At 34.8% G+C, this 72,089-nt stretch overlaps 1 protein-coding gene across 1 annotated transcript; it reads right to left on the bottom strand.

Annotated features, from left to right (window-relative positions):
• Positions 1 to 54,952: 54,952 nt before the first annotated feature.
• LOC116267664 (uncharacterized) lies at positions 54,953 to 70,055 on the bottom strand. The gene is made up of 4 exons (XM_031649530.2): positions 69,870 to 70,055; positions 57,684 to 63,224; positions 56,961 to 56,999; positions 54,953 to 55,295 (listed from the first exon to the last, which is right to left on the bottom strand). The coding sequence occupies exons 1-4, from the start codon at positions 70,053 to 70,055 to the stop codon at positions 55,170 to 55,172; spliced, it is 5,892 nt and encodes a 1,963-aa protein (XP_031505390.2). The 3' UTR covers positions 54,953 to 55,169.
• Between the last annotated feature and the right edge of the window lie 2,034 nt (positions 70,056 to 72,089).

The raw sequence follows: 72,089 nt of genomic DNA, 5'->3' as shown, positions 1-72,089 counted from the left end.
AGATGGTCAAATTATACACAATGTAAGAACGTTGGCAATAAGACAGTGGAGGCTCTTTGTCAATCCATTGAGAAGCTGAAAATGGCGAAGTAGCATTTCAAAAGGTATGTATACTTCTATTGTAACTGTAAGCAAAAGTACTGATTGTTCAATGTTTCCAATAGTGACAAAACAATGTCTTTCAGTCACAATCAGTACTTTTGCTTACAAAAAAATGCAGACAGTAGAATAGAATTAATCTACACACCTTCTGAATTCAAGAAAGACCGTTTCGACATCAAAAACGAGTTCCCCGACCGGAGAGATTATTTTTGGTGGGGAAACTATGTGTTTTTGGGATCTCCGTGCTCCCTGGTTGGAACCCCTAAGGGGCCCTAACGGTTTGGACTTGAGTAGGTTGAAAAAAGACATACAACCTTGGCAAGAACGACGTTCGGCGGAATATATGACTCATGCGCCTTTAGGTTCTTTAAATTCCGTGGGTGGTGTAGCTACAGAGATCAATGCAGTCAATTATGTCTCTCCTAGAAGTTGGTTATCTACCTCTCATTTTGTTCTAGGATTCTTCTTTGCTTTCTTTTCAATTTTCAGCATCTCAATGGACTGACAAAGACCCACCAACATGTTATTGCTAACGTTCTTACGTTGTGTCTACCTGTCTCATGGAGGCTTGGGTAGTCCTGGCTAACTATCTTGCTGAAGTCTAAACCAAGTGAAGCACAAAGGCCATGGACCCGCTGCACCAATTCCTTTCATCTATAACTTGTCCATATGTTTCAAGGTAGGGATTACTACAGCGATGGCATGTGATGTACTGCTAAAATAGCAAAATCACCTTCGAAGGTGAAGGTACCAAAATAGTAACAACAAGAAACTGTGTAATTAAAATCACAAAGAATGTCAAATGTCAAGTGAAAGCCATGAACCCTATATCATATAACATAGAATTTTTTAACAAAAGCAAGTGCCAGAAGTACCATCATTAACCAAGAAGAGGTAGAACTAGGAATTTTTTATTAGAATGGCCAAACCATAGTTTTAAAATTTTGACGAGGGTTGAAATATAACTTTTCAAAACTTCTATACATGGTAAATGAAATTACATACAGATTTTTTCTATGACCCCTGTCCCTTGGCTTTGCCCCTGCTACCATGCCTTTGCAAACCACTGATTAAAACATGAGATCACCACTAGGAAGCTCAGTAAGATACTTGGATTTGTCCTTCAACGACCAAATTTATAGAAAAAATATATGTGAGCAGGAAAGATATTGGAAAATAACGTTTCAGGCAACACTATATGCATAAGTAAAAAAAAAACTCAGGTTTCGATATATCAAAACAAGAATGGCAATTTTAGGTTTCGATATTGTTGTTGACATTTTTGATGTGTCTATCATGACAAGAATGGCAATTTTAGATTTCAATGTTATTGTTGACATCGGATGCCATTTATCATTTACCACTACCAATTGTACATTCCAAACTTCATGTATTTGTATCTAAGTTTTCAAAACTTATGCCAGTGCTTTAATTGAGATAATAGAGTTGGCTAAATGACCCGTCACATCCAACATTGCTTAAAAACTAGATGTCATAGATTTATACAATGGGTGATATAGTTCTAGCATTAGTGTAGCAAATTATTCAAATTCGCAAGCTATTGCACTTGCAAAAAAATTTGTGTCACAACATATTTGATAACAATAATGGAAATTTCAGATTTTAATATTAATTTTTGTGAATGCTATATATATATATATATGCATTGATTATGAGACATTTAATTAATTTCATTACATGTTTAGCGACATGATACATATAAAATAAAATTTTCAAAAAGATGCATGAGCTATAATTTTATATTTTCATGAAAAAAATTATTTCATAGCTTGTGAAGTGGTAGAGTAATTATTATTTACATTTTTATGCCAAAGACGAAAAATACTAATGTCGAACTTTGTGAATCACCAACTAATTGGTCAATCGGCCTATAAATTAGTTCTCATAGCCCTGATCCCCAATCAATATATGCTGCAGTTAAATGTGTCATGGCTCCATCCAAGCTCTTTTTTCACGAAGAGAAGTTAGGATTTCAGTTTATATAAGAAAGAAGCTATTGAATATCTTGAATATATATCATGTGCATCATATTTTCAATTACTTAAATCCATTTTTTAGGTGGTCTTTGTAATCCTGTATTTCTAAAATCAGATCAGTACTAAGTTTGAGATTCAATCATGAAACTTGATATCAAATTCTGAACTCGTGAGAGATGAACTACTCTACTAGATTGAACTACTAAACAGTTTCAAATTTTACTATCTGTTGGACAAGAGTGATGGGTCGCTAAAACTCTGTTTTACGTGAGGCCATATTGCTTATGGGAACCATTGTAGTACTTTTGTTTTATTTCAAAAGAATTAATAAATTCAAAATGAGAGTGAAATAGCTCAAGCTTGTTGATGTGTATGGATATTTTCTTAGCCTATCTCTATGATCCATTCTCTATTAAGATGTCAATGTATGTCCCATTTGGATTGGATAATCCCATTGAACCCTCTGAAAAAATCAGATATAAAAAAAAATTAATATAGGATAAGGAAACCAAATCAGCTTCTAATTTAAGAGTTGGCATCAAGTCACACGTTCGAATTCGATTCAGATATACATAATTATGCAATGGGATTTCACATTCAGATTAGATCTATTTTTAAGTGAATATCCTATAACTAATGCCCTTAAATTTTGGAAATCATGCATGTGGGAATTTTTGCATCAAACATTTGTTGTCTCACTATTGCATAAACCCTCTTTGGAGATGATGTATTGCAGATGTTATCTAATTGGCATGTACGGAATGATCTGAGCCATCCGATCTTTTGACCTAGATGCTAGCTCTTTTTTTTTTTTTAATTAAATTTTTTTAACATTTTCTCTCTCACTGATTCCTACCTTCTTCATTGTCTCTTCCTCCCTCCCACCTATGTTAAGTGGCATCCCTGGTTTAACACAACTAGGAGGGATAGAGGATGAAGATGGGTGGATTATTTCACACATCTCCACCCAGCACCTCTCTAGCGAGTCTGCCAAGACTCCACCGAGTCCCGAGCCACCAGGCGGCTGTGGCGGAGATGGGTGGAATCCACCCATATTTTGTTAACACAAAAGAGGACCTCCAGCAGATTTTGGGAAGAGAGGGCGGTAGCCACCGACACTTGTGAATGATGGATGGAGGAAGGGATTGAGAAAATCATGAAAGGAAGGTGGCATCGGGAGAGAGAAAATCAACTGTCATTTTGACATATAAATGCTAAAGTCATGGTTATATATATATATATATATGTATGTATGTATGTATGTATATGTTATGACATTCCAAATAACCAAGTGTTTTTCTCACCAAATGTCCTCTTTAAGGCTTATTTAGTTTCTTACCAAGGAAGGAGCATTTCATGTTTTGCGTGTGCCCTATAAAATGCAAACATGGTTTAGGGCTCACAAATTAAGGTTGTCGTATGTCAATCATAGAATGCCAAAAAAAGGCATGTCTCTTCTTAGCATTATGTGATTTGGAACCATTAAATACTTAAATAGTGTTAGATAAGAACAAATTTATGTTTTATAATACATAGCCACACATTTCTCTTGATTCTACCCTACCATAGCCATTCCTGCACACCCTACCATTGGCTGCATTTTATTTATGCAGTTCTTTCTCAAGTGGAACATGGGTTTGTCATATTGGTTCCATTAGAAATCGTATTTGGATCCTCAACCCAAGTGGGATGCAGATCTGAAAGTCCTTGTGATTTTAGAGGGAGAATGCTTATGTGTTCCAAATTTATGGTAAAATAAGCACCTGGAGAAATAAAGTGAATGAGGAGTGAGTGCATGTGTTCATACAATGGGACCCATGGGGATAGGACCGGGTTCTTGTGAGTGGATATCATTGAGCATAATCCATTTATTCACTTTACTTTTTTAGGTTTTTCTTTCGCACCTCACACTTAGGATATATTCGTATAAGTGAGCCTCCATTTTTCAACTCCGTTATTGTATATACGCACATGGTGTTGGCTTTATTTTATTCACTCTTGCATGTGGAAAAATGAGGAAGGCAAAAAAGGCACCATAAATCATCGCCAATGCTGTTAATTGTGATAGTCTTTAATGACAAGTTTTCAATTTGTAGCCATCCAATATATATATATGTATGTGTTCTGATTTTTCTTCCCAAAAGGTGATTTAGTAAAAGGTCAAGGAGAGACACATGGTAAGGTCACATGCAAAATAAATGAGGTATAACAAGGCTTTTGTGCTTCACTTGGTTCCAATTCAGAAAGACGGTTAGTCAGCTGCACCCAAGACTCCATGAGACAGACAATTATACACAATATGCAAACATTAGCAATAAGTCAGTGGTGGGTCTTTGTCAATCCATTGAGAAGCTGAAAATGGAAAAGGATGCAAGAATTCACAAGGTGTGTATAATTCTATTGTAATTATAAGTAAAAGTAACTGATTGCTTCATTGGTACTGCAGGAACTACGTAATCTCAAAACCAATAGCTTCTTTTCCTCAATTGAGCATGTCCAACAAGCTCCATGGTTCCAATAGCAACGAAACATTGTGTTATTACAATTCTTGCTTACTTTTCCATTTTTAGATTCCCAGGGGACTGAGAAAGACCCACCAGTGTGTTATTGCTAATGTTCTTACATTGTGTCTACCTGTCTCATGGAGGCTTGGCTAATCCTGACTAACTGTCTTCATGAAGTCCAAACCTAGTGAAGCATAAAGGCCATGGTCCTCATTCACATATTCAAGAAATTTATGAAGTTGAAAATTTTTAAATAAATGGTATTGAAGTTGATAAAGAGCATCTTTTCACTAAAGGTGTTTTTTGACTCAAGATAGTCAAGTTGAAATGTGTTCCCCAGATCCTTGAATATTTTTTTAAAACTTGATGGGTCAAATCGAACTGCATCAAATTAGGATCACTTTTTAATCGAGGAACATAAATAGTGGAATTTTGTGAAAAGCCCCAAATATAAGAAAAAAATAACTCAAAAAATATTACAAGCTAAGTGAAACAAACAATAATTTATAGTCTTTTATCAATTTGAAAACGAATTGTAATCATTAAACAATAACAGAAACATATAATAATAAACACAGTTCAAAAAATTACATGGCCCCTACTGACCCCTTGGCTCTTCCCCTGCTACCATACACTTTCAAGCTTTGTATGATACTTGGATTTGTCCAGCCAATATTATTGTTTACATCAAAGGCAACTTATCATTTACCCCTACTAGTTGTACATTCCAAACTTCGAGTATTCGTTCCTATGTTTTCCTAATATGTGCTTGTGCTTTATTTGAGAGAATAGAATTGGCTAAAAGACCCCTCACATCCAAAATTGTTTAAAAACTAAATGACAGACTTACACAATGTGTGATATGGTTCTAGCACTAGTGCAGCAAATGATTCAAATTTGGAAGCTATATGCATAACTAAAAAAGTTTGTCTCACAATGCATTTATTATTAGTAATGAAATTATAACTTATGCTTGTGCTTTAGTTGAGATAATAGGGTTGACAAAAGGACCCCTCACATTGTACATTGTTTAAAAACAAATATATCTTAGAATTATACAATGGGCAACATAGTTCTGGCACTAGTGCAGCAAATGATTCAAATTTGGAAGCTGTTTGCATAAGTAAAAAAAAGAAAAGCTTGTGTCACAATGCATTTGATGACATTAATGGAAATTTTAGATTTTAATATTAATATTCTCTCTCTCTCTCTCACACTATACATATGTATAGTGTGTCTGTGTGTGAGTGAGGGAGAGAGAGAAAAGAATTGGTAGGTGCTAAACCAGTAGGTGCTCTAAGGAAACATTCTCACAAGTACCTACATATATATATATATATACACACACACAGAGGGAGATATATAAATAGTAATTAATCTTATACATAGAGAGAAAAAAAGAGATTCACTAGACAACATTGATGTAGATTTTGTTGATAATAAATTGTTGACATGACTAAGGAAAAAAATCATTCCTTTTAAGAAAAATGAAATGGCCGAAAGAAAAATTTTGCGACTCTTTCACATCAATGAATGAACCAACCAGTTTGGGGAGCATCTCTCTGAAGAAAGTGGAGGCCACCTAGACTGTTATAACAAGTCTGGAACCCAACATAGGGAAAAAAATGTCAAATTATGCAATTGATAGAAAGATCTCAAAATCATTATTGTTTAATACATTCAAAAACAATTTAAAAGTGATCTACATTTTTGTTAAAATTGAAACTTTTGTTTGACCCGTTATAAAATTCCCAACTCTACCCTTGATCCCAACTATTAAATTGATACATCAACAACCAAATGAATGACTCTGATGCCATTGAGAAGCCCTTAGGCCACGTTTGGTTGCATTGGAGATCGAAGGTGATTTCAGATCCTTGGATCTTAGATCCTATCTTTTAGGATTTGGGGCTCCTGAAATAGCCTGTGTCTTTACGGCCACGTTTGGTTGCATTGGAGATCGAAGGTGATTTCAGATCCTTGGATCTTAGATCCTATCTTTTAGGATTTGGGGCTCCTGAAATAGCCTGTGTCTTTACGGCCACGTTTGGTTGCATTGGAGATCGAAGGTGATTTCAGATCTTTGGATCTTAGATCCTATCTTTTAGGATTTAGGGCTCCTGAAATAGCCTGTGTCTCGTAAACAATGCCTATCTTTGCTGGTCAGCAAACCATAAACCAGATGCCTCTCTCACAATGGCAGGAGAGGTCCCATCTGAGATTCTCATATGGATCAGTCTGACCACCCCTCCTTCAGGCATGAAATCTGTTGATTTTTACATTCTTGCAGATTTGAAATCTGAATATCTTAGATCTGCTATTTGTTAGAACTTTGAATTTTAGGGTAGATCCAACACCTTGATCTCATATTTGAGGCAGTCATTTGGGATTGAAAATCCAAGTTGCATAGAGTTTACTATTTAGACAAGAAGTGGATTTTATAGCAATTCAGCAGCAGTAAGGATCTCAAAGCTATGCTTCTTTCTCGAGCAAATATTTTTTTCTCAATCCAATTACATGTCTCAATTGGGTCATATGTTACCAGGTGGAACATGAGTACGAGGATTTACATATTAGGTGACGATCTCATTTCTGTGGTTCGCAAACACAACCTAGGTGGTACCTCTAAGTTAAGCAGAAGTACATGAACTTACAAGAACCAAACCAGATTTCATTGATCACTATCAAAATAATTGGAATATATTTTGAAAAAACACAAGAACAGAGCATTAAAAAGTATAGTCAAATTCTACATTTGAAACTAGAATCCAGGTCTAATTCCATGTCAAATTTCTTAGTACTCTTACATATATATTGAATTCGAATCGTATATGTTAAAAAATTGTCGGTTCGCAGACTCATAGTCGACCGGCTACACTTTATCACTCACGTAAGCTATTGAAATCTAATGACATGTGCACCACTATGCCTGTTTCTATTTGACCACAAATGCTGGTGTTCATAATCTCTCCACCTACAACCATTCGTGTGCCCATTCTAATAAACGTTATCGCAATAAACAAGACGGGAACTGATAAGTAGCTAGTTTCCATTCTGAACAACTCTTTGTACTACAAAAAACCGTTGCCTAGACTGCATCATTGCCCACCACGAAATGGTCTGCCATCTATGCTGATAAAGACAGCCATTCATCGAGATATGTAAACATGCAGCTGAAATTTCATATCGGAATAAAATATGATGCAAAAGTACACCACTAATGCTCATTATGGCATCAGCCTGTCAAGAAACAAACCAGTTCTGATCTTTTAAATCTTAGAATCGAATATAATGGAGGCCTTATTATAGGATTCTGCAGGCCACTTTCTCAACTCGGGTTCTCATTCCTAGTAGCCGTGCTTATTAAAACACTACCGACTAGTGACTACTAGCTTTCCGTGCATTTCATCCGCTCATCTCTGGTGGAATGCAGGTAAATGAAATGCTCACATCAATCCCCATCTTCTTCTTCTCTTGGGAGAGGGAGGTACAATGGGACCCATGATGATTGGGTCGGGTTCTTGAGAGTGGACATCATTGAGCACCAAGTGGGAGACCATGCACCGCATCATTCCCTCTTGGCATAATCGGTTTATCCTCTTTACTTTTTAGAATTTTCATCTGAGCCTCCTAATTTTGGATATATTCCTATAAATAAACCTCCATTTTTCTCCCAAGCTTTTCTATATCCACATGCATGGAGGAAGTAAAAAAAAAGACAACATAAATCATCACAAATGCTATTAATTGTGATTGTCTTTTAATGACAATTTTCCCATTTTTAGCCATATGACTCTCTCTCCCTCTCTCTCTCTCTCTCTCTCTCTCTCTCTATATATATATATATATATATATATATATATATATATATATATATATATATATATATATATATATATATTCTGATTTTTCTTCTGAAAAAGTTGATTTAGTAGAAGGTAAAGATAAAGATAGACATGATAAGGTTATTTGCAAAATAAATGAGGTATAACAAGGCTTTTGTGCTTCACTTGGTTTGGAGTTATGGAAGACGGTTAGTCAGCTGCACCCAAGACTCCATGAGACAGGCAATTATACACAATGTAAGAATATTAGCAATAAGATAGTGGTGGCTCTTTGTCAATCCATTGAGAATCTGAAATGGGAAAGGAAACAAGAATTCAGAAGAATGTATAATTCTATTTTAATTGCAAGCAAAAGTACTAATTTCTTCATTGCTACTGCAGGAACAAGTTCCATGGTTCTAATAGTGAGGAAACAATGTCTTTCAGCTCTTTCAGTTACGTGATCCCAAGTCACAATCAGTACTTTTGCTTAGAAAAAAATGCAGACAGTGGAATACAGTTAATCTACAAGCCTTCTGAATTGATGCTTTATTTTCCATTTTCAGGTTCTTAATGCACTGAGAAAGACCTACCAGTGTGTTATTGCCAATGTTCGTACATTGTGCCTACCAGTCTCATGGAGGCTTGGGTCATCCTGACTAAATGTCTTCTCGAAGTCCAAACCAGTGAAGCACAAAGGCCACGTACCTCATTCACATATTCAAGAACTTTATGAAGTTGAAAATTTTAAAATAAATGGTTTTGGATTTGATAAAGGGTGTGGTTTTACTAAACGTGTTTTTGAGACTCGAGACACTCCCTACTACCGTCCATTCGCAAAACAGTGATTAAAACTTGAGATCACCCTTATCAAACCCTTAGCTAGCTCAGTATAATACTAGGATTTGTCCTTCAAACATCAAATTTATAGAAAGAATATATGTGAGCAGGAAGGAAAATGTAAAATAATGTTTCAGTCAACATTATATGCATAAGCAAAAAAATTCAGGTTTCTATATATATACATTACATACATAAGTATAAATTTGGAAGCTATACGTACAAGTAAAAACTATATGTTATAGAATTATACAATGGGTGATATAGTTCAAGCACTAATGCAGAAAATTATTCAAATGTGCAAGCTATACGCACAAGTAAAAAAGCTTGTGTCACAATGACTTTGATAACAACAATGAAACTGTTAGATTTTAGTATTAATATTTGTGGCAATGAATGCTTTGATCATGAGACATTTAGTTAATTTTGTTACATGTTTAGTGAGGTGTTACTTATAAAATAAATTTTTCAAAAAGGTGATCAATTTATGATTTATATTTTCAAGAATAAATTCTGTTAGACCTGCTGAAGTACTATAATGATTATTAGTATTTATATTATTTATGCCAAAGATGAAAAAAACTAATGTCGAACCTTGTGATCTACAAACCAATTGACCAATAAGTCAGTTTTATAGTCCTCATTTTCAATTGATATATACTGTAGTTAAATGTATAATGGCTCCATCCATGCTTCTTTCAAGAAGAAAAGTTTAGGATTTCAGTTAATGCAAGAAAGAAGCTATGAATTTCTTGAATATATATCATATGCATTACACTTTCAATTACTTAAATCCATTTTTAGGTGATCCTTGAAATCACATTCGGACCTAGATTCAAATCTTGTATTTCTAAAATCAGATCAGTCATGAAACTTGATATCAACTTCCATAATCGTGAGATATTAATTATTCACCGGATTGATCTACTAACAGTTTCAAACTTCAATCAGGAATAGGTTACATACTATCTGTTGGACAAGAGTGATGGGTCGCTAAACTCTGTTTTATGTGAGGCCATATTGCCTTTGGGAACCATTTTTGCACATTTGTTTTAGTGCAGAAGGATTGGTGAATTTAAAAAGTGAGTGATACTATCTCAAGAGTTTTGATGTGTTCTGTTATTTTCAAAACCTATCTCCACGGTTCATTCTCTGTAAGGATGTCAATGTATGTCCCTTTTGGATTGGATAATCCCAATGAAGCTTCTGAGAAAATCAGATATGAAAAAAATTAATATAGGATAAGAAGTGTCTCATGAAGGTAGTGTTTCATGAATCTATCCTAAAGTTTAACACAACTTGAGAACACTCATGCTCCAATTGCTAAACAACTCTACAAAAAATTTTAAAGAAAGAGATAAAATATAAAGCTTGTTTGTGTTGCTGACCATTGGCTGGATACCACATTTACTTTATGCAGTTCTTTCTCAGGTAGGGACTGGGTTTGTCATAGTGGGTCCACAAGAACTCATGTCCGGATCTTCCACTCGCAAATATTTCTGAAAAACAAGCAAGTGGATAAATAAAGTAAAAATTGAGGAAGGAAAGATTCCTGATATTTTTCCGATGGTGAGTGCCTATGCCCGTACCATGGCTCATTCTTGAGAGTGGAAATTGTTGAGCACCATGGGGGAGTCCATGTAGTGCATCATCCATTTATCCACTTTACTATTTACAATTTTCATTTGAGCCCCATAACTTCGGATATATAACTATAAATGAGCCTCGATTTTTCTCCTAGACTTTTGTATATCCACTCATGTGGTGGTGACTTCATTTTATTCACTCTTGAATGTGGAGGTAAAAAAAAAACACAATAAATGATCAACAATGCTATTAATTGTGATTGCCTTTTAAAATCAGGTTTCTAGTTTTAGCAATCCGATTGTATATATATATATATATATATTCTACATTTTCTTCTCAAAAGGTGATTTAGTAGAAGGTAAAGGGAGAGACAGACTTGATAAAGGTTATACCCAAAATAAATGAGGTATAACATGCATGACTTTGGTGCTTCACATGGCTTGGACTTTGGGAAGACGGTTAGTCAGCTGCACCCAAGACTCCATGAGACAGGAATTATACACAACACAACAACATTAGCAATAAGCCACTGGTGGGTCTTTGTCCATCCATTGAGAAGCTAAAAATGGCAAAGGAAGGAAGGTATACATAATTCTATTGTCATTGTAAGGAAAAGTGCTGATTGTTCCATGGTTCCAATGGCGATGAAACAATTCCTTCCAGCTATGTGATCCCATGTCATGATCAATACTTTTGCTTACAAAAAGTGCCGACTGTAGAATAGAATTAATCTACATGCCTTCTGAATTCTCGCTTCCCTTTCCATTTTCTGCTTCACAATGGACTGAGAAAGACCCACAAATGTGTTATTGCTAATGTTCTTACATTGTGTCTACCTGTCTCATGGAGGCCTGGGTAATCCTGACCAACTGTCTTCCTGAAGTCTAAACCAAGTGAAGCAGAAAGGCCATGTACCTCATTTAAATAACTTTCACATTTTAATTTATAATATCTTATCAAGTAGAAAACGAATTGTAATCATCAAACAACAACAAAAACATGTAATACTAAAAATAATTAATCAATAAATGAATTCTTTTAAAAAATTACAAAGCCCTGCCGGCTCCCTTGCCTCTGCCCCGTCTACCATGCATTTGCAAGTTCTGTATGATACTTGGATTTGTCCAGCTTCAACAATCAAATTTATAGAAAAAATATATGTGAGCCGAAAGATATTGAAAAATAATGTTTCAGGCAACATTATATGCATAAGTAAAAAACAAAGTCAAGTTTCGATGTATAAAAAACAAGAATGGCGATTTTAGGTTTCAATATCTTTGCATACATTTTCGATGCAACCATGACAAGAATGACAATTTTAGGTTCCAATATCATTGTTTACATCGAAGGCCACTTGTCATTTTACCCCTACCAATTGCACTTTCCAAATTTTGAGTATTTGTATCTAAGTTTTCCTAACATGTGTTTCTGCTTACTTTGAGAGAATAGAGTTGGCCAAAAAACCTGACTTCGAACATCATTTAAAAACAAAGATGACATAGACGTACACAATGGGTGATATGGTTCAAGCATTGGTGCAGCAAATGCAAATGATTCAAATTTGAAACCTATATCCAGTAAAGAAGCTTCTATCACAATTTATTTGATATCAGTAATGAAAATTTTAGATTTTAATATTAATATTTGTATCACGATATAAAATTTTACATTTTAGAGTTGTTCACCTGGAAGACAAGAGGAGAAAGGCATCTTCCCCAAGAGTGATAGGTCGCTAGAGCTCTGTTTTACGTGAGGCCATATTGGGGGCTTGCTTTTAATATCCCGCCTTCCATCCTTCAAAAATTGAACCGGCATGGGCATGTGCTAATTTCATTGAGGTTGACAATGAAATTTGCCACAATAGCCATCTGGTCGGATGCCCCGCCTTTGCCTCCCTGAAGAGAAAGGTAGGATAGGTCTAAGGAGGCTAACTGACTTTAACCATGCATCTCTTGCAGTTTTAGTTTGCAAAACCTTGCAAACTGATTCCCTTTGCTTGAATATGATAAGAGCCAGATACACAGCTTACAAAAGCCCATGGATCGTCAACTTTTACCCAGGCTGTTCTTCCATGTGGTGGCACATATTCTCAGCATGGAAAACAATCGGATCCCAAGTCAAATGGGAGGTACATAGTGGCTTCCACACCAAATTCTGTGTTGATGGCTGGCAAGGCTGCCCACTGCAACCTTTCACCGACTAGTGGCTCCTAGTTTTTGTGCAGTTCATCAGTTCGTTTTTCATGGGCAGCAGCAAACATGCAGAAGATTTTTTTTTCCACAAAGCACTAAATATATAATGAGACAGCTACCCAGGTCTCCTGAAGCTGCCCCATGCAATTGAATCTAGGTCCACCCAACTCCAATACTGAATTGAAGTTAGGTATCTAGGCCCTTGGCAGCAGGTAAATGAGCAGCTCATGTCAATTTCCATCATCTTCTTCCCTTAGGAGCAGGAGAGAGAGGTATTGGTGTGTCAATTTTGCCTGACTTTTTTCCTATTTTGGCCTTCCCTCTTGTTCCTCTCTTTGACACTCATAAGCTTTAAATTTTGTGTGTGGACAACAATCTGCTCTCTTTCCTTTCCTGAAAACAATCATAAATACCTTGCTTCGGCCCTTATATTGTCAAAATGTATGTTCAATGAATTGGCTGCAACTCAATGCTTCTATTCCGTTCCATGGGACCGTGTCCATCAAATTCTTCCACAGCAATATCGCTGTTGCATATTGATTGGGACATGGAAATGGTTCCCTTCACCGTCCGTACCATGTGGACAACTGTACGATTTTTTAAAGAAAAGTTCCAATGCATGGCTGCCAGCAGACTCTCGAAGATGTTAGAAATAAATTTTAGGGTCCTTTGGTTTAAGAAAAATCACTTGATTGATTCTTTACACTTTGGAATGTGGATCATTATGTGCCGGCCCTAGGTTGAACTTTTGAGTGATGGTGAGCAAATCTTACAAATGATCAATGGGCTTAGATGACATTCATAAGATTAAATAATGTGAATAAAATGAGAAAATTAATATCAAATTTGAAACAGTCCATACAATTTTAATTCTATGTCAAATTCCAGAAAAGGATAATACCAAAACTACAATAAAATTGCAAGACTGAAAACTTAAGCCTTGGTCCGTGGCGTTGTTGAAGAACTTGGAGTAATCATGAACACATTTAACAAGGACTAGCAAACTAGCTAGAGCGGTCAGCCAGAATATATGTATATATATATATATATATATATATATATATATATATATATATATATATATATATAACGCTTTTCATCTCAAAAAGGTGATTTAGTAAAATGTAAAGAGGGAGACAGACATGATAAGGTTATATGCAAAATAAATGAGGTATAACATGGCATTTGTGCTTCACTTGATATAGACTTTAGGAAGATAGTTAGCCTGCTGCACCCAAGACTCCATGAGACAAGCAATTATATAAAATGTAAGAACATTACCAAGTCCTCTTCAAAGCAACATATCTCAACATCATAGAATACCACTTACTTGGGAAGAGGTGAGGGGAGAAGGTTATGTTGTGTATCCTTTATCTAGGAAGGCTTAGGAGAATCGATTGTAAGTTTAAACTGATTAGGTTAAGCGTTATTTCATGCATGGTTTTACTAAGCCTGCTGTGTCTTATTGTACATACCCGTGCATATCAAAGATATTTCATGGCTATATACGTTGAACAATATTTCTTGCATAAGTTGTAGATGCATCCATGGATATCTAGTGTCATCTATGATTTTGATATGGGACATTCATTGCTTAAACATGTAATCTTGGTATATGGCTTTCGAAATTATGATAAAATCTCATGCATATTGTGTGTCTTATTTCCTAAAAAATATGTGACGATCGTTCATCGTGTTAATGACTGGTCTTCTATGTTGAAATGACCCATATGTTGCCCGGTTTGGCCACTATGAGACTTTGAGTGTCAAATACTAAATTGAACTACTAAAAGAAATTTTCTCATGAGATTTATGTGAATTTCCAAAAAATATAATCATAACTTATAATAAGATTCTATTAAAGGGTTTGGACAAACCATTGACGTTGGAGAGAGAATAAAACTCAAACTCTATTGATTACTTATCCTAGCCATTAGTTAAAGGAGAATTAGGGCACAAAGCATAATTACATTATAAACCAAAAAGATATTAAAAATAATTACAGAACTATCAGGTTCTTTAATATTCAAAAAATTGTCTCATCGTCAACACTCTCCTTCAAGCTGGACTATAAATATTTACCATGATCAGCTTGTTACAACACTTTGAAAATTCAGTAATTGCAAGAGCTTTAGTAAATATATCAGCAGTTTGGTCTTCAGAGACCACATGAGTTGTGAAGACCAATCCTCCTTGAACTAAATCATGAATGTAATGACAGTCCACTTCAATGTGTTTAGTTCTTTCATGAAAGACAGGGTTATTTGCAATATAGGTGGCTGCTCTGTTATGACAAAACATTGTCATAGGTAGTTAACTGGAATGTCAAGACTTTCCAGCATGGATTTGCACATGTCATTTTTGTTGCCGTTTGAGCCATGGCCCTATATTTGACTCAGCGTTGGACCTTGAGACCACATTCTATTTCTTGCTCCTCCAGGATATAAGATTCTCTCCTACAAAAAGCACAAAACCCAGTAGTAGATTTTTTTATTTTCAACAGATCCTGCATAGTCTACATCACTATAGGCTTGAACATCTAAGGTTTTCCCTTTCTTGAATAGTAATCCTTTACTAGGAGAAGATTTTAAGTATTTGAGTATTATCAATGCAACTTTCCAACGGATCTTCCTTGGTTTTTCCATAAATTGACTCAGCTTCTCCACTGCGAAACTAATATCTGGTCTTGTAATTGTGACATAAAGAAGCTTTCTAATTAAAGATGTATTCGCCTTAGATTCTACAGGTTCTGACCGCTCATCACATAGGTGCAATCGTAGGTTCATGGGAATGGTGACAAGTTTTGCGCCCAACATTCTTGTTTCTTGCAACAAGTCTAAAATATATTTCCTTTGAGAGAGAACTATTCCTTCCTTACTACGAGCCACCTCTACCCCAAGAAAATATCTCAAGTGTCCAAGATCTTTTGTGACAAAGTGCTTCTGAAGAAAATCTTTGGTCTCAGGATATACCTTGTTTATAGTTGCCGATGAAGATAATATCATCAACATATACTACCAAAATAACCATACCCAACGCTTCCATCTTAACAAACACTAAGTGAACAAGAGGTGACCTCTGGAATCCACTTTGTGAGACAATATCAAATAGTTTATGAACCATGCACATGGACTTTGTTTCAGTCTGTATATGGCCTTTGTCAATTTGCCCACCTTCCCAAACTCCCTATGAACCTCGAAGTTGTGTGGTTGTTGCATATAAACAGTCTCCTCAAGATCGCAATATAGTAATGCATTTTTGACATCCAATTGATGCATTTGTTTGTCATAGTGAACTGCAAGAGAACCACTTTGTGAGACAATATCAGATAGTTTATGAACCATGCATGGGGACTTTGTTTCAGTCTGTATATGGCCTTTGTCAATGTATCCACCTTCCCAAACTCCTCATGAACCTCAAAGCTGGGTGGTTGTTGCATATAAATCGTCTCCTCAAGATCACCATATAGGAATGCATTTTTGACATCCAATTGATGCATCTGTCTGTCATAGTGAACTGTAAGAGAAATTAAGAGGTGGATGGTGCCTAATCGGGCAACAGATGAAGTGTCAAAGAAATCAATATCATAGGTCTGAGTATACCTTTTGCGACCAGCCGAGCTTTATAGCGTTCAAGGGTTCCATCTGCATGGTATTTGACAGCAAATGCCCACTTGGAGCCAACAATGTCAAATCCTGAAAGAGGAACAACAAGGTCTTATGTGTGGCATTGGTGTAGAGTATGTAGCTTCTCTTCCATAGCCTGATGCCATGGAGGGTCCAATAACGCTTGCTGATGACTTGTCGGGACAATAAGAACAGATAGAGCATGAATGAAATGGTGCACCTTGTCACTAACATAGTTAGAGGTGACAAACTGTGAAATGGGGTGGATGATGCATTGATGTTTGCCCTTCCGCAAGGCAATAGGAAGATCCTATGAGTTAAAGATAATTGGAGGTGAGGAATCAGGCACACTTATCTTAGGAGAGGATGATGGAGGAGAGCCATGTGAGAGACCCTGTCGATGAGAGTAGACCAAAGGAGGATCCAAAAAACAATTCTGGGTTGGTGATGGTGGAGTTAGAATGGACATAAGCGGGAAAGGTGGGATTGCCAAAGGACACTGAGGGATCCTCTCAGAGCAAGAGGAAGATGGGCGTGGGACATATGGACAAGACTCAAATAATGTGACGTCTGCACTGACATGCTCTTTCTGGGTGATAGCGTCAAAGCACTTGTAGCCTCATTGGTTCTTGGGATAACCAATGAAGACACATTTCTGGGCTTGGGCAGCCAGTTTATCTAACTTTGGGCCAAGGATATGAACAAAGCACATGCAGCCAAATACACGAGGTGAAGTTTGAAACAATGGATGATCAAGTTGGAGCATTTGAATTAGAATTTTGGTAAGTATAGATGAGGATGGTAGGCGATTAATTTGATAACACGCAGTTAGGATCGTTTCCTCCCAAAAATAAGATGGTACATGGCTCTGTACCCTGAAAGTAGGAGCAATTTCCAACAAATGTTGGTGCTTTCTCTCTGCAACACTATTCTGTTGCAAGGTATGTGGACAGATGAATTAAAGAACAATTCCATGTTTCGTGTAAAATTGTAATAGATTGGAAGATTTGAATTCCAAACCATTGTCAGTGCGAACAGACTTAACAGAAACTCCAAATTGAGTTTTATTTCAATAATAAAATTTTGAAGGATACATATAACTATAGAACGTTCCTTCAACAAGAAAACCCAACTAACACGATAAAAATCATCAACTACGACAAGATAATACCAAGATTTAGACCTGCTAATAGTACGGCTAGGCCATCACACATTGACATGAAGTAAATTAAACATACTATGACTTGAAGGGCTTAGACTCGACGGAAAACTACTCCTAGTGTGCTTCCCAAGTTGACAGGCTTTGCACTGGAGTGACTCTAACATAGAAAGTTGAGGAAACAAGCAATGAAGTTTTGACACCGAAGGATGCCCAAGTCTAAGATGCCACTGAAGACTGGTAGGTTCGGACGAGACTGAGGAAGCAGTTGTACCCATGGGCTCAGATAGAAAATAGACTCCCCCTCATTCATGGCCTCCACCAATCATCCTCCTAGTCTGTAAGTCCTGAAACCAACACGAACCATGATAAAAAATGACTGCAGTTCAAATCATGAGTCAACTCTTTAACTGAGAGAAGGTTAGTGGGAAAGTTAGGAGCAAACACATTATTCACAGTTGAACAATCAGAAATTTTCACCTAGCCCCAGCCGATAATAGGAGACAATCTCCCATATGCAAGCTTCACTTGTCTAGGTTGAGGAAAATGGTGAAGTACAATGAATAAGTTTGGTTGACTACAAAAATGCTTGGAGGCTCCAGAATCAATAATCCATGAGATACTTGGATTTTAGGTCTACATAGTGATAGAAAAGGAAGAATCACCCACAACCGTAGACGCCAATGTAGAAGAGGAGACTTTTTGAACCAGAAATTGTTCATACTCAGATTTACTGATACTAACTATGACCTTTTCTACAGTTGATTTTGTAGTGTTATCTTCAACATGTGATGCCTTTGAGATATGAGCAGAACCCTTGAGTTGTGATGCCTTGGAGCCTCGATTCAACATGGTGATCATGTTTATTCTAGCATCTATCTTCTAAATGTCCAAGTCTTCCACAAAAAGTGCATTGAAGTCTACCATGCCTACCTCCTAAACTACCACGTCCACCTCCTAAACCACAACCATCTCTCCCTCTACTGAAGGCCTGCCCATGGCCTCCTGAGGCAGCTAATGTTGAAGAGGGCACATCTGTTGAGGATGGAGAGAGAGTCACAGCCAGACCACTTAGCCTGTTATAGGCATCAACAAGGTCTGGTATTTCAACCCCAGTCAACATTTGGGCGAAGTAGAAGAGGTGGTCGCCGGAAGTTCGACAGTTGTTGACAGCGATCATGCCGCAAGGTCTGATACCATGTTGACGTTGGAGAGAGAATAAAACTTGAAATCTATTGATTACTTACCCTAACCCTTACTTAAGGGAGAATTAGGGCATAAAGCCTAATTACATTGTAAACCAGAAAGATATTAAAAATATTAAAAGAACTGTCAGGTTCTTTAATATTCAAAAAATTGTCTCATCGTCAACACAAACCATACATCTTCAATAATTAAAAATATTGTTAACATTTTGTGTGTGTGAAAAGGTAGTACAATGGCCAATACTGTGCTTTGCAGTTAAAATTGCTTTACTAAAGGGTTTCTCAAGTAGTATATTAGAAAACAAAGAAAGGAAAAAAAAGAGAAAAAGGAAAAAGAAAAAAGGAAGGCACAACAACAAAATCACTTTTAAGAACAAATGAAAACTATTTCTAATAGTTGTGTGACCATTTTTAAAAGTAATTAGGAATACCCACCCTTCTGTTCCTATAAGTACTGTAGCAAATACCTTTGGGAATGATTTTTTTCCTTTCCTAATGATTTTCCTATTAAGAAAATAGCTTAAATCATTTTCCTAAAGGTTCAAATTATACGAACAAATTACACTACATGTAGGAACAGTTTTTGTGACCATTCCTAATACTTTCCAATACCTTTAGGAACATTTTTTTAAATTATTCATATTCATTTCACACACACACACACATAGAGAGAGAGAATTAATAAAAAAACAAATATTTGTATTATAAAAAATATTCTTTACATTACCAAAAATAAAAAAAATATATGTGACATTTCAATCACATCAAGAGAAACTCGTAACAACTTGGAATAGAAATGGAACTTTTTGCTGTTGACCTCTAGTATCTATCAATTCACTCAACACCACTTTTTTGTACAGCAACATCTTCATCGACAACCAAAAACTGCAGCTATATAGCTAGTTTACTTAAAATACTTTCCCAAGTCTTCAACACAAGTGCACTAGCTGCAACATGAATCAAATAAACTTAAGGGCACAACATTTACAACTATCAAAGCATTGACACAAATTATTGAAGAATCTATGTCAAGCATTAAACAAACATTTCATTCTTCCAGAACAAGTCATGTAACTTATAATGAACCCATTACAAAAAAATGGAACATTAAACTGTAAAAAAATAAATGACATCAAGTTTGACCCAAAATCACAATGACAAAAGCCTCTCAGTAGCCTCTGTTTCGCCTGCTACTAGGACTTGCAGGGATCTGAAAAGAATACAAAAACAAAAAAGAAGGCTGAACTTTCAAGAATTTGGCAAAAAAACTAGATAAATTTGTAACCCTCTAGGGAAAGGTTTCTAAATATGGAAAGTGAGATATAATGGATTATAACCACATATGCACACAGTAAAGACATGTAGAAAGATAAACTATCAATGGATCTAGTATACAAGCCAAAGATCTACACAACTACCTCAAGAGGATCTACCTCAAAACTTAATGCCATTAGCTCTCTAGCAAAAGCTCTCAGCCTTTACTTAGAAAATCTTAGCACACAACTTATTAGTCAATATAATTTTATGATCCATTCACATTTGAATTTCCAGTTTATAGGACATGTTGGTGCAAGCACAGGTACATTTACACCATGACCATAAATCAGGAAAAACCCCCTCGTGGTGACCTGAAACACTATGGATCTATACTCTCTAATGGTAGACCAATCTAACAAGGAAAGACATGTCCAAGTGGAGATGTTTGGCCTCCTCTAGGACACCCAAGTTATGAAGGTAGGAACCAAACACTCCAAAAGTATGGTAGAATGATACTCTAGGGCTTTGCACTGCCTGCCCTCCAGGAAGGCTGACCAATGGATGCGTTCACATAAAATGCCTTCTCAACTAGCCACACACATTTTTTAGTATTTTATTAAGTCTTGATATTAAGTACCAGTTTTCATCAAGTTTCAAAGGCAGCACCCCATTGCAATCAAATATACAACCATGGCCCCAATGAGTGAATCAGGTTAGTGCCAAATCACTAACATTTGGAATAGTAAGATACAAAAGGGGATGCTGCCAAGTCTAACACACATGCACAACAATTTCCATAAGCATATTAAATAAGCACACCACAAGGCATACACCTAGCATGGCTAGCAATCCTAGTAGTGATTCCCATGCAATTCAATCCACCTCAATAACCAACCTAATCATGGATAGTCATCTCTATATGTGATAGGAGCACAATTGTCTTAAACAGTTAAATTTCTGTGAAGCTCTTTAATGCAAGGGTTGGGTTCGAAGAAGCACTCAACTCAATATTATGCTAACATAAATCAATTAAAAGTAAACAATAAAAATATATTTATAGACACATGAAAAACACTACCACATGTCAACCTTACATTTTTCACAAAAACTTAAACAGGTGACACACACACACACATTTATTTATTTTTCAGATTAGGCGCTCATTCCTTTGTATTGTTAGGGAATGTACCTTTTCATGATCCGGCAGTCCTATGTACTCAAATCTAGGAAAGGTCGAACACTTTTATAGCCAGCACCGATGGGAGATTTTCATGGAGCATCATCATACCTTATACATGTCTCAAAAAGCAAAACCACTCGAGCTCTAGTGCCTCCCATCCTGAATCAGCTTGAAGCTCTAGGTCCATGTGCAAAGCTTGGGATTGAATGTTTACCAAAAAAGACATGGCCCATAGATAGTGCTTCAAAAATTATAAGAGATTACTTTATGGAACTATCATCCTTTTGGAATTGAATAGATGACATTGAGCCTAAACTTGGAGCAGAAACATGTAATTGTTTACGAAAAATGAAGAGCTCAAATTGATGAAGATAGATGTTTTACTTTCCTCATGGGACTAAGACCCGAATTTCAACAAGTGAGATATTCTCTCTTGTTTCTTTCATCTCCTCCACATATTCGTGATATTCTTACCAAACATAGTGGAAGAGACAAGAATGAAATGAAAAAGAACATTGATAGTGTATTTCTCTCATCTAACTCAAATTATGAAGATAAAGTTCTTACCACATCTAGACTAGGGAACCATACAAAGTATTATAGATAACCTCATATCAACACATTTCAAAATAAAGAAAAATATAAGGTTATATGCCACTTTTTCCATGAGCCAGGACATATTAAGCCACAATGTCCCAAGTGAAAGAAAGATTACAAGTCAAATGAGAAAACAGCAACAACCATATTCTCAAATCAAAAGCAAGAGGATAACACCATTGGAGCAATGTCATTGAGCCAACTAGTAGAAATTCTTCAACCATTACTCAAAGGAGGAATGTCCAAGGCAGCAGTCTCCACATCAACTCCTCACAGTATGTATTTTGGGCTTTTTGATTCCAATGCCTCATTTCTCAACACCAAATGAATCCATATTATCAAATTGTTATACTAAATCAAAAGGATCTTTTGTTTCAATGGCAAATGGCTCCTATCTTGAAATAAAATGTATAGGAGATTTTGAAAATGAAAAGAACTTTTGTACTCCAAAAGTAAGATGTATTCCAAAACTAAGTTTAAATTTTCTTTATGTGTCTCCATTGTCCAATCTTGGTTATGATATCATTTTCTCATATACTGACTATCGGGTATAGGATCACTGGACTGGAAAATTGATTAGTCAAGGCTGTAGAAAATGAGATCTTTATTACATGATTTTTTTGTATATTCCGAAAACATAGTTTTGTAACCTTGTTTAGAACAAGGACATTGAAATTTGACACCAAAGATTGGACCATCCTAAATTTCTTCTATACCTCTCTTCAAAGATTTGAGCAACAACCAAGTTTCATGTAAGGAATGTATTATTCCTAAAATGTTTGCTATTCCTTATAAAAATATATATATAACCAAAAAACCTTTTGAGTTAGTACATACAGATGTATGGGGTCCCACTCCCATGATATCCAAAGGAGGAATTTCATATTATGTTATTTCATACATGACTATACAAGATATTGTTGGATTTACTTTTTAAGGCGCAAATTGGAACTATTTCACTATTTCAAGATCTTTCATAACATATTATAATCCCAATTTAACTCTGAACTAAAAATTCTTAGATCCGATTCTAGAAGAGAATTACGTATCACATGATTTCAATTTTTTTTTTCAAGAAATGGGATTACTCACCAAAGAAGTTGTCCAAACACCCTCAAAAAAATGGATTGGCTAAAAGAAAATACATATACTATTGGATAGATAGACATTCATCTTCCTCTTTAAACAATGTTCCTCCTTTTGAAGACAGTGGTGGATCTTCTCAATCCATTGGAAAGCTGAAAATGAAAAGGAAGCAAGAATTCACATGGTATGTATAATTCTTTTGTAATTGTAAGCAAAAGTACTGATTGTTCCATGTTTCGAATAGTGACGAAACAGTCTTTCAGTCACATTCAGTACTTTTTCTTACAAAAAAATGCAGATGGTAGAATAATCTACATGCCTTCTGAATTATTGCTTTCTGTTCCATTTTCAGCTTGTCAATTGACTGAGGTTGCTAATGTTCTTACATTGTGTCTACCTGTCTCATGGAGGCTTGGGTAGTCTTGACTAACTGTCTTCTTGTACCTCATTCACATATTCAAGAACTTTATAATGAGGTTCAATCTGACTGAGAAGGATGGACAATGGATTTTCACTAGTATCATATACGTATCATTGGTCAGTTAGTCTGCTTTACTGAGTGGATCACCATCGTGTACTTTCCAAACTTTCTCTAACTCATGCAGAGCCATTTTTCAGAGGCAGAAAAGGCTATATATATATATATATATATATATATATATATATATATATATATATTACGTGCATTGATCATGAGACATTTAATTAATTGTGTTACATGGTTAACAAGGTGTTACTTATAAAATAAAATTTTCAAAATACTTTTACGAAAAAATTATGCCATCCCTTGTGAAGTACTTGAATGATATATAATTTACAATTTTTCGCCATGAAAAATCAAAGAAATGAAGCAAATATCTATAATAATTTTGATATATATATATGTGTGTGCGTGTGTGTGTGTGTGTGTGTGTGTGTGAGTGTGCATTGATCATGAAACATTTATTAATTTCATTACATGGTTGACAAGCTGTTACTTATAAATAAATTTTTCAAAAAGGTGAACAATTTATAATTTACATTTTCAAGGAAAAATAATGTCATACCTTGTGAAGTACTAGAATCATCAATAAAAGACTCTAAGCTGGTTTAGTAGCTTTAAAGCTTTTATGTTTTTTACTACCCTAAAAAATTAAATAAATGAAACCAATATCTAAAATATTCTAGAATATATATATATATATACATATATATATATATATATATTCCAAAATATTTTAGATATGTATGTGTATGTGTGTGTGTGTTACATGCATTGATTATGAAACATTTGTTAACTTCATTACATGGTTAACGAGCTGTTACTTATAAAATAAATTTTTCAAAAAGGTGAACAATTTATAATTTATATTTCAAGGAAACTATGTAGTATAGAATGATATATTATATATTTTTATGCCAAAATGGAAAAAAAGAATGTTGAACCTTGTGTCCCACCAACTAATTGACCAATCAGCCAATATATATGTATATCTATATAGTAGTCTCAACACAAAATCACGTCTTAAATTTTCTCACTTTTAGCTATTAGTAGCTTTAAGGATATGTCCTGATTAATTAAGAAAAGTAAGTAACTGGTGAAGATAAATTTGAGAAACTCCAATAGTGAAGGATGTGTTAAATTAATATAGCGGATAAGATAATGATTTTAAAAGAAAAATATCTAAATACTAGCCGAACATGATGTTGGGACAACACAAGCAGAAAATAAGCATATGAATAAGACATGAATGGAAGCAGCTGAAAAGCTATAGACGACAAAGCATCCTTCTAGTTAGACTATAAATTTACAGAGAGAGGAAAAGAAAGAGAGATCTGGTTAAATTTTAATTATTCTGGAGAAAGAGCGAGAGAGAGAGAGAAATACCCATTCATGTCCTTGATCAGATTGAAGCCAGAGAGATTTCCAACTTTCTTCAATGCTTTCCTCCATTTCCTCACCTCCGCTTGGTCTTGCTTCTTGTTGGATTGAAGATTCTTAAATGCAGATTTGAAGGGCCAGTTCTGGTTGCGGACGCCAGATGTTTCCACGCCAAGGCTGGCATTATCTCCTTCCTGCACCCACACTTTTGGTCACCTCTTTCAAGCACCATTTCGATTCTGCAACGAGTTTGGATAAGATGAGGACAAAGATCTTGGACCTCTCTATGTATTCAAATAGTTTCTTGATATCCTCCCCCTTTTCCAACTTTCCGCTGTCTATGAAGGTGGAAATACCACGCTCCTCGAGGCCCTCATAAAGATGTCCAATGAAACACTGTATGGTGTCTTCGCCCCTGAAGCTGAGAAACACTTTAAACTTGGATCCACCACTCTTGGTGAAGATGGTGAAGGAGTTAATGGCTCCACCCCTTCCCCTGCCTCCTTGTTTCCTCTAATTCCTCTATAAACATTTTGTTTGGCATAAAATTTCCTCAAAAGCATGCGGAGGTCGTCTTCCTACAAGAAATCCTTGATTCGTTGATGGAAGACATGACCAAAGAGAACCCAATGTTCGTCTTACCAAATGCTGATTTGGCTTCCTAGCAAACAAAAAATCTATCAAGGTCAGCCATATGGGACCTTGAATCACCACCGAACACACTACACCTCATTCACAAAGCAAATTTTAAGCAATGTAGATTGAACATAACAGAGAAAATGTTTGGATGTCCGAAACAACCAAACAGCTCCTTGACGCATATTTACTTTTAATGATAAAATTAGAGAAAAAGGAAAGCCCCATATGACATGTTTGGCATCATAAATACTAGTTTAGTATTTCATAAATCTAATGCAAAGATTGTGATAGTTTGATGAAACATAAAAAATAATGTTTCATGAAATCTATTCTAATTTTTAATGCAAATTCATCAAACTCATGTTGCGAAACACCTCTAAAAAAATAAAAAAGGAAAAATGGAGGGGCAATTTTCTTGTAAGGGCCCATCAAACTCACGTTACATGTTACAATATTGTATTTGTTCCCATGCACACTGCAAGGCACACTAACCCGCATCCATTCTGTCTGATTAACAAACCATTTGTCAATATTGAAAGAACCCAATTATGCATCCTTGGTTCCAAACCTTCACCACGTTTTTATTACTTACAAAAAAACAGCATTGCTATATCCAGTGAAGGCATGTATGCTTTCATTTTATTTTGTTTTAGCAAATATCAACTTTTGTTTTGAATTACTGATTACAAAATCTAAATATGTGCCTCCACATTTCCTTTAAAAAAAATTGTCTTCGACCAAAGCAGGTTATGTACACCACACAGTGCATGAAATTTTTGTGCGCTAATATGGATCATTACAAAAATGCTTCTGCTTAATAAAAAGAATAGAGATACAAAAACTGAAAGAAATTAAAAGACTAAAAAATATATTTTTTTAGATAATTTCCACAACATTGCAACCCCTACCATGTTTTCTTTTTGCCGTATATGTGTTACATGCACAAACCGGTGCACTTAACTCACCGAATCTTTAATGGCCCGCTCAAAGGCCAAGCTTGATAACCTTTTGATTTGCCCGTTTCCATTTGAGCACAAATGTTGGCATTCATAATCTGCACTTACAACTGTCTACCTACACATAATGAGGGGTGTGCTTGAATGATTGATTTTTTTTTTAAATGAAATTCTTATGTTTTTTTTCTTTTGAGTGAGTGAGAGGTAATTAGCAACTTATCATCCTGAAAAGAGGCCCAAAACCCTCTCCATGCCCCCTGCCTTAGGGGTCATGAACTACATCAGCTTCAACTATGGTAGAACTGCACCCTTGAACTTAGCTACCATGTTGCACCACTTAAGACGCATAAGGATAATACCCATGTAAATCAAACTAAAGACCTGCATTTTCACAGGTTCCAAACACGACCAGTTTTGCTGTGCCTTTTGAGGCAACTCAATTCTTATGTGTAAAAGATACAATAACAATACTGTTTTGTAAACTTTACATCTTCAAATACATAGATCTCAAGTCAACCTCCCTCCCCTCCAGCTTGACATCTTTAAATTTGAGGTATAAGGTAAACAAGGATTCGAATCTTTTAAAGTTTGAGATAATTGGAAGCATCTCAGAAGAAATACTTACGTGTTAGCAGCTACAACCATCCTTCTCACTTTCGAGAAATCTAACAAGTGTAACAATAAGTCAGAGATTTACTTTAGACAATCCAACAAGAGGGCATGATGCATCATCCCATTTTGACATATACCATTTATCCTCTTTAGTTTTTAGAATTTTCATTTGAGACTCCTACTTTAGATACATTCCTACAAATAAGCCTCCATTTTTCTCCTCAATTTTTGTATGTCTGCTCGTGTGGGGGTCACTTTAATTTATTCAATCTTGTATGTGGAGAAATGAAGAAGCCAAAAAGGACACCTCAAATCATCACCAATGCCATATATATTGTATTAAGGTGATTTATTAGAATGTAAAGAAAGAGACATATATGATAAGGTTATTTTACATGCAAAATAAGTGAAGTATAACATTGTTTTTGTGCTTCACTTCATTTGAATTTTGGGAAGACAGTTAGTTAGCTGCACCTAAGACTCCATGAAACAGGCAATTATACATAATATAAGAACATAAAGCAATAAGTGGGTCTTTGTCAATCCATTGAGAAGCTGAAGATGGCAAAGGAAGCAACAATTAACAAGGTATGTATAAGTCTATTGTACTTGCAAGCAAAAGTCTGAATGTTTCATCACTACTACATGAGCTATGTAACTTCAAAACCAGTAGCTTCATTTCCTCAATTGTGTGAGTCCAACAAGTTCCATGGTCCCAATGGCAATGAAAAAATGTCATTCAGTTATGTGATCCCAAGTCGCAATCCTGACAGTACAATAGAATTAATCTACATGTCTTTTGAAATCTTGCTTTCTTTTCCATTTTCAGCTTCTCAGTGGACTGAAAAAGACCTGTTAGCATGTTATTGCTAATGTTCTTACATCGTGTCTATCTGTCTCATGGAAGCTTGGGTAATCCTGACTAACTGTCTTCATGAAGTCTAAATAAAGTGAAGAACAAAGGCCACTTGCCTCATTCACATATTCAAGAACTTTATGAAGACAATCTCATAGAAGGATATACAACATAGTGACATTAGTATCAAATGCTTAAAACTTGAAATCACTCTTATGAAGCTCAGAATGATACTTGGATTTGTCCTTCAACAATCAAATTTATAGAAAAAATATACGTGAGCAGTAAGATATTGAAAAATAACATTTCATGCAACATTACATGCTTAAGTCAAAAAACTCAGGTTCTAATGCATCAAAAACATGAATGGCCATTTCAGGCTCCAATATTTTTGTTAACATTTTTGTTATATATATGACAAGAATGACCATTTTAGGTTTCAATATTATTGTTGACACTGGAGCCCACTTGTCATTTACCACTACTAATTGTGCATTCCAAACTTCAAGTATTTGTATCTAAATTTTGCTAATTTATGCTTGTGTTTTATTTGAGAGATTAGAGTTGGCAAAAGGACTTCTCACATCCTACATTGTCTAAAAACTAAGATGTCATAAACTTATACAACGGCGGTATAGTTCTAGTACTAGTGCAGCGAATTATTCAAATTATGTCACAATGTATTTGATAACAGTAATAGAAATGATAGATTTTAATATAAGTATTTTTGGCATTGAATGGTATATATATATATATATATATATATATATTGTGTGTGAGAGAGAAATTGGTAGTTACTAAACCCTTAGGAGCAAACTCTATAAAAAATCATTTTGACCACTGGTTTTTCCAATATAAATGGTTGAAAAAAATTGATTGAAAAAGTTACTCCTTATGCTAGATTATTAAAATACTCTTCTTGAATTGTTCTCAGTTGTCCATCTTCGAAAAATCATTGGGTAAAAATATATATCTATATATACATATATATATACACACACACACATAATTTTTCCAATATAAATAGTTGAAAAAAATTGGGAGAAAAAGTTAGACATTTATGCTAGATTATTAAATGTGTGTGTGTATATATGAATATTGGAAAAGTCAGTGGCTAAAATTATAGTTTATGGGTCTCATACCTACAATGTATCTCTCTCTCTCTCTCTCTCTCTATATATATATATATATATATATATATATATATATAGAGAGAGAGAGAGAGAGAGAGAGAGAGAGATACACACACACACACATACATATACATGAATATACACAAACACATAGAGAGAAAAAATGAGATTCGCTAAATGACATTTAAGTAGATTTTTCTGCTAATGAATTAATTATGAGAATTATGTAATTGATAGAAACTTCTCAAAATCATTATTCTTTATCCTTTGAACAAAAAATTTAAAAATGATCTACAATGAAAGAACCATCGCCATTGTGCAATTTGACCAATGACACTAGCGACAAAATCTTGAGGCAAATCAACAGCTGCAAAACAAATGGTTGCCGCTAAAAAGTTGTAGGGTAATCTAGTTTCGTGTCAAACGTTTAAGTCACTAAAAAAATTTTCACAGTTGACAGGCTGCACGGGCTTAAAGAATTCTTCAAAATAAATTTATACAGTTCTAACAAAAGTTCTTCTTGTTCATTAGAAAAATAACTCTTATAACATACTTGTATATGCATTAACCGTATATTGTTATAAAATTAATTTGGCTAGATAAAACACTCATATTTTTAATCAGATCAAAGACTCTAAGCCCGTTTAGTACCTTCGAAGCTTTTATTTTTTTACAGCCCTGAAAATTTTAAGAAATGAAACCAATATGTAGAATATTTTGAAATTTGTACATATATATATATATATATATATATATATATATATATATATTACGTGCATTGATTGTCTAACATTTTAATTAATTGCATTACATGGTTAACAAGGTGTTACTTATAAAATAAATTTTTCAAAGAGGTGGACGGTGTATCATTTATATTTTTACGAAAAAAATATGCCATACCATGTGAAATACTAGAATGATATATAATTTGTTTTTAGATCGAAGAAAAAAAAATATGTCAAACCTTGTGAAGTACAAACTAAATCGATCAATCGGACAATAAATCACTTCTCAAAGTACTCATGCTCAATCAATATGTACTTTGGTTACATGTATCATGGCTTCATCCAAGCTTGTTTTAGCAAGAGAAATTAGGATTTCTATTAAAACAGGAAGCATAAGGAGGACTAAAGAACTCAAAATAAGCTCAAAATTTTTTATATGGTTGGGTAATTTTCATAACCTTTGTCCATGGTCTATCTTTTATATGGATGTCAACATATTCGATATAATTCAGAGATCTTATTAAGCTGTTCTAAAAAAAGAGAAAGAAAACAAAGAATATCCAATTAAGTATCATATGCAATGCTCTCGAAACAAGTATTTTGAGGATTTATGTGTTTTTAAAGACGCCCACATTTGATGACCACACATTTCCCATGATATCACCCTAGGATAGCCATTCAAACACACCCTTTCTGGAGACATCATGAACTTATTCTAAACCTACAAGAAAAAAAAAGTCTACCAAGTTCACTTGTCATATGTGTGTCCATATTTTTCAGTCATACATTGACCTTGATGCGACCTTGACTCCCCACCGATCATGCTATACATCAGTCAAAAACCAATTTTTAAGCAAGATAGATTGAATGTAACAGAAAAAAATGTTTGCATGTTTGAAAAGACCAAAAATCCCTTAATTCAATTCTACTTTAAAAACTAATAGCAATGATAAAGTTAGAGTAAAAAGAATCCCATAAAGGGTTGTTTGGTAACGTTAACACTAATTTAGTATTTCATAAATCTATTTTAAAGATTATGGCATACTGTTGAAACACTAAAATGTAATGCTTCATGAACCTATCCTAATTTTGATATATATTCATAGAACTCCTCTTAATGTTCATGTTGCTGAATACCCAATGACAAAGAGAGAAAATATACGGAAAATTTTCTTTACAGGGCCCAATAATATGGTGTGACATGCCTTGGGTCTTGAGCACTCTACATAGTACACCAATCCAAATCCAATCTGCCCGATTACAAAACCATTTTCATTATTGAAACAACTAAAAAAAATGAGAAAAAACAACTTTGCTATATCCAGGGAAGCTGTGTACCCAGCAATGACTAGATAGGAATAATGGGTATGATCCTTTATCCTGATGATCTTCACCATATATTTCATCTTATTTTATTTTAGCAAATATATACTTCCAGCTAGGTTGAGAATTCCAATTATGTGCCTTCAAATTTCATTTTGAACAAATCACGTCTATAACAAATCACCATATATTTTAACCTTTTTATTCATCATCACAATTTGAGAAAATGCAGACTAATTAAGTAGAGATACTTGATCATTCACGTAAACTATTGAAATTTTAATGACTAGTGCACCACTATATGTGTTTCTATTTGAACACAAACGATGGTGTTTAAAATCTCTCCACCTGCAACCATCTGCATACCCGTTCTAAGGGACGTTATCCCAATGAACAAGACAGCGACTGGTTAGCAGCTAGTTTTCATTCTGAACAACTTTCTGTACTACAAAAAAGGAGGTCAAGTATATACAAGTACAGTGGGATGGCATGTCAAGCAGACCTTTTACCCTAAGAAGACCTTAAACCCTAAAAAGGCAAGGGCTTAAGTTTAAGCTTCAGTCTTTAGTCAAGCAGTGGGCCTTTCTGCTCACCCAGAAAACCATCACCTAGTCATTGAGGAGACTCCAGCATTGCACACCACAAAATGGTGCATCATCAATGCTCATAATGATGACTGTTCATCAAGATATATAAACAAGCATCTGCAATGCAAAAATACCCCATTGATGCTCATTAAGGCGTCGGCCCATCAAGAAACAAAGCAGTTGTGATTTTTTATTTCTTAGAACTGAATTGTTGGGTGAGACATAAGTGGTGAATTGATCTCAGTTCTACAATTTTAAAGTAAATAAAAGTATGCATCATACTTATGTGACAGACTGTAAATTATATCTTAAAAAATATCTTGATGACACAATGTTTCTTAAGGCCTTGTTTGGAAATCAGAATAGTAATACATGCACGTATCTGTCTTAAAAATAGCGGGACATTCATATAGTACTATGACATAATGTTTCACGAGTAGTTTCTCCAATTATTAATTCTGATACATGAAACAGTGTGTTATTGTAACCACTGCGAAATAAGCCCCAAAAAAACTATACCCTAAATTAAGAGGGACATGAAACCATGTTGCCAGGTAAATAGGCCAATAAGCAACTCCTCCCATCTCTAGCCCGGTTCTGGACTACATTGTTGTCAGTAGGTAGCAGCACACTCTTCAACCCAGTCCATTAACTTTACAAAGCCCAAGAATTCCTTTTTCTCAATGTCACGTTCAACTCTTTTCATGTAGTAGTGCTTTCTCAACCGAATGCACACACTAAGTCATGAATTTGCATACTAATTCTAGCAATTTCGGTTACTATAGTTGGGTTCACCATTTTCCATGGTACTTAATAGGACATGATACAGTGTGTGAAAAGTTTCCGATGCACACTAATTAAACCTTTTGCTTTTATTACTCAAGTAAAAATATAAAAAAAATATGTTGTGGGTCATCAATTTGGCACAACTGAATCAAACTGATATAAATCACAATAATGATCCAGGGAATTAACGTTTCACTCCATTTTTTATGCAACATTTACATTCCTATAAAACTCCATTTTTAGATTTGTTCAGCACTTTGTCCTTTTATTTTCAAGGGAATAAGATATATATTTATATATGAGTGAGTGAATGCTGATTCATGAAGGATGTCTCATCTAACGTAATGGACGGTTGAGAGATAAACGAGAAAAGGTATAAACAAATATTAGATGATTAAAATGCCTATCAAATTTTTCTCCTTGTTTTTCTCTCAACCCAACTTCACGTTGGATCAATCATGCATCGTTGAATATGCCTACACCAATGCGCACAGCGATATGTGCCAAAAAATGTTGGTGATATTTTATACCAATATTTTCTTCACTGACGGCCTCTATAGATGTTAGTAAAAGTTTTGCTAACATTTTATTCATCGTTGACCTCTACATACATCAGTAAGACTTTTACTGACATTTTGAGGCCGTCGTTAAGTCCACCTTTTTTTATAGGGCATGGGTTTCTCATAGTGGTTCCACTAGAACTTGGGTCCAGATCTTCTACTTGGAAGCTGGATCTGAAAATCCTTGTTATGTTAGCAGGAGAAACTACATACCTCTCACAAATTTATAGTAGAATAAGGAATATTTCTGGAAAATGAGGAAGGCAAAAGAGACACCATAAATCAATGCCAATTCTATTAATTGCGATTGTTATTCAATGACAACTTCCAATCTTTAGCCACACACACACACACACACACACACACATATATATATATACACACACATATATATATATATATATATATATATATATATATATATATATATATATATATATATATATATATATATAATGTTTTTTCTTCTCAAAAAGGTGATTTAGTAGAATGTAAAGAGAGAGACATACATGATAAGGCCATATGCAAAATAAATGAGGTATAACATGGCTTTGTGCATCACTTGATGTGGACTTCGGGAAGTCAATTAAACAGCTACACCCAAGACTCCATGAGACAGGCAAATTACACACAATGTAAGAACATTGGCAATAAGACAGTGGTGGCTCTTTGTCAATCCATTGAGAAGCTGAAAATGGAGAAGGAAGCAGCAATTCAAAAGGTATGTATACTTACATTGTAATTGTAAGCAAAAGTACTGATTGTTCCATTTTCCGATAGTGACGAAACAATGTCTTTCAGTCACAATCAGTACTTTTGCTTACAAAAAAATGCAGACAGTAGAATATAATTAAACTACACACCTTCTGAATTCTCGTTTTTTTTTCAATTTTCAGCATCTCAATGGACTGAGAAAGACCCACCAGCATGTTATTGCTAACGTTCTTACATTGTGTCTACCTGTCTCATGGAGGCTTGGATAATCCTGAATAACTGTCTTCCTAAAGTCTAAACCAAGTGAAGCACAAAGGCCATGCACCCGCTGCACCAATTTCTTTTATCTGTAACTTGTCCATATGTTTCAGGGTACGGATTACTACAGTGATGGCATGTGATGTTCTAATAAAATAGCAAAATCAACTTCGAAGGTGAAGGTACAAAAATAATAACAACAGGAAACTGTGTAATTAAAATCACAAAGAGTGACAAATGTCAAGTGAAAGCCATGGACCTTATATCATATAACACAGAATTTTTTTAAAAAAGCAAGCGCAATAAGTACCATCATTAACCAAGCAGAGGCAGAGCTAGGAATTTTTATTAGAATGGACAAACCATAGTTTTAAAATTTTGACGAGGGTTGAAATGTAACTTTTCAAAACTTCTATTCATGGTAAGTGAAATTACGTATAGATTTTTTCTATGACCCCTGTCGGCTCCCTTGGCTTTGCTACTGCTACCATACCTTTGCAAACCACAGAATAAAACTTGAGATCACCTCTAGGAAGCTCAGTAAGATACTTGCATTTGTCCTTCAACAACCAAATTTATAGAAAAAATATATGTAAGCAGGAAAGACATTGGAAAATAACGTTTCAGGCAACACTATATGCATAAGTAAAAAAACTCAGGTTTCGATGTTTCAAAACAAGAATGGCAATTCTAGGTTTCAATATTGTTGTTAACATTTTTGATTTGTCTATCATGACAAGAACGGCAATTTTAGATTTCAATATTATTGTTGACATCGGATGCCATTTATCATTTACCACTACCAATTGTACATTCCAAACTTCATGTATTTGTATCTATGTTTTCCTAACTTATGCTTGTGCTTTAATTGAGATAATAGAGTTGACTAAATGACCCCTCACATCCAACATTGCTAAACTAGATGTCATAGATTTATATAATGGGTGATATAGTTCTAACATTAGTGCAGCAAATTATTCAAATTTGCAAGCTATGGCACTTGTAAAAAAGTTTGTGTCACAACATATTTGATAACAGTAATGGAAATTTCAGTTTTTAATATTAATATTTGTGAATGCTATATATATATATATACATATATATACATATAATTATGCATTGATTATGAGACATTTAATTAATTTCATTTACATGTTTAGGGACATGTTACATATAAAATAAAATTTTCAAAAAGATGAATGAGCCATAATTTATATTTTCATGAAAAAAAATTATCTTGTGAACTGCTAGAGTAATTATTATTTATATTTTTATGCCAAAGACGAAAAATACTTATGTCGTGCCTTGTGAATCATCAATTAATTGGCCAATCGGCCTATCAATTAGTTCTCATACTCCTGATCTGCAATCAATATATGCTTCAGTTAAATGTGTCGTGGCTCCATCCAAGCTCCTTTTTCACGAAGAGAAGTTAGGATTTCAGTTGATATAAGAAAGAAGCTATTGAATATCTTGAATACATATCGTGTGCGTCATATTTTCAATTACTTAAATCCATTTTTTAGGTGCTTTTTGTAATCCTGTATTTCTAAAATCAGATCAGTACTGAGTTTGAGATTCAATCATGAAACTTGATATCAAATTCCAAACTCGTGAGATATGAACTACTTCACTAGATTGATCTGCTATCAGTTTCAAATTTTACTATCTGTTGGACAAGAGTGATGGGTCGCTAGAACTCTGTTTTACGTGAGGCCATATTGCTTATGGGAACCATTGTAGCACTTTTGTTTTATTTCAAAAGGATTAATGAATTTAAAATGAGACTGAAATAGCTCAAGCTTGTTGATGTGTATGGACATTTTCTTATCCTATCTCTATGATCCATTCTCTATTAGATGTCAATGTATGTCCCATTTGGATTGGATAATCCCATTGAACCTTCTGAAAAAATCAGATATGAAAAAAATTAATATAGGATAAGGATACCAAATCAACTTCTCATTTAAGAGTTGACATCAAGTCACGTTCAAATTTGATTCAACACAAATATGCAATGAGAATCCACATTCAGATTAGATTTATTTTTAATTAAATATCCTATAACTAATGCCCTTAAATTTTGGAAATCATGCTTGTGGGAATTGTTGCATCAAACATATGTTATCTCACTATTGTGTAAACCCTCTTTCGAGATGATGTATTGCAGATATTATCTAATTGGCATGTACGGAGATACCATTAGTGTTGTCTTTGCATTATGACAGGGATAAGTCGGAACCACAATGGAGCTGTCTGTTTTTGAGAAGCGATGTTTTATGCAGTATTATGTATGTCCCATTCCATCATACCAAAAGAAAAAAAAATGTGGTAGTAGATGAAATTTTAAGCCAGGAAATCCACTTTAAATGAATTCTGACTTCTGTAAATGATGATCCATGATTTATTTAGGCTTCAATGGAGCATTCATTTAGATAAAATGAGGTTTCCATTATGTTGTTTTTTAAGAAAGATGATGTTTTTGCATATATATATATATATATATATATATATATATATATATATATATATATATATATATATATATATATATATATATATATATATATATATATATATATATATATATATATATATATATATGTGTGTATGTATATATATATATAGGTAGATAAAGAGAAAGGGTAAGGGAGAGGGAGAAGCTGAACCATGACTAGTATTAATTTGTCAAAATGACAAATGATCTGAGCCATCCGATCTTTTGACTCAGATGCTAGCTCTTTTGTTTTTCTTAATTAAATTTTTTTAACATTTTCTCTCTTGTTTATTCCTCCCTCCCTCATTGTCTCTTCCTCCCTCCAAGCTATGTCAAATGGCATCCCTGGTTTAACACAACTGGGAGGGAGAGAGGAAGAAGATGGGTGGATTATTTCACACATCTCCACCCAGCACCTCACCATCGGGTCTGCCAAGACTCCATCGAGTCCTGGGCCACCAGCGGCTGCAGCAGAAATGGGTGGAATCCACCCATTTTTTGTTAACACAAAAGAGGACATCTGGAAGATTTTGGGAAGAGAGGGCGGCAGCTGCCAACACTTGTGAATGACAGATGCAGGAAGGGATTGAGAAAATCATAAAAGGAGGGTGGCATCGGGAGAGAGAAAATCAACTGTCATTTTGACATATAAATGCTAGAGTCATGGTTATACATACATGCATATATATATATATATATATATATATATATATATATATATATATATATATATGTTATGACATTCCAAATAACCAAGTGTTTTTCTCACCACAGGTCCTCTTTAAGGCTTATTTAGTTTCTTACCAAGGAAGGAGCATTTCATGTTTTGCGTGTGGCCTATAAAATGCAAACATGGTTTAAGGCTGACAAATTATGGCTAAATTATGGCTATCATATGTCAATCATAGAATGCCAAGAAAAGGCATGTATCTTCTTAGCATTATGTGATTCTAACCATTAAATACTTAAATAGTGTCAGATATTATGTTGTTTTTTAAGAAAGATGATGTTTTTGCACATATGTATATATATATATATATATATATATATATATATATATATATATATATATATATATATATATATATATATATATGTAGATAAAGAGAAAGGGCAAGGGAGAGGGAGAAGCTGAACCATGACTAGTATTAATTTGTCAAAATGACAAATGATCCGAGCCATCCGATCTTTTGACTCAGATGGTAGCTCTTTTGTTTTTCTTAATTAATTTTTTTAACATTTTCTCTCTCGTTTATTCCTCCCTCCCTCATTGTCTCTTCCTCCCTCCCAGCTATGTCAAGTGGCATCCCTGGTTTAACACAACTGGGAGGGAGAGAGGAAGAAGATGGGTGGATTATTTCACACATCTCCACCCAGCACCTCACTATTGGGTCTGCCAAGACTCCATCGAGTCCTGGGCCACCAGCGGCTGCAGCGGAAATGGGTGGAATCCACCCATTTTTTGTTAACACAAAAGAGGACCTCTGGAAGATTTTGAGAAGAGAGGCGGCAGCTGCCAACACTTGTGAATGACAGATGGAGGAAGGGATTGAGAAATCATGAAAGGAGGGTGGCATCGGGAGAGAGAAAATCAACTGTCATTTTGACATATAAATGCTAGAGTCATGGTTATATATATATATATATATATATATATATATATATATATATATATATATATATATATATATATATATATATATGACATTCCAACTAACCAAGTGTTTTTCTCACCAAAGGTCCTCTTTAAGGCTTATTTAGTTTCTTACCAAGGAAGGAGCATTTCATGTTTTGCGTGTGGCCTATAAAATGCAAACATGGTTTAAGGCTGACAAATTATGGCTATCGTATGTCAATCATAGAATGCCAAGAAAAAGAATGTATCTTCTTAGCATTATGTGATTCTAACCATTAAATACTTAAATAGTGTCAGATAAGAACAAAATTATATTTTATAATACGTAGCCACACATTTGTCTTGATACCACCCTACCATAGCCATTCCTACACACCCTACCATTGGCTGGGTATCACAGGCATTTTATTTATGCAGTTCTTTCTCAAGTGGAGCATGGGTTTGTCATAGTGGTTCCACTAGAAATCATATTTGGATTCTCAACCCAAGTAGGATGCAGATCTGAAAGTCCTTGTGATGTTAGCGGGAGAATACTTATGTGTTCCAAATTTATGGTAAAATAAGCACCTGGAGAAATAAAGTGAAGGAGGAAAAAAAAGGAATCCTTATATTTTTCAGATGAGTGAGTGCATGTGTTCATAAAATGGGACCCATGGGGATAGGACCGGGTTCTTGAGAGTGGATGTCATAAAGCATAATCCATTTATTCACTTTACTTTTTTAGGTTTTTCTTTCGCACCTCACACATAGGATATATTCCTATAAGTGAGCCTCCATTTTTCAACTCAGTTTTTGTATATACACTCGCGGTGTTGGCTTTGTATATCCAAAAAATGAGGAAGGCAAAAAAGGCATCATAAATCCTCGTCAATGCTATTAATTATGATTGTCTTTAATGACAAGTTTTCAATTTTTAGCCATCTATTTTATATATATATGTTCTGATTTTTCTTCTCAAAAGGTGATTTAGTAGAAGGTCAAGGAGAGACACATGGTAAGGTCACATGCGAAATGAATGAAGTATAACAAGGCTTTTGTGCTTCACTTGCTTCTCATTCGGAAAGACAGTTTGTCAGCTGCACCCAAAACTCCATGAGTCAGACAATTATACACAATATGTAAACATTAGCAATAAGTCAGTGGTGGGTCTTTGTCAATCCATTGAGAAACAGAAAATGGAAATGGATGCAAGAATTCACAAGGTGTGTATAATTCTATTGTAATTATAAGCAAAAGTAACTGATTGCTTCATTGGTACTGCAGGAACTACGTAATCTCAAAACCAATAGCTTCTTTTCCTCAATTGAGTGTGTCCAACAAGTTCCATGGTTCCAATACCGATGAAACATTGTATTATTACAATTCTTGCTTACTTTTTCATTTTCAGCTTCCAAAGGGATTGAGAAAGACCCCCAGTGTGTTATTGCCAATGTTCTTACATTGTGTCTACCTGTCTCATGGAGGCTTGGGTAATCCTGACTGACTATCTTCATGAAGTCCCAACATAGTGAAGCATAAAGGCCATGGTCCTCATTCACATATTCAAGAAATTTATGAAGTTGAAAAATTTCAAATAAATGGTATTGGAGTTGACAAAGAGCATGTTTGCACTAAAACTATTTTTGAGACTCAAGATAGTCCCATAAAAGTTGAAATGTGTTCCCCATATCCTTGAGTATGTTTTTTAATCTGGCTGAGTCAAATCAAACTGCATCAAATTATGATCACTTTTTAATCGAGGAACATAAACAGTGGAATTTTGTGAAAAGCCCAAAATATATGAAAAAATTAACTCAAAAAATATTACAAGCTAAATGAAACAAACAATAATTTATAATCTTTTATCAAATAGAAAACGAATTGTAATCGTTAAACAATAACGGAAACATATAATAATAAAAATAGTTCATTAATAAATTATTTTTTCAAAAAATTAAATGGCCCCTACTGACCCCCTTGGCTCTTCCCCGGCTACCATACACTTTCAAGCTTTTCATGATACATGGATTTGTCCAGCTTAGACATTTTTTATGTATCTATCATGACAAGAATGACAATTTTAGGTTTCAATATTGTTGTTTACATCAAAGGCAACTTATCATTTGCCCCTACTAGTTGTACATTCCAATCTTCAAGTATTTGTTTCTACATTTTCCTAACATGTGCTTGTGCTGTCTTTTTTAGAATAGAATTGGCTAAAAGACCCCTCACATCCAAAATTGTTTAAAAACTAAGATTACATAGACTTACACAATGTGTGATATGGTTCTAGCACTAGTGCAGCAAATGATTCAAATTTGGAAGCTATATGCATAACTAAGAAAGCTTGTCTCACAATGCATTCATTATTAGTAATGAAATTATAACTCATGCTTGTGCTTTAGTTGAGATAATAGGGTTGACAAAGGGAACTCTCACATTGTACATTGTTTAAAAGCTAATATATCTTAGAATTATACATGGGCAACATAGTTCTGGCACTAGTGCAGCAAATGATTGAAAATTTGGAAGCTATATGCATAAGTAAAAAAAAAAAAAAAACCTTGTGTCACAATGCATTTGATGACATCAATGGAAATTTTAGATTTTAATATTAATATTCTATATATATATATATATATATATATATATATATATATATATATATATATATATATATATAGTGTGTGTGTCTGTATGTAAGTGAGGGAGAGAGATAAAAAAATTGGTAGGTGCTAAACCAGTAGGTGCTCTAAGGAATCTTTTTGGCCACTTATTTTTCCAAAATGAATGGTTGAGAAAAAAATTGAGCAAAAAAAGAGTTTCTAATTATTGTTTTAATTACTAAAATACATTTCTCAATTTTTTTTGAGTGGTCCATCCTGGAAAGATGACGGCTAAAATGATTATTAATAGGTCTCATACGTACCTACATATATATATATATATATGTATATATATATATATATATATATATATATATATATATATATATATATATATATATATATATATATATATATACTTACACACAGGGATATACAAATAGTAATTAATCTTATACACAGAGAAAAAAAAAGAGATTCATTAAACAACATTGATGTAGATTTTGTTGATAATAAATTGTTTACATGACTAAGGAAAAAATCATTCTTTTTAAGAAAAATTAAATGGCAAAAAGAAAAATTTTGTGACTCCTTAACATCAATGAATGAACCAACCAGTTTGGGGAGCATCTTTGAAGAAAGTGGAGGCCACCTGGACAGTTATAACAAGACTGGAACCAAAGATAGGGAAAAAAATGTCAAATTATGCAATTGATAGAGAGATCTCAAAATCATTATTCTTTAATACATTCAAAAAAAAAAAAGTGGTCTACATTTTCATTAAAATTGAAACTATAGTTTGGCCCCGTTATAAAATTCCCAACTCCACCCCTCATCCCAACTATTAAATTGATACATCAACAACCAAATGAATGACTCTGATGCCATTGAGAAGCCAGCGTCTCGCAAACAATGCCTCCCTTTGCCGGTCAGCAAACCATCAACTAGTTGCCTCTCTCACAATGGCAGGAGGGTCCCATCTGAGATTCTCATCTGGATCAGTTTGATCACCGCTCCTTCAGGCATGAAATCTGCTGATTTTGACATTCTCGCAGATTTGAAATTTGGATATCTTAGATCTGCCATTTGTTAGAACTTTGAATTTTAGGGTAGATCCAACACCTGGATCTCATATTTGAGGCAGCCATTTGGGATCAGAAATCCAAGTTGTGTAGGGTTTATTTAGACAAGAAGTGGATTTTATAGCAATTCAGCTGCAGTAAGGATCTCAAAGCTATGCTTCTTTCTCGAGTGAATATTTTTTTCTCAATCCAATTACATGTCTCAATTGGGTCATATGTTACCAGGTGGAACATGAGTATGAGGTTTTACATATTAGGTGAGGATCTCATTTCTGTGGTTCGCAAACACAACCTAGGTGGTACCTCTAAGTGAAGCAGACTGATCTAGAATGACGAGTACATGAACTTACAAGAACCAAACCAAATTTCATTGATCACTATCAAAATAATTAGAATATATTCTTGAAAAAACACAAGAACAGAGTGTTAAAAAGTATAGTCAAATTTCTACATTTGAAACTAGATTCCAGATCAAATTCCGTGTCAAATTTCTTAGTACTCTTTCATATATATTGAATTTGGATCGTAACGTTGAAGTCACTAAAAAGTTGTTGGTTCGCAAACTCACAGTCGGCCGGCTGCATGGGTTTAAAGAATTCACAAAAATAAATTTATATGGTTTAAATAAATTCTTTTATAACATTTTTCTTCTTGTTCATTAGAAAAATTACTCTTACAATTTTTTTACATACTTGTATATGCATTAACCGTTTATTGTTATAAAATTAATTTGGCAAGATAAAACACTTATATTGAAGCTATTATTTTTTTTTTACTGCCACATAAAATTTAAGAAATAAAACCAATATATAGAATATTTTGGAATTTACATATATAAATGATCATCTCACATTTAATTAACTAGGTTACATGGTTAACAAGGTGTTATTTATAAAATATTTTTTTCAAAAAGGTGAACAATGTAATATTTATATTTTTACAAAAAAATTATATCATACTTTGTGAAGTACTAGAATAATATATAATTTGTTTTTACGCCAAAGAAAAAAATTATGTGGAACCTTGTGAACTACCTACTAAAACAATCAATCGGCCACTAAATCACTTCTCATAGTCCTCATGCTCTAACAATATATACTGCGGTTACATGTATCATGACTCCATCTAAACTTGTTTTACAAAGAGAAGTTAGGATTTCTATTAAAACAAGAGGCATCATGAGGATTAAAGAACTAAAAAGAAGAGTGAAATTAGCTCAAAATTTTTTATATGGTTGGGTAATTTTCATAACCTATTGCAATGGTGTATTTTTTATAGGGATGTCAACACATTGGATGTAATTCAGAGATCTTTTTAAAATGTACTAAACAAGAGAAAAATATATCTGATTAAGGATCATATGCAATACTCTGGAAACATGTATTTTGAGGATTACATGTGTTTTAAAGAAGAAAATATTTGATGATCACACATTTCCCATGATATCACCCTATGATAGTCATTCGTACACTCCCATCCTAGAGACGTCATGAACTTATTCTAAACCTGAATAAAGAAAATCTACCGAGTTCACCTTTCATATGTGTGTCCATAATTTTCAGTCATTTGACCTTGATGGGACCTTGACTCCCCATCCATCATGCTATAAATCATTCAAAAACCAATTTTTTAGTGAGGTAGTTTGAACATAATAGAAAAAGAATGTTTGCATACCCAAAAAGACCAAAAAGCCCCTTAACACGGTTTTACTTTAAAAACAGAGAGCAATGATAAATTTAGTGTAAAAAGAATCCCATGAAGGGGTGTTTGGCAACATTAACACTAATTTAGCATTTCATGAATCTATTTAAAAGACTATAGCATACTGTTGAAATGATAAAATGTAGCGCTTCATGAATCTACCCTAATTTTCGGATATATTCATGGAACTCCTATTAATGTTCATGTCGCTAAACACCCTATGTCAAAAAGAGAAAATATAGGGAAAATTTACTTATCAAGGCCCAACAATATAATGTGACATGCATTTGATCTAGAGCACACTAAATGGTACACCAATCCAAATCCAATTTGGCTGATTATTGAACCATTTTTCATTACTGAAATAACTGAAAGAAAACGGTTTTGTTGTATCTAGGGAAGCCGTGTACACCTTCCCCATACATTTCATCTTATTTTATTTTAGCAAATATATACTTCCGTTTCGAAATATAGGTTGTGAATTTATATTATGTGCCTTCAAATTTCATTTTGAACAACGGCGCTCTCAAAGGCCAGCTCTCTCAAATTTGATGACTGTTTCTTTGAACACAAACATTGGTGTTCAAAATCTCTCCATCTGCAACCATCTGCATACCTGTTCTAAATGATGTTATTGCAATAAAGAAGACGGGGACTGGCAAGCAGCAAGTTTCCATTCCAAACAACTCTTTGTACTACAAAAAATGGTCCCCTAGTCTCCATCATGGCCCAGCTCAAAATGGAGCATCGTCAATGCTCATAAAGACAAATATTCATCAAGATATATATACATGCAGCTGAAATTTCAGATCAGAACAAAATATGATGTAAAAGTACACCACTGATGTTCATTATGGCATCGGTTTGTCAAGAAACAAACCATTTCTGACTTTTTTAAATTTTAGAATCAAATATAATGGAGGCCTTATTATTGGAATCTGCAGGCCACTTTCTCAACTTGGGTTCTCAACCTTGGTAGCCATGCTTATTAAAACACCACCAACTAGTGACTATTAGCTTTCCGTGCAGTTCATCTGCTCATCTCTGGTGGGCTGCAGGTAAATGAGATGCTCACATCAATACCCATATTCTTCTTCTCTTGGGAGAGGGAGGTACAATGGGATCCACGATGATCGGGTTGGGTTTTTGAGAGTGGACATCATTGAGCACCACGTGGGAGCCTATGTACCACAGCATCCCCTCTTGGCATAATCCATTTATCCCCTTTACTTTTTAGAATTTTCATCAGACCCTCCGAATTTCAGACATATTCCTATAAATAAACCTCCATTTTTCTCCTAAGCTTCTGATTTTTCTTCTCAAAAAGTTGATTTAGTAGAATACAAAGATAGAGACAGACATGATAAGGTTATGTGCGAAATAAATGAGGTATAACAAGGCTTTTGTGCTTCACTTGGTTTGGAGTTCTGGAAGACTTGATAAGACCGTTGTGGCTCTTTGTCAATCCATTGGGAAGCTGAAAATGGGAAAGGAAGCAAGAATTCAGAAGGCATGTATAATTCTATTTTAATTGCAAGCAAAAGCACTGATTTCTTCATCGCTACTGCAGGAACTAGTTCTGTGGTTCTAATAGCGATGAAACAATGTCCTTCAACTCTTCCAGCTACATTATCCTAAGTCACAATCAGTACTTTTGCTTTCCATTTTCAGCTTCTCAATGGACTGAGAAAGACCCACCAGTGTGTTATTGCTAATGTTCTTACATTGTGCCTACTTGTCTCATGGAGGCTTGGGTAATCCTGACTAACCGCCTTCTCGAAGTCCAAACCAAATGAAGAACAAAGGCCTCATACCTCATTCACATATTCAAGAACTTTATGAAAGTTGAAATTTTAAAATAAATGGTTTTGCAGTTGATAAAGAGCATGGTTTTGCTAAACTTGTTTTCGGGACTCGAGAAAGTCCCTACTACCCTTGATTCGGAAAACTGTGTTTAAAACTTGAGATCCCCCTTATCAATCCCTTAGCAGCTTACTTGGATTTCTCCTTCAAAAATCAAATTTATAGAAAGAATATATGTAAGTAGGAAAGATAATGTAAAATAACATTTTAGGCAACATTATACGCATAAGTAAAAACAAAACTCAGGTTTCAATGTATCAACAATGTATGCATAAGTAAAAAAAAAATTGGGTTTCTATGTATCAGCATTATACACAAAGTAAAAAACTCAAGTTTCAATGTATCAAAAACAAGAATGGCAATTTTAGGTTTCAATATTGTTGTTGACATTTTCAATGTATCTATCATGACAAGAATGACTTAGGTTTCAATATTATTGTTGACATCAGAGGCCACTTATCATTTGCCACTATCAATTATGCTTTAATTGAGATAATAGTGTTGGCAAAAAGACCCCTCACTTCAAGCATTGCTTAAAAACTAGATGTCATAGAACTATACAATGGGTGATATAGTTCTATCACTAGTGCAGAAAATTATTCAAATTTGGAAACTATACACAAGTAAAAAAGCTTTTGTGACAACATATTTGATAACAGAAATAGAAACTTTAGATTTTAGTATTAATATTTGTGGCAATGAATGCTATATATATATAGATAGATAGATAGATAGATTATGTGCTTTGATCATGAGGCATTTAATTAATTTTTTTACATCTTTAGTGAGTTGTTACTTATAAAATAATTTTTTCAAAAAGGTGAACAATTTATTATTTATATTTTCAAGAAAAAATTATGTCATACCTTGTGAAGTACTAGAATGATTATCATTATTCATATTATTTATGCCAAAGATGAAAAAAAACTAATGTCGAACCTTGTGAACTACAAAATAATTGACCATCGACCAATAAATCAGTTCCATAGTCCTCATATTCGATCAATATATACTATAGTTAAATGTATCATGGCTCCATCCATGCTTCTTTCAAGAAGAAAAGTTAGGATTTTAGTTAATGCAAGAAAGAAGCTATTGAATTTCTTGAATATATATCATACGCATTACATTTTCAATTACTTAAATCCATTTTCTAGGTGTTCCTTGTAATCACACTCGGACCTAGATTCAAATCCTGTATTTCTAAAATCGGATTAGTACTGACATTGAGATTCAATCATGAAACTTAATATCAAAATTCCATAATCGTGAGATATGAATTACTTCACGGAATTGATCTACTAAACAGTTTCAAAGTTCAATCAGGAATAGGTTACAACTATCTATTGGACAAGAGTGATGGGTCGTTGGAACTCTGTTTTACGTGAGGCCATATTGCTTTTGGGAACCATTTTAGCACTTTTGTTTTATTGCAGAAGGACTGATGAATTTAAAATGAGATCCAAACTACCTCAAGAAATTTTGATGTGTTCAGTTATTTGCATAGCCAATCTCTACGGTTCATTCTTTGTAAGATGTCAATGTATGTCCCATTTGGATTGGCTAATCCCATTGAAGCTTTTGAGAAAATCAGATATGAAAAAAATTAATATAGGAAAAGGAAACCTTAATATAGGCTAAGGAAACCGAAACGACTTCTGATTTAAGAATTGACATCAAGTCTGGTTCAAATTCAGATTCAGATATACATAAATATGCAAAGGGATTCAGATTCAGATTAGATTTATTTTTAAATGAATATCCCATAACTAGTGCCCCTAGATTTTAAAAATCATGTTTGTGGGAGTTGTTGCATCAATCATATGTTATCTCACTATTGTGTAAATCCTATTTGGAGATGATGTATTACAAATATTATCTAATTGGCATGTATAGAGATACCATGAATGTTGTCTTCGCATTTTGACAGGGATGAAACGGGAACCACAATTGAGCTACATGTTTTGAGAGGTGATGTTTTATGCAATATTCTGTGTGCCCCCATTCCAACATGCCAAAAGAAAAAAAAAATTGAGGTAACAGATGAAATTTTAAGCCAGAAAGTCTGCTTTAAATGAATCTTCACTTCTGTAAACGATGATCCATGATTTATTCAGCCTTCAATGGTGCATTCAGTTAGAAAAAATGAGGTTTCCAACAAGTTTTTTTTAAGAAAATATATATATATATATAAAGAAAGGAGAGAGGGAGAGAGAGAAGTTGAACCATGACTAGTTTTTGTTTGTCAAAATGACAGTTGATCTGAGTCATCCGATCTTTCGGCTCTGATGCTAGCTTTTTTTTATTAATTTTTTTTAACATTTTCTCTCAACTTGATGCCTCCTTCCCTCTTCCTCCCACCCAGCTGTGTTAAGTGGCATTCCCGGTTTAACACAGCTGAGGGGGAGGGGCCGCCATGACTACACCAATTCTTGGGCTGCCGGTGGTGGCAGAGGACATGGGTGGAATAATCCACCATCTTTTGTTAACGCAAAAGAGGACCTCCGGCGGATTTGGGGAGGAGAGTGAGGCCGCTGCCGGCACTTGTGGATGAGGGATGGAGGAAGGGATTGAGAAAATCATGAAATGAGGAAGGCATCGGGGAGAGAGAAGATGTTAAAAATTACTAAAAAAAACAAAGAAGCCAACATCTAATGCTTCCGACCTAAAGATCAGATGGCTCAAATCAACTGACACTTTTGACATATTAATACTAGAATCATGGTTTTATATATATATATATATATATACATGTGTCTTTATTTGTGACATTCCAAAGAGTGTTTTTGTTACTAAATGCCCTCTTTAAGGCTTATTTAGTTTCCTACCAAGAAACGAGCATTGCATGTTTCACATGTGCCCTTTTTAGAAAATGTAAACATGGTTTAGGGCTGGCAAATTAAGGTTGTCATATATCAATCATAGAATGCCAAAAAAAGGCATGTATCTTCTTATCATTATGTGATTTGGAACCATTAAATACTTAAGTAGTGTTAGATAAGAAGAAAATTATGTTTTATAATACATAGCCGCACCTTTGTCTTAATGTCACCCTACCATAGCCATTCCTACACACCCTTTTTGGTGACCCCATGTCCTTATTTTATTCTAGTGCTGGATAATTTTCAGTCATACATTGACCTTGATGGGACCTTAACTCCCCACCGATCATGCTACAGCTCATTTGAAAACCAATTTTTAAGCAAAATATATTGAACATAACAGAAAGAGATTGTTTGGATGTCCAAAAAGACCAAACAGCTCCCTAACACACTTTCACATTTAGATCAAAATGCAATGGTAAAATATATTGAACATAACAGAAAGGGAATGTTTCGATGTCTGAAAAGACCAAACAACTCCCTAACACACTTTCACCTTTAGATCAAAATGCAATGGTAAAATTATTGAAAAATTAGTTTAGTATTCCACGAATCTATTTGAAAGGTTATGCTAGTTTGATGAATCACTAAAGGTAGTGTTTCATGAATCTATCCTAAAACTTAATACAACTTGATAACACTCATGTTCCAATTGCTAAACAACTCTTCAAAAAATTTTTAAAAAGGAGATAACAAATAAAGCTTGTTTGTGTTGTTGACCATTGGCTGGGTACTGCAGGGAATGGGTTTGTCAACTAGAACTCATGTCTAGATCTTCCACTCACAAATATTTCTAAAAAACTGGATAAATAAAGTAAAAAATGATGAAAAAAAAAGATTCCTGATATTTTTTTGATGGTGAGTGCTTGTTCCCGTACCATGGCTCGGTGTTGAGAGTGGATATTATTGAGCACCACAGGGGAGCCCATGCAACTCATCATCCATTTATCCATTTACTTTATACATTTTTCATTTGAGCCCCATAACTTTGGATATATTCCTATAAATGAGCTTCCATTTTTCTCCTCAACTTTTGTATATCTGCTCGTGTGGTGGGTTCATTTTATTCACTCTTGTATAAGGAGCCAAAAAAGAAAAAAAAAACATAATAAATGATTAACAATGCTATTAATTGTGATTGTCTTTTAATGTAGGTTTCCAGTTTTTAGTGCTTATATATGTATGATATATAAGATATATTATGCATTTTCTTCTCAAATGGTGATTTAGTAGAAGGTAAAGGGAGAGACAGACATGATAAAGGTTATACACAAAATGAATGAGGTACAATATGCATGGCTTTTGTGCTTCACATGGCTTGGACTTTGGGAAGACGGTTAGTCAGCTGCACCCAAGACTCCATGAGACAGGCAATTATATATAATGTAACAACATTAGCAAGAAGCCACTAGTGTGTCTTTGTCCATCCATTGAGAAGAAGAAAATGGCAAAGGAAGGAAGGTATGTGTAATTCTATTGTAATTGTAAGCAAAAGTACTGATTGTTCCATGGTTCCAATGGTGATGAAACAATGCCTTCCAGCTACGTGATCCCATGTCATGATCAATACTTTTGCTTACAAAAAAATGTAGACAGTAGAATAGAATTAATCTACATGCCTTCTAAATTCTTGCTTCCTTTTCCATTTTCAACGTCACAATGGAATGAGAAAAACCCACCAGTGTGTTATTGCTCATGTTCTTATATGATGTCTACCTGTCTCATGGAGGCTTGGGTAATCCTGACTAAGTGTCTTCCTAAAGTCTAAACCAAGTGAAGCATAAAGGCCATGTACCTCATTTAAATTAGGATCACTTTTTAATTTATAATCTCTTATCAAGTAGAAAACAAATTATAATCATTAAACAACAACAAAAACATGTAATACTAAAAGTAATAAACCAATTAACGAATTATTTTAAAAATGTACAAGGCCCTATCGAACCTCTTTGGCTTGGCCCCTGCTACCATACATTTGCAAGCTCTGTTGATACTTGGATTTGTCCAACTTCAACAATCAAATTTATAGTAAAAATACATATGAGTGTAAATATATCGGAAAGTAACATTTCTGGCAACATTATATGCATAAATAAAAAAACTCAAATTTCGATCTATAAAAAACAAGAATGGCAATTTTAGGTTTCAATATCGTTGAAGAAATTTTTGATGCAACCATGACAAGAATGACAATTTTTTTGTTTCAATATTATTGTTTACATCGAAGCCCACTTATCATTTACCCCTACCAATTGTACTTTCCAAATTTCGAGCATTTGTATCTAATTTTTCGTAACATGTGCTTGTGCATTATTTGAGAGAATAGAGTTGGCCAAGAAACCCCTGACTTCCAACAACATTTGACAAAGATGACATAGACTTTATACAATGGGTGATATGGTTCTAGCACTGGTGCAGCAAATGATTCAAATTTGGAACCTATATGCATAAGTATCTCTGCCCTTGGCAGTAGGTAAATGAGCAACTCTCGTCAATCTCCGTCTTCTTCTTCCGTTAGGAGAGGGAGAGAGAGATATTGGTGTGCCTATTTCACCGGTCTTTTTCCTATTTTGGCCCTCCCTCTTGTTCCTCTCAATGGTGCTCATAAGCTTTAAATTTTGTGTGTGGACAACAATCTGCTCTCTTTCCATTTCTCCCAAGGAATGAATCTTCCTCAAAGCAATCACAGATAGCTAGCTTCGGCCCTTATGTCATCAAAATGTATGTTAAATGAATTGGCTGCAACTTAATGCTTCCGTGGGACCATGTCCATCATCCATAGCAATATCACCCTTGCAGATTGATTGGGACATGGAAATGGTTCCCTTCACCGTTCGTACTGTGTGGACAACTGTATCATTTTTTAAAGAAATGTTCCAATGCATGGCTGTCGGCAGACTTTCGAAGATGTAATTTAACATTGTGGTCTCTTAATTTGTTAGAAATAAATTTTAGGGTCCTTTGTTTAAGAAAAGTCTCATGGTTCGTTCTTTTCACATTGGAATGTGGATTTTCTTGATGGTATATTTACAATTTAAGGCCTTATGTGATGCTTCTGCTGACTCTAATGCAAAAGTAGCCATAGACGAATATGAAGTCAAAAATATGTATGCCACTTATTTGTTTAATATATGTCTTTTCTCAATATTGTTTCCTTCAGTGACTTTATTGTGCTTTTACTAATGCCGTGTATGGTAGTTCTCAGCTATTTTACTATTCTTTTTGTCATTGTACCACTCTAGCTAGTAGCTGGTGATCCATTTATATGGTAGTCTTATATTTGTGTGGTAATCACTAGGCTTCTCATTTCTTTCCTTTTTTTCTTGATAAAGCAATTTATTTTGTTGGCATAGGGGAGATTTTTTTCTTGCCTTGAGCCAAGGTGTATAGTCTTCACGCATGGGGAATTTTGTTTATGAAAGACCATGTGCCTACATTCTTTTTATGGTCTAATTAATTATAAGAGAAACAAAGTGTTTGCCAATATAGAACAATAGCATAACCTAAAGATTGTATGATTTGAAGCTATGCTCTCCAAAATAATTGTGAAGGATTGGATTTGAGCAGGTCCTTCCTCTTGTTACAGCCACAAGAAAGGTGATGAATATCGTCACCCTGTGCAGGTTAGGTACTGTCTATTGTAGTATATATGAACTGGATTTAAGGTATTTCTTATTCTCTACTTATAGATTCCTTTTTGCCTGACTGCTAAAATGGGTCCTAGGGAGGTTTTTCTTTGGTCTATTGCTATAACAAATCATGATACATTCAACACTAAAAAGCAGTTGTATTAGTATTTACTGGTATGATTTCTCATCTTCTATTCCTCTTTGTCAAAGAACCCTCTGTACTGATGAATTTAGTTTTATGGCATCAAAGTAAACAAATTAGTGCTAGTTATGTGGCTTTAATTAGTATCATACTTTTATCTGTATCCAAGTCATTTGGCACACCTTCTTGAGTTGCAGAAACAAATTTTCTTGCTGGTTTCCAGTTGCTATTATGCATTGAAATAAAGGATCTATTGATAATTAATACGTTCATTTTCCATGTGGATGTCTGGATATCTTGTGCTATGTTCTGCTTTTTCTAACTGTCCATCAAGTTGTTGATGTAACTGAATATTCGTCTCATCTAACTGGCCGCAGCTTTTCATTTTTTGGCCTACTTATTTTTAACTAAGCCTGAATGACACTCTTTATTGGTCGCTTCCCAATAGACTATATTTATTGAGAAGTGTATTTGCTTTTATGTTAGTTGTTTCATAGTTTTCCTATCCATTTCCTTTTAGTCATACAAATGTAAGTTCTCGAAAGAGGTTGGGTGCCTGTCTTTCACCTAGCCTTCTACGGGCTTAGCCTTGGGCATTTAACTATGGCTTTTCTTAAATGTTTTACAGAGCACTGTCTGTTATAGTCACAGAGTATGAGAAGGGTGTTAAAATTGAAAGAATGGCAGTTCAGGGAAGGGGTGGCGTCTTGGTGCTCAATTTGGCACATTGGGTGCACAAAGGGGAAATATAAGGATAATTCTTAGGCACTATGTGGGCTATATGCAAAAGATGCTCACGTAATGCTGGTGTGTTTGTTCATTTGTTCATGTGGGTGGAGGGTTGGACAATAGGGATTGGACGATGTAGAAAAAGAGATGAAAAGCCTTTCATTTTCTTGAATGCACTGTTTTTTAATTTTATGAATGGACAATGAAAAATTACTAGAAATGTGTAAAAAAAAATATTATTTACGGTCTAAGCAGTGTTGTGGTCTTTCTATTGTGTGGGAAAAATATGTCGAATATTATTATTGTCATAAAAAAAGCAAAAGATCACTGGCACTAGACAAAATAGTGTCAATGGTTTCAGCATTGGCACTTGATAGAAGGCACCATGAGAGGACTATGGCGCAAAGAAAGCGGCAGTTGAAAACACAACTGAGGCGTCTTACAAAAGCATAATGGTGCTTTTTGTGGCGCTCAAATAGCGCCAGATCTTCGCAAGCGCTTTTTGTGTGCCAGAGCTGAAAACTATTGCAGTAGAGAGTCTTTACAGGCTACAATTGTATTGTGGATGCATGCTTTATTAACAATTTAAAATTTTTGTATGAACCAAGGAATTACCATATGGCATGCGATTTACTTTGTTAAATATCGTATTCGGTTTGGTCATTAATGACTATAGTCAGCTTTTTTTCCTACTGTGGTAAAGCTTTTGGATTAATTTTTTTAACTTTTTTAATTATTTGATTTGTTAATATTTGTCAAATTTTATTTGATCTTTAAAAATAAAAGTACTTTTTAACTGTTCCAATTCACAAACTTTTCCGATTTTAATTTGATTTCCCAATTCACTGAATCTTTTGACTTTCCGATTAGATTCAGAAACCCTTTTTGACAGCATTGAGTAATTCACTGTACCTTTCACAAAAGCGGTAAAGTAAGTCAACAAAATCCAACCTTGGTATCCAAGCCCTTGTAAGAAATGTTGAGGTGGGTAAACCTCAAAATCCTCAGAAAGTAGTGCAAGTCAGGAGAGACCATTAAAGGCATGGGAGAGAGAGAAAGAGAGAGAGATCTGGGGGCAGAGAGCAAGAAAGAGGGAGCGAGCAGGTTCCACAGTCAATTGGCCTAAAATTATACTGATTTCTAAGTAGATGGTTGTGTTGCTTCTATGAGCACAACCTTTTTTAAAGTAAACTACATGAGTGTAGAAGTTGGCTTGTCCTAAATTTTGGCACTTAAATCAATAAAAACCAGTTTTTATGAATCCTAAAACCAGCAAATATAATCAAATCATGCTCCTAATGAATGCTGAACTAGGTCATACGTGACTTAAACCAGACTGAGACTAAAAGCAAAATCAAGATCTGTGCAGAAGATTTAAGGGTGATTAGCATAGTGGGTTGATCTAGCTGTTATCTGCTGTGTGATACCGGTCTTATTAGGGAAACAAGGTCCGACTTCTATAAAACATGACAACCTGAACTTTTCTGGGAATATCTGTCTTGAATAATTATTGTTAACATATTATATGGTGTGCATGTGTTCCTGTATGCCCAAGCGAAGGTGGGTACAGAGTAAGAGGTTCTAGTGCTTCTCCAAGAAGATTCTGTCTGCAGCTCACATGATTTAGTTTTGTAAGATAATCTGTTTGAGCATGATTTGGCAACTGTAAAATCAACATCCTACTATTTTCAGTTTTTTTCTGCTCAAATATCTCGTCAGCTCAGGCTTTTGCTGTAAGCTTCAGCTTGTTGTGCTTAGATAAGAATAAGTCAAGCTTGAGCACCTTCATTTCAGCTCATTCACAGCCATAAATGCAAGCACGTTTAACAATAGCCTGGTGGGCAGGCAGAGAGAAAAAGTAAACTTCTGTATAAAATCATTCCCAACTGTTTGATCAACTAATAATTAAGAAAAATTTCAAGCTTTTATAAAAAGGTATCCAACAAATTAGCCAACAAAAGCCATTTACCACATATCAACAGATTAACCTGCATATAATCTAGTTACACATTAATTGACAAGTGAAAACCAAATTCCTAAATGACAGTAACACATGATAAGTGTTCAAGCTTCAAATGGATGTTCAGAACTCACAATATTAAAACTGACAAATAAAATTCCTGTCTTGTTTCACGGGATCACACATCTTTAAAAACTGAACAATCGAAAACCAAATTCCAATAAGACATTCTTACAAACAACTGTTCTCCAACCAATAAAGATGCAATCTTGAGAACCATATACTATACAATATAATCTAGACTTTCTTCCCTGTCAACTGTCTGAGTAGCCAATGCTTCCTTCTTGCTTCTCTCTTTCTTCTCGATGATGATGGCTTTTCTATATCCAACTCTCCAGAGCTTTTCTCTGTTCCTTCGTTTTCCTGTAAATTATGATAAACATCACATAAGTTTAATCATCTTAGTTGTTTTAAGATAGAAAAAGACATGAACTCCGTCTGCCAGCAATTCCCCGTAAATATGCACAAAATTTTTTGTCATAGCTAGTAAAGGAGCTAAGTCTCATATGAGAGCGTCAAGCTTGGATGGAAGCTCACATAAGCTACAAAAAGTTTCTTATGAGGGCAAGTAGCATGATGATAAGCTCATATAATCAGTAAAAAGTTGGATAGAAAATTGGATATGAGAAAGTTGCTAGTTATATAATGTACAAATTATACTATGTAAAAACCATAGTCCAGTGAAAGTAAATAATTCAAGCATCAAAGTGCCAACTCCAGGTCATCCTAGAGGCGGCCTTTTATCTTTTTTCCCACTTTTGGAAGTTTTCGTCCATATGACTTTTTGTTTCTTCTAATTCTGTGTTCGAAAGGTTAAATGTTTACTTCCTGCACTAAGAATGAAACTAGGTCTTTACTCAAGACACAAGTGCCAAAAGACGATCACAACCACAAATATATTTATAGTAATTAGCCACAATCTTCAATCATGTCACAAAATGTGGTAACAAATTCGGTAGCTTCTGTTTTCTCCATGCTTTGTTAAGACCAAAAAGAAATATAATCTATCTGATTTCCTTAATAAAGAACTAGAGCAATCAAAATTGGTCTGTGTCCTTAAGAAAAAGATGCTTGATGATCTTTGGATTCCACTGCTCCATACCCATGATATATATATTGTAAAAATATTGGACCCCATAAAATTGCAGATATTAATGACAGTTCTATGTTTATGCTTATTAAAAACAAGTTTCCATTTTACATAGATCCAATTATAAACCTAGCTGAAATAATGATTCAAGTCTTCAACTACAGCAGCAGCAAGGGGGTTAGCATACTGGAGCATCCCATGACTATTTCGTGGGCTGCCACAATCTGAGATCCATTGGCTTCAGTCCTCTCTGTGAGCCAAAGCACGCATGGGACCTGGAGGGAAGTACTAGCCAAGGGGTTTTCAGTGCCAGCAAGGGATGAAATATGTTGATTTGGCAGAAATTTTCCCAGGTTGATGTTGTCTGGACTGACCTATCTGTGCACACTTTAGATAACATCTTGCAGATTTTTTTTATTCTGGATCGAGGACGGGACATTACTGAAAGAAAAATGAAAAATGGACTTTTGAATGTCTTAAGCACCCATACTGGATTAACCTAAATTCCCCAAATACTTATCCAATATTATCTGGTGATAAACAGGTCTTCATTTTAACTTTTATTCATTAGGATGATTGTATATATCAGGTCTTCATTTTAACTTTTCCCAGGTTGATGTTGTCTGGACTGACCTATCTGTGCACACTTTAGATAACATCTTGCAGATTTTGTTTATTCTGGATCGATGACGGGACATTACTGAAATAAAAATGAAAAATGGACTTTTGAATGTCTTAAGCACCCATACTGGATTAACCTAAATTCCCCAAATACTTATCCAATATTATCTGGTGATAAACAGGTCTTCATTTTAACTTTTATTCATTAGGATGATTGTATATTCTGTTTGGAAAGAAGTGGCCGTGGGATAAGCAATCCTCACAATTCATAGGGATTCTATATGAGAACTTGAAAAGGTGATCAAGAGAAAACCTACCTGTTCCTTGAACGAGGTTACTGGATCCTCCACAGATATCTGTAACAGAAGAAATTGCAGTTTATATTGTAGCAGTAGCAATATGCAATTACTAAAATAAACCAGAGGAGCTAGTGCCATTTATACACACATACACATGTGCAAAGATGTGCTGATCGTTGCTTACTTGTTAAGAACCATGATTTGGTCGATGTATGGGATACACCTGAAAGGTTAATAAATTTATAAAAGACTTAGTTTTCTGTCATCAGGTTTTTGGCATTATATAAGCTGTGAGACCTTGCTTGTTCATGATCATCTAAGCAAAAAACTTGCCAATTGTTTTGACATATCTTCTCTGCTACATCAATTGTAACATGATATACAAAAACTCCGGTTTAAGTGAAAAGAATATGCAAAATCATGTAAAACAGGTGCATGGGTCTTTGCCGTCTCTCTAGGTAAGTGCACACATACACATGCACATGCATATATAACAAATGAAGTACATAATTCTTTACATTCTGAGGGAACCATGTAGTCCACAATATGGACAAGGCTATGGATTCCTTGAGGCAGTGGGAGTAATGATGTTTATAAACATCATTAAGGTGAGAACACTAACTGTTTATTATACAACGTATGTGTATCAGTATGAAATAAAGCCATATGAAGTGTCTCCAAAAGTTTTAACATAACATTTCTAGTGCAATTGGTAGGAAAGAACAAAAGGATTGAGCATACCTGAGAATGGAAGTTCTGACCGTCCATTTCATGTCCTCCTGTTGACTCATCAATTGTCATCGTGAAGGCATGAATGTGTTGCTCCATTGTACCACTGTTGTGTGGCATATGGCTATGTCTTTCAGCTAATTCCTGAGTAACTTTCATGTTTGCTTCAGCTCTAGAAACTTCTAGGCCCTGTGAAAGTTCAGCAACTTTGGAATCATCTTCTTCATACTTTTCTTTTACACCTTCTATTTTGAAGCTTGCATTTTGGATTAGACCCTCAAGTTCAAACTTTCTCTGCAGCTTTTTCTCAGAACGGAACTCATAGTCAGTACATTTTTCTATAAGTGCTTTCAGCTCCTGTTCTAGCTCCAAGTTCCTTGACGTTGACTGGCTCAAATTACATTCCAACTGCTTGATTTTCTTCTCAAACCTTTCTTGCTCTGCCATAATAAGAGCCAAATTTTCCTTCAACTTGCCCTCCTTTTTGTCCGACTCATGGCGTGACATCTCCAATCTGGACACTTTTGCTAGAGTAATTTCTAATTCTTGTGATAGTTTGGAAACTTTAAAGGCATAAGTTTCACGTTCCTTTTTTGCATCCATGAATTTTGATTCAATCAACCTTATATGTTGCTCAAGCTCATGCTTCTTAAGTCTTGAATTCTTCAAAAGTATTTCTAGTTCAACCACCCTCTTTTCTGCAATCTCTGTTTTAGAGCGTGAAGTTTGAATCAAGCTTTCAAGCTCAAGGCATTTATGTTGACTTATATTGGCACGGCTCTCATGTTCCACACGTTTCTCCAAAGCCGCTGCCAGCTCACTCTCCAACTCCTTAATTTTCACTTTCGACTGATATAAAGTTGATTCAATATGGATAATCTCATTTGAAACTTTCTTCTTTTCCTCCACAAGCTGTTTGACACATTCCGTGTATTCCATCTCCTTTGTTTTTGCACTTTGTAGAGAAACTTCTAAATTAAATATTTTTTCTAGGGAAACCTCTAGTTCTATAGAAACTTCAGATAACTTACTGTGATTTTCTTTTGATTCATTTCTCATCTCCATGTATTTTGTTTCCATGGATCTGCATTGCTTGTGAAGCTCACATTGTTCCTGCTTTGAGTTCTCTAATAGTAGTTCAATCTCAACTACCTTTCTTGCTTCACTCTTTGCTTTTGTATCAGAAATTTGGATTTGAAGTTCAAGCTCCACACACCTCTGGTGGCTCGCCTCAATTTTAGCCTCCATTTCAATACATTTCATTCCAAGAACTTTTAGTTCTTGTTGTAGCTCTGATTTAATCGAGAGGGACTGTTCTAGATCAAACTCCAGTTGACTGATTCTGCCCTTAAATTTCTCCTGCTCTGCCAGGATGATACTCAAATGTTCCCTCAACATGGTCTCTTTTGTGTTTGCTTCACACAATGCAAGTTCAACACTTGATAATTTTTCTAGAGAAACTTTTAGTTCTTCAGAAAGTTTTGAAGTTTCAACAATATATCTTTCAAACTTTGCTTCTTCATGCTTTGCTTTTGAAGTTGCTATCTCGATTAGGCCTTCAAGCTCAAGGCATCTTTGATCACTTATGTTGGCACAAGTCTCAGACTTGGTACATTTTTCTGTAACCACCTTGAGTTCTTGTTCCAGCTCTAAGTTCCTGAATGTCGACTGGTTGAGATAAGATTCCACTTGCTTGATTTTACTCTTGAGATTTTTCTGCTCTTCCCTGGCGAGAGACAAATGTTCCTTCAACATGATTTCTTTTCTTTCTGAGTCATGCCATGCACGCTCCAAACTTGAGACTTTTGCTAATGAAACTTGCAGATCTTGTGAAAGTGTGGATACTTTGGAGGAATATATTTCACATTCTTCCTTTGCATTCAGCAGCTTCACCTCAGTAGACCTTGTACATTCTTCAAGCTCATGTTCCTTCTCTTTCGAGCTCTTGAGCAGTATTTCCAATTCAACCACAGATTTTTCGGCATTCTCTACTTTGGAGTGTGAGATTATCATGAGCTTTTCAAGCTCAAGGCAGCGCTGCTGAGACACATTGATACGACCCTCATATTCTACACATTTCTCTGAAGCAATTACTAGACTTTTTTCTAACTCCTTAATTTTGACACTTGATTCACGTAAAGCTAATTCAAATTGGGTAACCTTCTCAGAAAACTTACTTCTTTCTTCCATTAGCTCTCTTCTGCTTTCCATAAATTTCACCTCCTTTTGTTTTGCACTTTCCAGAGAAACTTCTAGACTAAGAATTTTTGCTGAAGAAGCCTCTAGTTCCACAGAAACTTCAGATAACTTGGTGGTATATTGCTTGCATTCGATTTCCAATTCCATGTATTTCGTTTTCATGCACCTGTAGTCCTCTTCAAGATCAATTTTCTTTTGCTCTATAGCCTTCAATAGTAGTTCAAGATCTACTACTTTTCTTCCCTCCTCCTTTGCTTTTGAATCAGATATTTTGATTTGGTATTCAAGCTCCAAGCACCTCTGTTGGTTCTTGTTGGCAAGTTCTTCATGGTCAGTTAGTTTCTTTTTGACAACTTTCAGTTCATGTTCTATCTCCAACTTCCTTGAACATGACTGTTGTATTTCACATTCCAGTTGCATGAATTTTTCTTCAAGTTTCAGCTTCTCTTCCATGATGATAGCTATTTGTTCTCTCAATAGAGTCTCTTTTGTGCTTGCTTCATGCAATTCAAACTCCAAACTTGACACTCTTGCAATGGAAATTTCAAGCTCCTTTGAAAGTTTGATAACTTTTGATGCATACTTTTCATATTTTGCTTCAGCTTCCTCTGCCTTGCAGTTTGCTATTCTAATGAGGCCTTCAAGCTCAAGGCATTTCTCATGGCTTCTATTTGCATGGCACTCATAACTAGTGCATTTTTCTGTAATCACTTTCAGCTCCTCTTCTAGCTGGTCGTTCATGAAGGTAGACTTTTTCAGTTCTATTTCCAAATGTTTCACTTTCTTTTCAAAATTTTCCTTCTCTACAGTGATCAGGGTAAATTGTTCCTTCAACTCAGTCTTCTCCTTCTTAAGGTCATGTTGTGCAAGCTCCATGCATGACACTTTCGCTAGAGAAACTTCTAGATCATGTGAAATTTTAAAAACTTTGGATTCATATCTTTCACACTCTTGTTTAGAAATGAGCAACTTTGTTTCTACGGACCTTATGCACTCCTCAAGCTCATGCACCTTCATATTTGAACTCTTCATCACTATCTCCATCTCAGCCACCTTCGTTTCTGCAGTCTCAGCTTTGGTATTTGAGATACAAATCAACTCTTCAAGCTCAAGGCATCTTTGATGAATAACATTGGCACGACCCTCATGTTCTACACATTTCTCTGTGGAAACTATCAAGTCGCTTTCCAGTTCCTTGATTTTCAGTGTTGACTGATCCAAAGTTAATTCAAGATGACTAATCTCCTTCAAAAGCTTGTTCTTTTCTTCCCAGAGCTCTCTTATGCTTTCTGTTGACTCCAACTCTTTTTCTTCTGTATTTTGCAGAGAAACCTCCAATTTGGATATTTTTGCTAAAGAAATCTCTAGCTCTGCAGAAACTTCAGAGACCTTGCTGAAGTATTTTTCTGATTCAGTTTTCACCTCCATATACTTTGTTTCCATGGTTCTACATTGCTTTTCAAGCTCAATTTGTTTCTCTTCTGAGTTCCTTAACAATAGTTCAAGCTCCCTATTCCTTTTTCCTGCATCCTCAGCTTTGGCATTTGATATCTTAATCAAGTATTGAAGCTCAAGATATTTTTTATGAATAGCGAGGGCCTGATTCTCCTGCTCCAGACATCTTTCTGTCACAACTTTCATCTCTTCCTCCAGCTCACAGTTTCGTAGAGAAGATTGTTTTAGAGAAGACTCCAAATAGACTATCTTGTCTCTATGCTCTGTTATTTGATTTTTTAGAACCTTGTTTTCTTCTTCGACCTTCTCTAGCATCTTAGACAGCTCAAACGTTCTCTCTTTGAGCTCGAATACTACTTTATCCACCTCAGCACTTCTTGCTATGCTATCATTTATCTGTTCTTCAAGCTCCATGTTCTTTTGCCTCAAGTGAACCAATTCTGTGTCTGTTATCCTAAGCTTCAATTCTGCTGCCTCTTTGGCTGAATTAGAGACTTGAACTATGCTTTGATATTCAAGGTTTAACTTTGTAGCTATTGAGGCTCGAAGTTCAGATTCACCATAGAGCTCTTGAAGAGAGTTCAGTTTGAGCTCCAATTCATCACAACGTGACATAGCTTCTTCCAAGTGGGAGTTTGACTCAACTGATTTACAGGCAGATACTTTCAGTTTGTTTTCAAGATCAATGACTAGTTTTTGCATGTGATGCAGTTGAGTATTAAGTGTAGAGATGGTGGCCTCTGCATCTGCCTTCATTTTTGACATAGTAGACATCTCCTCTTCAATGGTTAAGTTCCTTGCTTCTTGTCTCTTTAGGTTACTCTCCAGCAAGATTGTCTTCTTCACCTCTTCCATTAATTTCCAGTCTAGCTCCTCGAATTCAATTACTTTGGACTGATGCTCTTCTTGACATTTGGCAAATGACTTCTTCAACTCAAAGACTTCTTGCTTCAATCTCTCCTCCGATGCTATCCTCAAATGTAATTGCTCTTTTACCTCGACAAGAACTCTTTCGCTGGAGGCAATCTTTTGCTCCAAATCTGCTTCATGCATTTTTGAAAGGTTGAGCTCGGCTCTTACTACAGAAAGCTCTGACAGTGCATTCTCAACGGTGCATTCTTCTTGTTTGTGCTCATCAATTTGTTTGTATAGCTCACTTAGTTGCTCTTCAAGTGAAACAACTTTATGTTCCATCTTTCTGGCATCTAAGTTGGTCTTTTCCAGCAAGCTCTGCAACTCCAAAGCCTTCTGAGCCTCTCCCCTCAAGCATGCCATTTCTTCCTCCAATTCTTCCGTCTTCCTCCTTGAAAATTCTAGCTCAACAGTTAACCTTTTTGCTGCTTCTTTTGCATCCAATAACTCACACTGAAATGCATCTTGTGAGTTAAGAGCTGATTGGAGGACCTCACTCTGGGAATAATACATCTGCTCATATTCTTTTATCTGCTGTTCGGCATATTCAAGCTTTTCATTGAGGTACTTCTGCTTCAGTTCAAGGTCAATGGAGAATCTGGTCCTTTCCACCAATTTTTCCTTCATAAATGCAAATTCCTTTTGCAGTTTAGATTTCTCAATCTCTGAAAATTTGATCTCTGTGTCTAGCTTTTCTAAATACAGTTGAAGAGATTTCATTCTTTCATGCATTTCTTTTAAACTCTGATCCCTTGCACTCCATTCTTCAACAGAATAACCACTCTCTAACTCATGGTAGATGTGAACATTTTTCTTCATGCCAATTAATTTATTTTCTACCTTTGTAGGTCCTTCATCAAAAGATATGACTTCTTGTTCTTTGGCTACTTCGACAACCTCTGTGTGGCCTGAGGATGCATTATATTTCAATGACATTTCTTCACTTTCTTTCAAGTTAAGAGTTCCACTTGGAACTTGTTCCTTTCCCTGTAGGAAAAATGTAAGATTTGTAGGATTTGTAAGATTAATAAAGTAGGAAAAGATAGAAAAACCAGCAAAATATGACATAATTAGTCATGTAATTGACCAACAAAATGAGCATGAGGGAAAGACACAAATGGCAAAAAAAAAAAAAAAAGGAGGTGGTTGCAATCATGAACAGGCATATGCAGAACATGAACAGGTATATGCAGAAAGGACTAGAAGGTGTACAACATGCTGACAAGAGTGAAGAAAAAGGATCTTATAGGACTTCCAACTCAAGTTCACAATAACTAAGATAATTATTTGCTGGTTACGAGAACTGATAAGGTTGCTATTTGAGAAAGTAAAGCAGTGTTCTCTTGTTTTACATGGTAAACCTATTCAAATACATCAATTCATTTGGGTTTGAATGTTAAACCTATTCAATTTTTCTACAAATTAAGCTATACATTATATACAGAAGAGAAATTTATTTTGTTATGTTATGTGAGAATAAGGTGAGACACAGTTGTTTTCACCCTAAATGCTTAAGGTTATCATGCTGGTGTGAAGTTCTGCACAGAGACAGTCAAGGGGAGAATCATGTGTGGGAAACCATTGTAAGAATGTCAGTTATAGATGCCAATTTTGATAGCAGCTTTGATAGAGCCTAATAATGGTGAATTTCAGAAGGATGTCCCTCCAGTATGTTTCAGTCATGCAAAACAAATGTAAAAGCTAAATCTGTTACGCATTTTATTTCTAAAATAAGAAAAAGCCATTTAAGTTTATACCACACCTAGTTTCATTCATCATATGCAAAAAATTGTAGTTAGAGTTATGTTGCCGTTGCAAGATAAAGTCATATGGCATGATATTTGAAAATATTCAGCTTTATCAATCAAGATAGATGTTCATATGTTAAGAAATTAAAAATGATCAGGAATAACAGGAAGAGAAAATGAATATAACATGTAATGTAAAATCTGTGAGAGGAATGTTGTGGTCAAGGTTATGCTTTTACAATTCCCATGCGGTGACAAGAAATATAGATATCTATGTTTAACAGCAAGACATACATAGAATGATGAACATAATAGCACGATGGCCACAATTATTGGGTTCCAACTTCGCCTGTTTGTTTATAGAATTACTTAGTGACATTCTTACGTTTAGTCTTCCTATAGTAGTATGCGTTGTTGACAAGTATTATCTTATGCTCCTCATCATCTATGTCACATGTTTGCATGTGTGTGTGTGTATATATATACTTACATTTTGTGTGTGTGAAAAAAAAATTGTAAGAAAAATTTATTGTAGTAAAAAGATTTTGAAAGTAAGAAATAAAAATAAAAAGGGACTCTACTGAAATAATAGCAAAGAAGATGTTTAGACCAGAAAGACGTACACAAAAACCCTAATTGGAGAGGTGGAGCCCAGACAAAACTTTGAAAAATAATGTTTCATCAGTTAATATTTTTGAAAAAATTATTTTGGCTTCTGTAGAAATTTTGGAAAACATAGTAAAACTTATACAAATTTTTCTTGGCCCCCTCCAGGAAAAAACCTTGGTCCTGCCACTACCTAGCCCTTTTCATTCTCAGCTATTCTTCTTTTTCTTTCTCCCTCTTTCTCCTCCTCCTTGTTCCTCTGTTCTTAGTGATGGGTTTTAATGGTTCACAACACAGATACCAGTATGTAAAGCTGATATAGAAAGAGATGGAAACCAGAGCAAGTTATACTTTATGACCTTTAACAAGGGACCATGTGTCATGAATTACAAATTAACAAAATACTCCCATAAGATTATTAAACTACTCCTCCGTTAAAAGGTGGGAACATGTCTTCCCTTGTTAGTTACCTAACATGCAAACTACATAAATTTAAAATTGAAATGCTATGAATTAGAAACTTGTTTATTTTAAAATGAGGAGGAGAATATTGCAAATGTAAAAATGGTAGAAGAAAGAAAATACAAACAAATGAAAAGCAAGATGAAAATAGTATGAAGCTAGATAAGATAAACAAGGAATAGATATAATTGTTCTTTATTTGTATATACTGTGAGTGGCCTCCAGGAATCTTAACTATATATCACATTGGTGGAGGCAGTGTAGGTTTTTCTGCACACCCGCCAAGACATATTCATGAAATTGCTATCTACGCATTCATGTTCATATTTTATATGTTTATTTACATATTGGTGCCATTTACCATATATTTGAAGGCTCTGAAATAAGGTTACTTCGTAGTTGCATCCTTAAGCCAATCATTTTTACCTTAGGTAAAATTTCTTAATAAAACAAAAAAATGCTTTTGCCCTAAGAATCAAGCGCATCTTATGAGGATAGGGGTCCAAATTTCATTTGCATGATTATGAGGATAGGGACCTTCACGTCTATACGCCAGAGTTTAAGTGCATTTGAAAATCAACTCACCAAACTTTTCGGGCGCATCAAGTCCCATCTGATCGACACAGGAAAACACGAGACATTTTATCGATGCAAAAAATTGGAAATTATTGATAACTTGCTGAAAGAGTATGGTGCATTGGAATCTATTACTCATAGAAATTTCATCGACGAAACAAATCTCACTAGTCCGAGCCAAATATTTATGGGGTGTTTGGCAGCCTTGAATTTTGATTTTATAGTTAAAATTCTAGAAACAAATTCTACCTCAAACTGGAATTGGAATGAAAATTCCAGTTTGAGTTTCCTTATGTGTTTGATAATTTGGAATTTTGTTTCGAGAATTGAAAATGAAGTGTTTGATAAAACATGAATTAAAATTATAGAATTGATGAGTCAAAACCATCATGACATGTGCCCCAAAGAAGGACGAAAAAATTCTAAAATTCTGGAAACAAAGTTCCATCCAGAGTAAAATCACAATTCTAGGAATTTGATTCAAGAATAAGCCTATATGTTGAAATCAAAATTCTTTGTTTGATAAGACAATTCTCATTTCACCAAAAATGAAAATGTTAATTCTATAATCTCACAATTCTGGGCTCATCGAACACCACCTAAGTGTCAAGGACTGCTATTCAATCTCCAAAAAATGATCAGTATCCAATTAAAAACAATGAAGTTTTAGAGCAGAATAGGCCCCATTCCCCCCTACAATCTCAGGTGAAGGTTCTATCATTAATCATCGTTCTAGAAGGAAGCATGATTTAAGATCTACTTGGCTAGGAGGTACGAGATCTACAATGCATATAAGATTTAAGATCTGAAATTATCCAAGATGTTCCAGACATGGATAGCGGCCTAGTTAACAACAAAACATCCTAGAGGATCTAAAGTAAAATGGTTCATTAGTTTATGGTCCAATAGCCTCAAGGGGCATAGCATAACTGGTAGGGCTAGGGGCCTGTAGAGAGACATGTCTTTACTTCAATTCATGTGGGGGCAATGTCTATGTGTTTTAAGTGGTGGGGCATGGTACCTGACTTCAAGGGTGCACCATTGCCATTGCCGATGCCAATGCTGTACCTCCAAAGCAAGTAAAAGAGGATTTTGGGCTTCTAAAAGTAATGGTCCAATAGGCAGAGAAGGAGAAAGGAAAAGGCAGCAAACGAGTCTGAATAATATGTATTTGGCTGATACAAGGTCCATAGTGTGATTAAAACCAGCAAATACAACCCACAGGAGTTTAAAAACACATATAAACACAAGAAAGAAGTGTATATGAAAAGGAAAACAAGAAATTATGTATGGCATATATATGGAGGATTTAGATAAAGTGAAACTGTTCTGGATCTGAAAAACTTGCCGATGATGAATAGTAAGCACAATTGCTGCAGGCGTAAATGGCAGGGATATGGTTTTTCACTTTTAATCTTAGCTAGAGGGACGTCTTATATACTTAGACTACAACCAATTTTTATCTTAGTATGACTTTTGATGATGTACTTGGATGAACTGAATCAGATCCATTTAGTATATCCCGATAATCTGATTATCTGGTCACAAGATAGAGAATGAGGAAGGAAAGAACAGAGATCAGGAGCTTCGAATGAGTGAAAAACTGGTGAGGTTGATTTGGAGGGACCAAAAGCACCATCAAGCTTCCCATTTTGGATGTGTTCGAGATTTGAGATCCAATGAAATAAATGGTTGAGGCAAGAGGGCAAGGAGGGTGGGGGGGATCAAGTGGGAAAGATACTTTTATACGTTTTAATTTGATCTCGAATCCACCTTCTTTTTGGATGTTTGGACACAACCATCTTTCAATCCAAACGCGTGAGGTTAAGCCAAGTCAAAAGTTGTCGTAAATTAATTTGATATAAGATGAAAAACTCCTAATTTCCGGAGAATCTCCCGCAAGATCAAACTTAGTCATAAAATGCAATTTTTCATGCCTGATGACTCGGTACATGATATAAAAGTTGTTATCTTAAATTTAGAATTTTGTAAGCCAAGAAGTTGGATCACTTTTAAATCTTCATATGTTTCAATTTTGCAACACAAAAACATATTTTGAAGTAATTTTATGAGGATTATATATATATATATATATATATATATATATATATATATATATATATATATATATATATATATATAGGGAAAGTGGTATGATATCCCAGACAACTTAAGTCAGGGATAAAAACCAGACATGTTAAATTCTTATAAATAATATTTCAAATAACATATTGACATTCCAATATAGTTATAAATACTAATTCAACATAGAATATGTTTTAGTTGAGGTTGTTTTTAAGGAAAACAATGACTTCTATACTATTCAAAGTTTGAAGTCATACGAGCTGTTCAATTTTTTATTGCACTAAGAAATGTTAAACTGCAAAAATGACTAATTCAGTATATGATTCTCATCAAAACATTAAAGATCATATCGATACGGTATGATTATACAAAAAGTATTTCAATAATCATTTTTTAGTAGTCAGGTTTCATTCCTAACCTAATGGCCTGGTATCTACCCATTGCTGTATATATGTCTTTTGTTAATGTGATGCAAAAGTAGTTCCCGATTTTGGTGCAACACCTTCAAGTCTAGTAAAATCTTCAGGAAGTTCATGTAATGTTTAAATTGCAAAGCCGGTTATTTTTTAAGACATTTTACTTATGATAGTAGAATGCCCCAACAACCTTATGCGATGCATCATAGACCCATGTGTAGTGTCCAGTGGTTGGGACATTCTCCGTGGAATGCATTAGCAAACAAGTTTCCCTCCATAAGTTGTACCTAAAGATGGGTGCAGACAGAAGGTTACACCCAAGGAAGAGGCTGCTTGGTATTTTGTAACAATTTGCCCTGAAGACAGATTCATTTAAGTTAAGGAAAAGCAGACTAATATGGGTTTGAAAAACTTTGAAACAATTATACGTTTGCAGTAAATGAGATTAATTTTATGGAGATATCTCTAAGAAATAAATGAAATGTATAATAGAATGGATGAGGTAAGATTAGATCTTATGGTGCAATCCCACGTATGACCACATGCTGACATGCATGATGTGAATCTGCAATTAGTAGGTAGTACACCACCCCAGAAGGGTGAGGATCGTGTTAGGGCAGGCTTATGAGTGTTTGGTAACAAGCGCTTGGTAACATGAACTCTGCATTCTTTAAAACAGTGTTTCCTAAACATGTTCTTTTTTTGGAACACATTGTTCTTGTTATCAAACACCCTCTTAGGTGCATGCTAACACTTAGTGCCCCAATAAAATAGTTGGGTGGCCAACTCGCCGAAATGACTGGCTCATCTCAATTCTTGAAAGAGTGTGTAGAACTGGTGGTCTAGCCTCATATAACAAATCCTAAGACCAGCAAAGTAAGGGCAAGGAAGAGGACCAACCTTGCTCAAAGGGCAAATCAGAGTGCTCTTTATTCAGATTTGGATTTAAATAAATGTGGACAGATCCGAATACTCTTTATTCGGATTTGGATTTAAGTAAATATTGACTTGAGTCAGATTCAAATACAGATTGGATCAGATATAGTTTCAAATAAATATCCTATACTTAATACATATAATATGATTTGAATTCACCATAAAATTGGATTCAGATTTGGATGTACTTTAACAATCTGATTTGGATTATGAATTCAGATTTTGGATTCAGCATGATATATATTTTTCTTCATATGAGTTCGAATATAAATTTGAATCTGAATATATAGATATCCAGAAAACACACATATATTAAAAGTATATTTCCAATTTGAACCCAATTATTGATATCTCTAGTTTGAACCTAGCAAGTTAAGTTTTGGACCCGAACATCAGCATATTCAGCTAACCTGGATGGCTCCCGTTTCTCATCACTTATCTAGTATGCATTTTAATTATAACCAGGCAAAGGATTTCCCAAGGTGCTTCACCAAACTAAAATCACTTATCTGGTTACCAGGAGCAAGTAATGGACTGAGTTCTGTTGAGCATGAGATTGACTAATTGACCAGTAAAAAATAATAGACCTTCAATGTTCTTTCCAGGTTTTAATCACACTAAAAAAAAGTCTTTACAGTATAAACTAGTGAGGCGTCGTGAATAACAATACTACTATGATAAAATAATGCCAAGATGGTATATAACTACACCACACCTTTCCACATTCTGTGATGTTGATAAGCTCTTCTCCTTATCTAATAGTTCTTTGGAGAATACAGCTCAATTAATCATGTGCTAATTACCTTTGGAGAAAGCAATGAAGTAAGGCCCTTTGCATCTACCACTTCATTGGCTCGGCCTCCTACTGAGATTGCATGTGTTCTCTTTTTCTGAGATGACAAACTTGAACTAGAACTAGAACTCGAACTCGAAGTTGAATGTGCTTTCTTGCTATGAAGTGAAGTCCCTTGTGTCTTCGTTTCCCCCATTAAGCCGCCAGTCACGCCCCTTCTGCTCCTGCTGATAAACGCACATTTTAGTTAGGACTAACTTTGTGAGGTCTAACCCCTTTTTTACGAATATTTCAAGATGTTACAACTCCATGTTGCTTTCTTTAATATTTATAAGCTTTGCTTTCGATTCGTAAGTGCTTCATTCAGAATCATGCTAATTAAAACTAAAAAATTTAATACAAAGACAATGAGTTTCATCATGGAACAACAGCTTTGTGGGAACCATGGGAAGTCGTCGTCATATATTCTTTTATCCTTTCCCGAAAGATTTATATGTTCAACTACTAGAAAATTTCTATATACTCTCTGAAAAAGGCGTTCACAAAATTATTATTTCTTATTTATGAATCTCTTTTTTTTTTAGCGAACGAGCAAGTCGGTGTTCTGCAACTTCAGTCATCGAACACTTGACTTTGACAATTTCCTCCGTCCGACGAGAGATGGATAAATGGAACGTCCATTCGCGAAAAATGAGAGGTTCTGGCTAGACCGACTCTCCGATATTATTGGGCCCCACAACACGTGCGCGAGGACACCAGAGCTGTTGCTTCGTGGCATGGGGCCCACTCGGCAACCAGCTTTCGGACATGAAGGCCCACGTATCCTTTATTATCTGAAAACGACGTTCACTCCATCCGCGATTCCATCTCTTCATGGTCAAGTTGGCAAAGCAACGTTCACTCAATCCAAAATACTATCTCCACTTTATAGTCAAGTTGGCGTGTGTTCCAACCAATTCTAATATCCAATTCTAATATATATATATATATATATATATATATATATAAACTGACGGTTAGTAAGTCATCGATCATATAGCAGAGAATAAGTAAAAAAATAAATAAATAAAAAATAAACTGCATGTCAAGGGACAGAATGTCTATCATAAAAGGAAGCAAATCAGTTTCCTTGATTTGAGATATCTCAATCTTGCCTCCTTTCGAAGGGTATTTGTGTTTCTTCCAAATACAACTTTATTTTTATTTATTTAATTTTAACCTCTAGTATCTAATCTCCTTAAAATCGATGGCTCTTATATTAACTCTGATCTAATTTAATATTCAACCGTCTGATAGCTATATATATATATATATATATATATATCACTCATAACATCCATCATAATAGCAACGGAAAAAATGATGAACATTTATGTCATATAATATGAGTTTTTATATTTTTTCTCAATGTTATTCTTTCAAATATTCATCCACATCAGATAGATAACATTATTTAGACGGCTAGATGACTGGATAGCGCGAGACATCATTCATTCACTACTTATATTTTGGCTCATATTAAAGTTTTAAAGCTATAGTTCAACCTTTATAAAGAAAAATTCCTATCTCCACCCCAGTTCCGTCCACTTGATTAGTAACTCAAAAAATGTTGTATACCACTAGAAGATATAAGGGTATGGTATTGGGATTTTATGCTTAAGATGGTTTTCCCTAAATAAACATTAAAAATTTATTTTTAGGAAAGGTGAACTCAGGCAAAACAAAAACAAAAAAAATATTATATATATATATATATATAGAAAGAGAGGGAGAGAGGTTGGTCGGTCGTTCGACTTATAAATGAACCAATACAGTGTTCAAATTTGTTTAGTCTATGGGCGTATTTCAGAAAAAAACTAAATCTGATTGACTTGAGTTGGGACCTCTCAAATCCCTATACATACATTTCCATCCAAGATAGTTTCTCAAATGTTCTAATTAATTTCCATGCCCTTAAATAACATATTAAGAAAATATCACCGTATAGGAGACCGCGTCGAACATTGTGATGGTTCAAGCGACAGGGATTGATCCGATTCAAGGCATTCAAACGAAACATTAATATCAACATAATGTTATAGATCTGGGTCAAGAAGCCATCCTACCTAAGGGAAAGGCTCCTTGCATCGCCCACTTCCTTCATTTGGGCCTCCACCGAATTAATTGCTTGTGTTTTCTTTCTTGGAGGCAAGGAGCTTGCTTGTGGTTTCATCTCCACAACAGTTCAAGG

The sequence above is a fragment of the Nymphaea colorata genome, chromosome 14 (assembly GCF_008831285.2).
Source record: "Nymphaea colorata isolate Beijing-Zhang1983 chromosome 14, ASM883128v2, whole genome shotgun sequence".
In the NCBI taxonomy this organism is placed as follows: Eukaryota; Viridiplantae; Streptophyta; class Magnoliopsida; order Nymphaeales; family Nymphaeaceae; genus Nymphaea; species Nymphaea colorata.
Note: the sequence above shows the minus strand (reverse complement) of the source record. Positions and strands in the feature narration are given on the sequence as shown.

Bases quoted from the DNA above. Each gene is read 5' to 3' on its own strand.
- LOC116267664 (XM_031649530.2), bottom strand. From the start codon at position 70,055: ATGGGGGAAACGAAGACACAAGGGACTTCACTTCATAGCAAGAAAGCA. The intron at 63,225-69,869 runs GTAATTAGCACA...TTTTTCCTACAG, and splicing joins CTTCATTGCTTTCTCCAAAG to GGAAAGGAACAAGTTCCAAG. The intron at 55,296-56,960 runs GTAGGTTTTCTC...CATAATTTACAG, and splicing joins TAACCTCGTTCAAGGAACAG to GAAAACGAAGGAACAGAGAA.